The 71,223-nt window shown below is 46.3% G+C and overlaps 5 protein-coding genes and 1 long non-coding RNA gene across 8 annotated transcripts in view; 2 read left to right on the top strand and 4 right to left on the bottom strand.

Moving 5' to 3' along the window:
- The window catches only part of znhit1 (zinc finger, HIT-type containing 1), a 3,214-nt gene extending 503 nt beyond the window's left edge, over window positions 1-2,711 (bottom strand). Inside the window, exons 1-5 of the mRNA XM_080022933.1 lie at window positions 2,657-2,711; window positions 1,548-1,721; window positions 1,312-1,391; window positions 1,025-1,194; window positions 1-728 (exon numbers count right to left, since the gene is read on the bottom strand). The exon at window positions 1-728 is cut by the window's left edge and continues 503 nt beyond it. Coding sequence (XP_079879059.1) covers window positions 707-728; window positions 1,025-1,194; window positions 1,312-1,391; window positions 1,548-1,721; window positions 2,657-2,681 — 471 coding nt within the window. The 5' untranslated portion in view covers window positions 2,682-2,711 and the 3' untranslated portion in view covers window positions 1-706. The remainder of the gene's footprint in view (window positions 729-1,024; window positions 1,195-1,311; window positions 1,392-1,547; window positions 1,722-2,656) is intronic.
- A 406-nt stretch (window positions 2,712-3,117) lies between these two features.
- Window positions 3,118-17,146, bottom strand: plod3 (procollagen-lysine, 2-oxoglutarate 5-dioxygenase 3). Its single transcript, XM_080023501.1, has 19 exons — window positions 16,972-17,146; window positions 14,976-15,067; window positions 14,453-14,589; window positions 13,722-13,885; window positions 13,377-13,489; window positions 12,921-12,984; window positions 12,457-12,554; window positions 11,331-11,432; window positions 10,894-11,025; window positions 9,710-9,831; window positions 9,412-9,516; window positions 9,065-9,190; window positions 8,292-8,433; window positions 7,048-7,161; window positions 6,701-6,772; window positions 6,132-6,236; window positions 5,890-6,036; window positions 5,598-5,723; window positions 3,118-4,581 (listed from the first exon to the last, which is right to left on the bottom strand). Exons 1-19 carry the CDS (start codon window positions 17,054-17,056, stop codon window positions 4,426-4,428), a joined length of 2,202 nt encoding a protein of 733 aa, XP_079879627.1. The 5' UTR covers window positions 17,057-17,146; the 3' UTR covers window positions 3,118-4,425.
- Window positions 17,147-22,675: 5,529 nt separating this feature from the next.
- Window positions 22,676-29,540, bottom strand: LOC307247046 (tripartite motif-containing protein 2-like; the record flags this gene model as incomplete). The annotated part of the gene is made up of 13 exons (XM_080023113.1): window positions 22,676-22,828; window positions 23,845-23,985; window positions 24,238-24,308; window positions 24,798-24,966; window positions 25,056-25,223; window positions 25,408-25,508; window positions 25,791-25,986; window positions 27,429-27,614; window positions 27,727-27,865; window positions 28,024-28,283; window positions 28,536-28,716; window positions 28,939-29,090; window positions 29,442-29,540. The coding sequence occupies 13 exons, from the start codon at window positions 29,538-29,540 to the stop codon at window positions 22,676-22,678; spliced, it is 2,016 nt and encodes a 671-aa protein (XP_079879239.1).
- Window positions 29,541-34,749: 5,209 nt separating this feature from the next.
- On the top strand, window positions 34,750-38,240 carry LOC307247374. Of its 3 annotated transcripts, none has more exons than XR_013844739.1 (9): window positions 34,750-34,775; window positions 35,419-35,517; window positions 35,727-35,787; window positions 36,050-36,125; window positions 36,378-36,456; window positions 36,739-36,815; window positions 37,082-37,162; window positions 37,558-37,636; window positions 37,992-38,240. It is a non-coding gene; the product is annotated as an uncharacterized lncRNA (long non-coding RNA). The 3 variants fall into 3 exon arrangements; XR_013844740.1 differs by having other exon boundaries at window positions 34,759-35,055; XR_013844741.1 differs by having other exon boundaries at window positions 34,759-35,517.
- A 289-nt stretch (window positions 38,241-38,529) lies between these two features.
- On the top strand, window positions 38,530-45,742 carry LOC307246920 (RING finger protein 175-like). The gene is made up of 9 exons (XM_080022965.1): window positions 38,530-38,568; window positions 39,429-39,466; window positions 39,813-39,954; window positions 40,869-41,023; window positions 41,548-41,655; window positions 41,783-41,903; window positions 42,525-42,658; window positions 43,598-43,699; window positions 43,897-45,742. The coding sequence occupies exons 1-9, from the start codon at window positions 38,557-38,559 to the stop codon at window positions 44,015-44,017; spliced, it is 933 nt and encodes a 310-aa protein (XP_079879091.1). The 5' UTR covers window positions 38,530-38,556; the 3' UTR covers window positions 44,018-45,742.
- Window positions 45,743-46,273: 531 nt separating this feature from the next.
- tlr2 (toll-like receptor 2) lies at window positions 46,274-57,642 on the bottom strand (the record flags this gene model as incomplete). Its single annotated transcript, XM_080023577.1, has 12 exons — window positions 46,274-46,685; window positions 46,985-47,505; window positions 47,756-47,920; window positions 48,427-48,606; window positions 48,732-48,896; window positions 49,381-49,531; window positions 49,747-49,869; window positions 50,104-50,310; window positions 50,466-50,615; window positions 50,841-50,997; window positions 51,618-51,798; window positions 57,613-57,642. The coding sequence occupies 12 exons, from the start codon at window positions 57,640-57,642 to the stop codon at window positions 46,274-46,276; spliced, it is 2,442 nt and encodes an 813-aa protein (XP_079879703.1).
- Between the last annotated feature and the right edge of the window lie 13,581 nt (window positions 57,643-71,223).

Raw genomic sequence — 71,223 nt, 5'->3', positions numbered from 1 at the left:
CTAGAACCAAGGTTTTGGAATGCAGACGCCGTGATATTTATATGCAGGGACGTGATTTATTGGTACGTTGTGAGGGGTTCCTGGACGACGGTCACCCATTTACTTCGGACCGAATATCATCTCCTCGGTGGCGAGCGTCACACCCATCCACAAACTGTTCCGTTTGGGGGTGGCAAAGGGATGTGTCTCGGTTTCTGTGTCATAAGCCATGAATGGCGGTGTCATCGGGTAATTCAGAATGTAATTTCGGGGAGTTTTGCTCACACACCCGTTTGTGTATAATGTGAAGAGAACTGGGGAGCTCACACACCCTTGAGCTTATTTACCTCTACATGTTGCACTCGGGGAGTTGGGAAAGAAAAATACCATTTGATAAGAAAACAATTGTCCAGTAATAGATAAGGTTGAAGAGTATTAAAAGCTGAACTAAATTCAACATAAAGATTTTAGTTCATGTGACGTGAGTTTGAATTAATTTATTTCGGATGTTTGCACTTAAAAAAAAAAAAAAAAAAAAAATAGTCATCTTTTCACAACAATAATGGATGTTTTTAATCTTCTCCGTCTCTCCATGTTCCACACCAGTTCATCCTTTCACCTTTTCATCCGTTCATAAGTCCACCCATCCGCTTATCCTGTCACAGCTGTAGCCCGAAGAGCAACGTTCCAACAGCGGATCATCTGTTGCCCGGGCGACGGCATCCCGCTACAGAGTCCACTTCAAACATCTGGAGAAAGAAACGGAGAGAGACAACAGTTAAGTACAATAGTAATGATTTATACAACACTGAACTTTAATATCACCGTATTATCAGTGTTTCACAATACTATGTGACAGTGTTCAAGGTAAAACTTATGAAATAGAAAATGATTCAATGAAATGATGACGACAATATTACAACAGTGGGGTACACTTGTATAATATAAATATATCCAAGAATATAATATCACATCAAATCACCGCATTACGGCACAGTGGCGACCGATCGGCCAATCAAACGACAGGTTGAACACGCGCGCTCACCGCGTCTCTCGGTGCGTGTGCAGACAGCGGGTGCAGCAGTAGCGCCCCCCACAGGACGTGCACGTGTACTGCGACGGGATGCCGCAGACGGAGCAGAAGGTGCGCGGCGGCAGCGAAGACGGCGGCGCTCCGGCGGACAGGTAGTTGGGCTCCGCCTTCTCCGACAGGTTCTGACCAATCACAACACACGGGGGGGGGGGGGGGGGGCGGATCAGACGACCGGGAGACCGGCGGAGCAGATAAAAACTCGGGGGACAAGGAAAGACAGAAATAGGCAGGCGGGTTACCTCCTCCTCCAGCAGAGTGGTGAAGTTTTTTCGGAATCGTTGTTTAAAGTGATCGCCTCTGGTCTTCCTCCTTTTCTTCCCTAGAGAGAGAGAGAGAGAGAGAGACAGAGCACAACAGCGGTCATTGTTTCGGAAATAACTGACCGCTGATCGCCGCTGCTGACCGATCAGAATTGAGTATTCCGCAGCCGCGCGATGATAAGATGAGATGCGGTGTGTGTGTGTGTGTGACGCGCCTGTATCCTCTGTGTCGCTGAAGGCCGGCAGGCGGGCGGTCGGACCCGGGTGAGGCAGCGAGGACAGAGGGTCGTCCTGGAAGTTGTCCTTCTCCAGCGCCTCCAGCTGGCGACTCAGTCGGCGCTGCCGGGTGGCCTCGTCCAGGACCCTCCGCTGGGAGGCCTCCACCCGAGCTGCGAAGGTGGCGAAAGGACATTTTTTTTTGTGTTCTTTAGATGACTTTGGAGCTGCCCAAAAAGGTGAAGCTTGAATTCAGCTGCCGCGGGTCGTAGGATCGAGGGACCCTGGGGAAGATCCTGAGATTCAGTTCAGATTTGGGCCATTGTCGACCACCCTGTGCACTCCGCTTGCCCCGTTGTCAACCACCCTGTGCACTCCGCTTGCCCCGTCTCGCCGCCCGCTTACAAGGTGGAAATGTCACGTCATAAATCCGAGTACAACGTTTTCAACATAGTTGAACGTAGTTCAAACTGTACTGCGGTCAAGACACCGACGACTCCAGTGTTCGCCTTTCATCGCAGACTTTAAAAACAGGACAAACCGTAAAACATGAACATGTTTTAAACATGCGTTATACAATTTGGCTTGAGGCCAAACATTTTCAGACTTCTAGCGTGAAATGGTGTTTAAAAAAAAAAGTCAGTCTATATCCTTATTCGTGCATATAACATAACAGCTACATATTTCTGTTATTGCCATTTCTACATTTTTGCCCCATATACGTATTCATCTCTTTTTAATGTTAATTATGCTAGGTTATGTGTACTTTTCTGAACATATAATTTGTTTAAAATGTATATATTTTTTATTAAAGGTTAGCTTTACTTATATTTATATATATATATATATTTTTTTAACAGCAATGCTTGCATTTTTCTCCTTTTATTTGAGGTTATCTTCAAGTGTTTGCGAAACTGTCGAGGCTAGCGGCTAACGGTGGCTAACAGGCTAACGATGGAATCGTTTCGAAGAGGAAGCTGGAACCTGCGAACCGCACATTTATCGTCTCATCCACGCGAAGCCAATCTCGCCCGCGCTCTGAAGCCGCGCTCGGCGACCGGACACCGGCCCCAACACAATTCCCGACATTGCCGGGGACGCGACTCACCGGAGCACTTCTTCTCCAGCACCATGCTGCGTGTTTTGCCCAGCGGTGCGCCGCCTCTGGCGAAAACACGGTCGTGTTGACCAGCTCAGGAGCTACTGAGCACCACGTCGTCCTCAAGCGGCGAACTAATTGATGAGTGTTCTCTGGTGGAACACATCGAGCCTGGGCGTAACGGTTCTTTAATGAATGTTATGCATCTGATAAAAGTCGAAATTTCATTCAGTGTTCATCGCCACATTGGACTATGGAATCGGGGTCGGAGTAAATCAGTTATTGTCACCAAAATGCAATTGTGGGGCACCTATAATTTGCTTCGAGAAGACCTACCAGAGTTAATCTACCATTATTTAAATCCCGCATATACTAAATACTTTTGTTGAAACCATTAAAAGGCCATTTAGAGGCGACTGGATCGACCCCCCCCCCCCCCGCCCGGGACAACAGGCAAACATACTCCACTGTAGAGAAAAGAATTATTTATTAAAATCTCAGAAAACGTATTTCTCAATCATAACAAATAATTTATTGCAGTTTGTACAAGCCATTAATGATTCTTTTCCCAAAGAAGAAAAAAAAAAAAAAAAAAAGCAACATAAGAAATCATTCATCGTGTGACAACATTGTGGGTTATTTTGTTTTATGGAGAGGTAAGGTTTTCACACGACCAGGCATATGACGACGTGTGGGCAAAATAAAAAACAAAATATGTAAAACAGAACCCATCCATAAAATAGAAAAGAAAAAAAAAAAAAAACAGGTGAAGTATAAAACCATAAAATCTAAAAACATTCTTTCTATATTGGTGAAACATTAAAGTGTGGAGTGTGACGTGCAGCAGTTGGTCACGGATGCTCCGCTGCAGTTCGGTCTCATAATACTTTAAGAGCGCCAGTTTATTAAACACCCAATACCGAACCCCAAACATGAAATGTATGTGCCTCACGCACTCCCGACAAAAAAAACCAAAACAAAACAAAACAAAAAAAAATCTCATTCCCACAATGCACCAGGAGCTCGGCTTCTTTCGTGAGTTTATTTTATCGGTGTTGTTCATTTCGGCCACGACGCTCGATCGAGTGCGGTAGTAAAACCCACTGCCCACTAGAGGGCGATCCGCACAGACCCCGAGGCATGATGGGAGTGTAGTTTGAACAGCTTGCATAGGTGATGAGGCATCATGGTGAATCTATCTATCTATCTATCTATCATTGGGCATCATCTGTGACTCACACTCTAGTCCATGATGCACCCTGCGTCCGAGTGGATTCTCACAAGGAACATAACGATAAATCGCTATAATATCAATATACTGACGCGCCTCTCGCTTGAACAGACAACGGTGTGAATACATCGAGACAACGTTCTGATCTCTGGATGGGAGCGGAGACAACTCGCCGCCGGTTCCGCGCGTACGTACTGTGATTGTTCGAGTAATGCCGTTTCGTGAGTATTGCACATATCGATGTAACACTTCCTTTGCCGAAGACGCCGCTCGGGTCGATCGGCGCCACGCCGCTTTCCGAGACGGAAATGTTGTAACGCCGCCGCCGAGCGGGAGCGCACGCCGACCACAGCAGTTTTTTTCCGACATTGATAAAGTTCTGACTATTAATAGTAGCAACACAAACGTCTCTCCATCCATTCATCTAATCCATCCACCTCTCCGTCTAATCTCATGCATCCATCCCATATCCTACCTATCCGAACTATTTAAACTATTCATTCATCCTGTCTCATCCATTCATCCTATCCCGACCGTCCGCCCCCGTCTATGGGTCTACGAAGGAGACCATGATGTATCGGGTGCCCTGCGTGGTGGGGAGTCCTTCGTGGTAGTGGGTGAGTCGTCCCGGGTGCATGAAGGACCAGCCCTTCCTGGGCGCCTCCACGTTACAATCATACCTGAGGAAGCGACAGCCGCCGCCCTGAGAGAGAGAGAGAGAGAGAGAGAGAGATTCAAAAGAATAAAAAAAATAAATCCACTATCCGGCTCCAAAACAGAGGATGTCTATTTTTTCAGTTTCCAGCTGCTGATAACGTGCAGCCTGTATCCAGACCGTGCATTTACAGTGGGACTCAAACCGGTTCAACCGTACTGCATTTATATTGGGGACTCAAACTGGTTTAACTGTACTGGATGAAACAACTGAAACAGCTGAAACAACGGACTGTTTCAGCTGCTGCGGTCAGGCAAGCGCCTCCGCAGTCACGCAGCGAGAACAGAGAGACTGAGACGGAGTTTCTTCCCTCAAGCCATTAGAACTGTCAACGCTGACCTCACCAGGGGTCCTAACTGAGCCATGCACTAGGCTCCACTACCTACTGTACTGTATGTAGCATACTGTACCGCATACTGTGTCACTGTTCAGGGTTGTTCGTGATGCCGTATTGCTGCGCCGTACTGTTGTATACTGTGCTGTATTATCCCAAACACTACCTCACACTATTCACATTCACATGCCACTTTAATTCACATGCCACTTTAATGCACATATCTGTATATACATAGGCATATTCCTTCTAGCTATTCCATTTTATTTTTATTGTATTTTATTCTATATATTTTTTATCTTATTCAATAAGTAGTCCACTTACTGTATTACGTTTTAGGAGTCAGTTAGTCGGTCTATTAGAAAGGAATTTTCTACTTTTTATTTTATTTTAGTACTTTTTCCTAGGACTTATTGTGTGCTATCACCGGGTGCGTTGCATTACATTTCACTGCATATATGTATGGAAGTATGTATATGTATGTGACAAATAAAAATCTTGAATCTTGGGATTGCACTGGGAACTCTGTGGGAACTGTGTTTCCTTAGGTTGTACTGTTTGTAGTTGGAGAGCTAGCTAGCTTGCTAACCAGCTATGTAGTAATGGAATCAGCGCCACCTGCTTTGCACGTCTGGTGCGCGCGCGCGCGCGTGTGTGTGTGTGTGTGTACCTGATAGTCGGCTCCCTTGCTGTTCAGGGCGATGTTGATGGTGAAGGTGGAGGAGTCGTGGTGCGGCCGCAGCGATGGCTGCTCGTCCGGGCGATAGCGAACCACAAAGTTCATGATGGCCTGGGCCTACAAAAACAAAAACACATTAAACATATATTAATGTATAGTACACACCCACCCGGGCCTGAAAAAAACATATTAAAAATGCATTTGTATATTCAAATACATTTTTAATCTCTCTCAGTGTGTGTATGAGTGAGCATGTGTGTGTGTGTGTGTGTGTGTGTGTCACCTTGGGGTAGTATCCAGGGTATAACTTCTCCGTCACAGGTACGATGTACTCCTTCAGGAACTTGAGCCACTCCTTCTCGAACCCCACCTGGTTCATGTGGATGTCCACGGTGGGCACGTTCTCATAGCCGCCGGCCAGACGCTCGTCCTGAAAGGCAGTCGCTCAACAGTCACTCAACAACGGCCAAAACGCTCTGAAAAAACCCACTGACCTGCCGCCTGTCTGCGTGTCTCTCGCTTTACCGTGTGTCTCCCACCAGACCAGCCCCCGTAATCCTCCATCGTCTCCACCATGTGGTCACACATCTTCTCTGAGAAGACTGGGAACCAGTAGACATCTGGACAGGGCTGCGCGCACACACACACACACACACACACACACACACACACACACACACACACACACACACACACACACACACACACACACACACACACACACACACACACACACACACACACACACACACACACACACACACACACGAGAGATGAGAGTTACATTGGGAGAAGGATGCTGAGGATGGAGCTGCCAGACAAGAGGAAAAGAGGAAGCCAAAGCGAAGGTTTATGATGGGGTGAGGGAGGACATGCAGGCGGTTGGTGTGAGGGAGGAAGATGCGCAGAACAGAAGGTATTGGAGGCAGGTGATCCGCTGTGGCAACCCCTAACGGGAGCAGCCCGAAGGAGAAGACAGAAGAACCTTCTCAAACACGCTAATTTAGAGTGAAGACTGTCTCACTCACACACACACACACACACACACACACACACACACACACACACACACACACACACACACACACACACACCTGTTCAACATAATTTTTGTCGTCTTCAAAGATCTTGCCGTAACCCTCATGGATGTACTTCTCTTTCCAGTCCTACAACACAGAGCACGGAGTTAGAATCTGGGACCAACTGACGACTTGTAAACCTCCATCTTCAGCGAGGACCGTTTCATCTGAAATGATTACAGTTATAGTTATGGAACATTTACCACGCCTGCCCCACGGTCACACGATCAACACATATAGACGTCAAATAACGGGCGATATTTGACTTGACTGAATTGACCCGTGTCGCTCTCATCTGGAGGCACGACGGGTATGGAGCGGGTCTCACTGACTTTTCTGTGTGTGGTGTGTGTGTGAGTCACCGTAGGGTTGTCAAAGATCTGCCACATGTCTGGGTGGAGCCTGGAGGTGTTGAAGCTGGTCGACGACACCAGACGCCCAAAGTCGTCCCGATTAGAGACGTACATGAAGATGCCCTGAGAGAGAGAGAGAGAGAGAGAGAGAAAATAAGCACTGTCAGATCTTGCAAACAGCCTCCATTTGTTGCTTTGACACGTACAGTGCTTTGGCCCACACGCCGGCGTGCGTTTGAAGTGCCAGCTTGAAATATTTTCATGAGCAAGCAAGTGTCCCGCCGTGACATTTCCTCATGACACGCCCCGCAAACGCCGGCGTTGTTAGAATTAGAATAGTTTAAAACTTAGACTTAATAATGCTTTACATATTTGCTCATGTTCTGACACGGAAATCACCACTGGAAACAGCCACCCCACTGCGTAGAGGCTGGAGAACAGCTTAAGAAACTGATAATCCAAGTAGAGCCTGACAGACATGGATCTTTGTCACAGATACAGATAACACTGTTTAACACTGTATAACACTGTATAACTGTATAAAAAATTCAGATAACAGATATTATGTGCCGATATTTATTTCATATATATTTTTATTTTGGCAGAAAATAAATGCTCCATACATAGGAACCATTGCTTTATTGAACAAAATAAACATTAATGGGTAAGATTTAAGGTATTATAAAAAATAAATATTTTCAATAATAACTCAAATAAAATCAGTCTGAACTGTTTATATAATTAACTCAAAGTAACACGAATGATTATTATCATAAAAAGAACTCGGCGTACGGTGTCCTTTGTGGCACAGTATGCACACGTTTATGGAACAAATCTAAAATGAAAATAGTATTTGATAAAATCCAATTCCCTCATCTTTATTTGTTACTGTTGTATTTTTGTCTGTCTTTTTAAAAATAATTCCAGGACAGATCCGGCCGTGACCTGGGCCTGTGGCTTTAAGACATTGCATTGTGGGTAATGCAGGAGCCCCGTTGGCGTGAGGTAGATGCATTTGTTTACCTCTGTTTCCAAATTGAACGAGAAAAAAAAAACTAACAAAAAAAAGACAAAAACTGTGCCTTCATTTTGTTCATTTGTAAAAAAATAAAATATAGGGGTTTTGTGGTGTAAAAACTGTCACCCGGGGTGCGTAACTGATTGCTGCGAGAAAATAAACGCAGCTGTTCGAGTGTTAAGACACACACACACACACACACACACACACACACACACACACACACAGGTCTGACCTGGTCCCGCACGGATCGACAGAACACCATGTCAGCGTCCATGGTGTCATGGTGGTAAAGTTTGACGTGGGAGAGTTTGGAGCGCAGAATGCTGCCTTTCATCAGATAGACCTGCGTGATGTACGGAACGTTCCACACGCCCCTGGGGAGGGAGAGAGAGAGAGAGAGAGAGAGAGAGAGAGAGAGATAAATAAATTAAATTAAAAGAGAGAGATAAATAAATGAAAAAAGAGAGGGAGAGAAAGAGAGAGCAACATGTGACCACACCATATGCATCCATTAGTTGTGAGGCATTTTTTCCACATAGACGCAAAAAAAAATAATACAAGTCTAAAAACAAACGAACAAATTTGACTGTTAGTCATCATGGCTTTAGATATTTCAGACCAAATAATTAAATGTCCCAGTTCATCTGGAGAGTTGAGAGGATCAGTAAGGTGTAGGGCATTCGTATCGACCTAGAACCTTGGAACTGTCTAACAGGAAGCTGCTCTGAAACTAATTACCTAATTAACCTGATTGGTTAATAACACCGTTAACAAGATTATTTTACTGACATACTATTTTTTTCTTTAATAAACACAAAATTGAGAATGTAATCAGGACTAGTGACATGTTCCCTGCAGAGGAACCTGACTGAACGAGGTCTAGCAGGGGTGGAGGGGGCCTGCTGGATCGACTCTGGGTTGAGGGATCCGCAGCGATGCATGATGGGAACAAGGACTGGAACCCCAACAAACAAACACGGCGTCTGCGGATGTACGCGCACTCACACTCTCTTGCCCTGGACGATGTCTATGTAGTCCTCGGACCTGGAGTAGTAACCTTCTGGACTCAACGAGCCCCAAAAGTTACTCCACAGCTTCCCATGCCTGGACAACATGGGAGCTATGACGGGCCTGGGCGAGAGACAGATGGAGGGGGAGAACGAGGAAATAATTAAAAACTGTGACATCATTGTTATCACTCATTTTACCCACAAAATCGGGGCATAATGATGTCTTCCGTTGACAGAATAATGATAAACAATGATATCGAATTGTTGCTCGACATTAGATCAAAGTAGGGGCAGCTGTAAATTACTCCAATATGGAATGTGAGAAAGGGTGGAGGTCAGTACTTGTTCTCCTCAATCAGGAGACGCAGGATGTCGGGGTTCACCAGCGCCACGTCGGCGTCCACGCTGAAGTAGTAGTCACACGCCGGGTCCTTCTTACACGCCTCCCTGCACACACACACACACACACACACACACACACACACACACACACACACACACACACACACACACACACACACACACACACACACACACACACACACACACACACACATACACACACACACACACACACACGTTGTTCTACGGCCCCGAGAAGTTGGAGAAGTTGCGCGGGTGGTGTAGGTGCTGCACTCACACAGCCATGGTTCTGGCCTCATCTTGCTGCAGGTTTTCCTCTGGACCGACCAGACGAGCCTCAGGAAACAGAGAGCGGTGTCTCTCCCAAAACTTCTGGATGTGGCGCTCGTGATACACCACCTGGATTCCATTTGATGAAACCACCTTGGTTAGATTATGACGAACCATCTAGATTAAATTAAACCAGCTAGATTATTAGATTAAAATACACCACCTAGATAAGATTAAACCACCTAGATTATTAGATGAAAATATACCACCTAGATATGATTAAACCACCTAGATTAGATTAAACCACCTAGATTATTAGATTAAAATACACCACCTAGATAAGATTAAACCACCTAGATTATTAGATTAAAATGTACCACCTAGATAAGAATAAACCACCTAGATTATTAGATGAAAATATACCACCTAGATATGATTAAACCATATAGATTATATTTGATTAAACCACCTAGATTAGATTAAAACACACCACCTAGATTAGATTAAACCACATATATTAGATTTGATTAAACCACCTAGATTAGATTAAAATACACCACCTACATGAAATCGAACCACCTACATTATTACATTAAAATAAACCACCTAAATTAGATTAACCCACATATTATATTTGATTAAATCACATAGGTTAGATAAAAATACACCACCTACATTAGATCGAACACCTAGATTATTAGATTAAAATACACCACCTAGATTAGATTAAACCAAATATATTACATTTGATTGAACCACATAGGTTAGATTAAAATACACCACCTACATTAGATTAAACCACCTATATTATTAGATTAAAATACACCACCTAGATTAGATTAAACCACCTACATTACATGAAAATACACCCCCAGATAAGATCATAATACACCACCCATATCATATAAAAACACCACCTACATTAGACGAAACCACATATATTCAATTAGATTAAACCATCATTAGGTTATAATACACCACCTCAATTAGGACACATCAATTACACTAATCTCGTATTTAACTTTGATTTCCAGCACAGTGACCTCGCTGGTGTGTACGTTGTAACATGCTGAAGCCGGTTTCTTTTTTTTTTGGTCTTGCATTTGGTCTTTTTTTTTTTATTTATTTATATTTTTTTCCAGCCTGCGTTCTACGTCAGCTCCTCAAACTGGCGTAACCGCCGCCTCTTACGTTGTTGTGTATGAAGATGCGCAGCCGAGCGGTGGGATAGTTGAAGGTGGTGAGTCGCTCCAGAAACTCCTCCAGGAAGGGAGTCGGCTGCTCGATGAACACGGCGATGTACACCAGAGGAAGCTCCTCGTCCTGGGAATGCACCACCAGGAGGGACACGTCAATCACAAGGGAGGACGCACAACGACAAAATACAGAACATGAGAATGTCCGCCTCAGCGTTTCCAAGACCAAGCTGAGGTTCATCACATGACACTGAGAGCAGAAACTACAGCTTCTCTAATATTTCACAAGGCGTATTGTGAAAAACCTTAGGGCAGACTTTATTCTTCATTCCATCCAACAATTAAAGGTGATAAACTATATTGTTTATTTGTATTGTCAGGGCTGCACGCACGCACGCACGCGCACACGCACACACGCACACACGCACACACCTGCATCTCGTGGAGGTAGAGCAGGTCGTCGTCACAGACCCCACAGCCATGTTCATGGGTCCAGGCTGTGGGGACGTAGTTCCCCAGGTAGTTCAACTGTAACTGCAGAGCGACAGAGGGAATCAGACACGACCTTAAATAACCTAAATATATCTGTTATTACACCTGTATCTGTTAATATACCTGTTAATATAATTTGTGTCAAAATAGCTGTTGTATTATAAGTTAATATACCAATATATTACCATAAAAATAAAAGATACAAATGAAAAAACAGCTTAAAAAATAAATAAAAGGTCATGTCCAAGAATAAAATACAGTCCTATACAATAACTTAGGAAATAAAATTAGGAAATGTGGCACGGTGGCGCAGTGCATTGCACTGCTGCCTCACAGCAAGAAGGTCCTGGGTTCGATTCCCGCCTGGGGCGCTGTTGGCACCGTGCTCCGGCGGGTTATCTTCCAAAAACAGGAGCCTTTCTGTGTGGAGTTTGCATGTTCTCCCCGTGTTCACATGGGGTTTCCTCCACCTCACGTCAGTAAGGACCCCCACCAAAAAACATGCACCCATCATCGTCTGACCAGCGATGGACACTTATCACCTGGTCCCCGGGCGCGTCCACGTATGCTGCCCACTGCTCCTGGCTGTGCCCCCGGAGGAAGGACAAGCCAGGATGGGTCAAAAGCAGAGGAGCCATTTCACCGGCCACCATCAAAGCATGTGCATGTGTGTGTGTGTGCAAGCATGTGTTGTGGAGTGTCGTGTGACAATTAAAGACTGTTTCTTCTTTCTTTCTTCTTTAAAGGGTGAAGTAGATGAACTTCAGATAGAAACGGTGCCCTCCAATAAACCCAACATTAAATTTAAGCCTCAACAAGAAACAGGAAGTTTGGTCATCGCCCTCTAAACAAAAAAATATCTCCACAGTAAAAGTAAACGAAGACTTCCGTGCGAACAGATTCACTCCCAGTCAAATACCCGGTTAAAATGAGGCACCGTGCCAAAACAGTCCAGCGGTCGTTTCGGACCGCTTTGACTCGCATCAACGTTGACACGTGACATTTCCCGGTAGAGTGCTCCAAACGGGACCTCCAAAACGGGACCGGGTAGGCCGGCCGGCGTTACCTTGGTGGGGCCGTTGCCGTGGATGATGACGGGAAGCGTGTCGAAGGCCACATTCCGAGCCCTGACACGGGACTTCTCAAACTTCAACACCACCTCCTCTGATGACAGAGAGCGAGGGACGGTGACGCGCAGAGAGAGAGAGAGAGAGAGGCGATATTAAATCATACGTCCTGCGTGTGTTTATTTACGGATAAGTTGCAAATAAGGTTTTTAAAGGGGAGTAATAAAAATACTGAGATACATGCATTTATCATAAACATCTATTTTGTTTATCCACGTATGGCTATTCAGTTGAAAGGATTTTTGACAGTTTGTTAAACGTGTCAGGGGGAGCTCTTCACCGTCTCCCAACACGGTTGCACCACCTGGAAAAGTTTAACTTTTAAAGACACAAAACTGCCGAAATGAATCAACTTTTTAGAAAGTTTTTGGAAAGTTGTTTTTATACGGTGTGCGTATCTCACCGATGGCTCCATTCAGGTTCTGGAAGATCCTGGATCGATGGTCCAAAGTCATGTTGTACTTGGTCTGACCAGACAAGACAAAGGGAACAACTAATCAACCAATCAAACGCTGCGTGAGACGTGTTAAAGTGACAATATTTTACAACCATGCTGGATTCAATGTACACTTCCCTGGAAACAGAAAAAGATGTATAACGCTACGACTCTAATAACGAAACAAGGTGGAATATTACAGGCAACAAAAGGGGCTATTTTCAAGGTATTCCAGTCCTTAAACTTCTGAGGATGGAATTTAACAACTTCAAGCACCTCAAGGACATGGTCAAAACCCTGTGTGTGTGTGTGTCTGTAATTTGTTGATCTTAAGAGAGAATACTAGTAAAAATTGATTAGCAGATTTGATTATTTGTAAGTGTCCACATGTGCGTGTGTGTGTGTGTGTGTGTGTGTACTAACTCTCTGTGCATTGTCCAGGTAGATCTTGGTGTAGAACAGCTGATCGTCATCGTTATCTTTGTTCCTCCACTGCTGAACGATGGAGCTGAGGTCTGGAGCGTAGCCGATAAAACCTACACACACACACACACACACACACACACACACACACACACACACACACACACACACACACACACACACACACACACACACACACACACACACACACACACACACACACACACACACACACACACAATAATAAAAACACACTAAAAGGCCCACAAAATATAACACACACACACACACACACACACACACACACACACACACACACACACACACACACACAAAATGGGGTACCTCCAGAGTTGAGGTACCTCTTCCCAGTGTGTACTGGAGGGTACTTGGGGGCCAGGCGCTGATCCGGCCAACAGAAACCTTCTGCCGAGAAGACGACGCGGTGCGAGAAACGCCGGAACTTCTCCAACAGCTCCCCTGGACCCGACGCAAAAATCACATCATAACTGGAGAGAGAGAGGGATCGGGATAGGGATAGGGAGAAGGGCGAGGGAAAGAGAGAGAGTTAATAAAATAATAATAATAAAATCACATTTCAAGGTTCTCAGATTATATACACACACACACACACACACACACACACACACTCAAAATAATTAAACATTAAAAAACAAAGCAAAACAGAGATACGAGGAAATACAATACAATAGATAGATAGATAGATAGATAGAGGATACAAGGAAAACTATATATACACATGAGAAGAAAATAAAAGAACGAAAACACAATTAAGAAATAACGACAAACTTTTTACATGCACACACACACACACACACTAAAGACAAGAGAGAGAGACAAACACACATTTGTGTGTGTAATGTTTAAATAGGGCAGGCGTGTCAGATTTCTTGAACAAACAAAAGAAAAAAAATAAAGGATGAGAATGATAAAGTAACAAATAGACAATGGAGAGAACTAGGACGTCTCATACACACACACCATGTCGAACAATGGTGATATTGGAGACTACAGTCCAATAACACACACACAAACACACACACACACAGCGTCACCTGTCCACGAAGAGGATGACCATGTCCGTTTTGTCAGAGTGCTTGATCAACTCTCTCTTCAGCCAGCGAACCTTCTGTCCTCCACCCACCGTGCGAGCAACGTCTCCGCCCTTCCACTCTTCCCCGAGACCCAGCGCCTACACACACACACACACACACACACACACACACACACACACACACACACACACACACACACACACACACACACACACACACACACACACACACACACACACACACACACACACACAATTGATCAATGATAGAACCGCAGAGTGTATGAATATGATAAATTAAAATTTAACATAATTTGGGCTTTAGAAATAAATAGAAACAATTTAAACTAAATCTGAATCAACTAAAGCAGGCAGAGATAGGGAGACATACAGAGAGTGGAGGAAAAACTGATAGAGACACAGTGACAGAGACACAGTGAGCTGGTACGAGATACTAGTGTATCTACTGTATTATTCTCTATTAGTGTCTGTTATTTACCATTTACCGTGTGAGTGACATTTACCTTGACAGTGTAGTTAAACTCTTTAGCTGTCCGCATAAAGCGCTTGAATCCATCCGTCTCCTCCGTAGCTGCTGTGATCACCAGCAGGTTGTCTGCACACACACACACACACACACACACACACACACACACACACACACACACACACACACACACACACACACACACACACACACACACACACACACACACACACACACACACACACACAAATCCCATGACCTTGTGTAAACTCTGACATGTCAGCTGTCCTCGTGTGTGAGAAGCTCATGTCTGTCCTAGAAGCTGAGCGACAGGTGTAGAACGTCTTTTAGTGGGGGGCGACTTCTCCAAACAGCAAGGGGTGTCGGAAAGAACGGCTTGAAGGGAGGAGAGAAGAGGACAGGGGAGAGGGGGATACTTAGAAGAGAGGGGTGGAGAGAGGAGAGGAAGAAAGGGGGGAGTGAGAACATAGGAGGAGAGAGCAAGGAGAGGAGGAGGAGGAGAAGAGAAAAGGGAAGAGGCATGGAGGGGGGAGATGACCGGGGGAACAGAAGAGAAAGGAAAGAGGAAGAAGGTGGGGGGGGGGGAAGAGCTAAGAATAGGGCCATTCATAAAACCGGACGGAGAGAGAGAAATCCATCTCTGGATCTTTATCCCAATATTGCCAAATATGCACAAAGAAAAAAAACACTGTTTACATCCATCGTCCAAATAATCTACAATCAATCGAGTCAAGTTTCTGTTGGGTCTCCTGCTCCACTCCATGACCCCCTCCTAACACACACACACACACACACACACACACACACACACACACACACACACACACACACACACACACACACACACACACACACACAGCTGACCTCCAGTCAATAACGCAAACGTGTGATGTATGTGTGCGAGTCCTTTTTAAAGTGTGCTCTAACTTCTCACACAAAGACTCAGTCACAGCAGATGTTGTAGAAATGCCAAAAATGTCGCATTCCTGAACTGAAATTCCTCAGTTTTGACCACGCTTACAACGCTGGGGCTTACTGTATACTGCTTGATCAACAATGTTCAGGATTACATTCCATTATCCTGCCATTTGATTTGATTGGTGAACAGTTAATTTTTCAGGGTTACGGGGCTTCAAACGTTTGGAGGGTTCTTTTACATTATCCTGCCTTTTTTTTTTTTTGCTGTGTACAGTTCCAGTAACTGTGGGGTTTACTGTACATTTTACTTTTTCACCCAGATACTGACTTTTCTCTTCTATTGTTTGTTATTATAACTGCTCATTGTATTTTTTGCGATGTGAGCTGCTGGGCCACGGCAATTTCTAATGAATCAAGTACTTATCCCTAATAATTGTTTTTCCCCCTCCTGCTCTTACAGGCTGCTTTAAAGGTGGAACGATCAGCTCGTTTTTTCCGTCGTGGCTGAGTGAAATTAACGGTGCAGGTCTCCGCCTGACCGGTCACCAGATCCACAGTAATAACGATCTCTATCTGTTGCTTTACCTGCATGAGGTGGGCTCCGGGCCCCCGCGGCTCCAGGCCCCCGTGGCCCTAACCTCAACGCACCTGCTAATTAAATCGCACACAGATCACGGAGCACGAACGCTTGAGCGGACCCACACAAAAGCCTGCTGGGCATGACGCATAATAATAATAATAATAACAATAATAATAATAATAAATAAATTCCCCTACACGGACCCACACGTCCAAAACAAACGCATTTAACCACAAGCAAGGGCAACCTGTCGATTTGGGAATATCAGACTGAGCAGAACCACACAAGTCAACATACAAGTACGTTCCAGTGAAACGATGAATAGAAGATACATCATTCAAAATAAAAACCAAGAGATTCGCCGAGGAGCTCACTTATCACGTGGTATTTCTACTTATTGGCGTACGCCGGACGGAAAGTTCCAACAGCAACGTTTAAAAAGCCGCGCAGCGCCAGGCGGTCCCCCGGGCCGCGCTGCTCCCTGCGGGGCAGGGGCTCTGTGGAGCGGACTCACCTGGGGAGAGCCTCCGCTGCCCCTCCGCCGCGGCGCTCTGGAGGAAACCCGCGAAAAGCAGCCAGAAAAGGCGTGCGGGCGCCATGGTGGAGTCGGTGGGGCGGTGGGGGGGAGAAATAAAAATGAAAATCAGAGTTTGTGCGCCGCTGCCTTCTGGGTTCTTTGCTCTTTCACGGCTTCCACGCCATCCGGTGCACGTCTCCACGTCCTGAACTCTCGCGAACTTTCCACGAGCTTTCCCCACCGTGAAGATTTGTCAACAAGACGCTCGCGACCCGCCCACTCTCGATTCGCCGGCCAATGGACGCCGCGCAAATGCAGATCGACGGGACACCCGCCAATCGGACCGCCGGAGGGGGGGGGGGGGCGCGTTGGCCAATCACCGTCGGACAAATGGAAAGCAGGAAGTCCCGGGGTTTTCTTGTCCCCCGTGGGGGCTGCGGAAAGTTCGCGAAAGACGTGAAAGTGAATCCGCTGCCACGTCTGTGAAAAATCCTTAGCCCGAGGGTGGGAAGGAAGACAGGGGCAGAGAGAGAGAGAGAGAGAGAGAGAGAGAGAGAGAGACAGGCAGAACGACAGACAGAGCGACAGACGGACAGAACGATAGACAGAGAGCGAGGCGGACGGACAGACAGACAGGCAGAACGATAGACAGACCGAGAGACAGAACGATAGACAGACAGACAGAGGGAGGGACAGGCAGAACGATAGACGGAGAGGGAGAGCGACAGACAGAACGATACACAGAGAGAGAGAGAGAGAGGGAGAGAGCGACAGACAGAACGATAGACCGAGAGAGCGACAGACAGAACGATAGACCGAGAGGGCAGACAGGAGGACGGAGAACGAGACGCAGAGACAAAAGAAAATAAAACGTTGCATTCAATTTTATTTATTTATGAATCTATTACTGTTTATTAATTAATTGCGTTTGAACATAATAAAACACAGTGATGCCAAAACAACGGTGACACACAGCATAGTGTGCAAAACGGTAAAAAAAAAAAAAAGAAAACGAAAAACAAAAAACCGAAATCTGGTGCAAAAAACGGTATGTTATTGTCCTCTACTTTTGTGTGTTGTCACCTAAATAACAGAAATAATAATAACAAATAATAAAGAGTGTACGTTTGCTGTTCTCCGTGTCCAAAGAAACAGCCAGAGCGGCGGATATATCGAGAAAGGCGGGTGGGGACGGCCCGACCGGTCGCGTTGAACAAAAATATCAACATGTAAATTGAGGAAATGAAATAAAAATAAAAATAACAATATTCACATGACAGTGTCACAAATTTATATATAAAAAAAAAAAAAAAAATCCCCAGGAGCATCGGGGTGCGTGACAGCTGACCCCGGACGCGCGCATTCTTCGCATTCCGGCGCGCTCCCCTCGGAGGTTTGACCGGGGGAAGACAGCGCCACGTTTGGAAAATAAAACTCATCCGGAGGCAACACAGGCGGACCTCCGGAGATGGACGCAGGTGAATTGCATTACAAGCACAACAGACGCACCCACGACAGTTCCAGGTCATTTGACAGGATTTTCTCTCGTCGAGCGTCGACACGCTCGCCTTGCAGGGGCTGCACGTTGAAGGAGCGTCCGCACCAGTTTCACCGCTGGCAGGCGCTGCAATGCAGAGTCACGTAAACAGGGGAAACAATGAATTAATTGAAATAATAAATATAGCTGCGGGCAGCAATACGCGTGGTCCAGTTTTTTTTTCCCATTTTAGGCATGTGTCGCATTTTTTTTGTTTTTCGTGTAATGCATCGAAATGCACTGAACTTATAAACATAACAGTTACAGTACGTCCATGTCATTCCACAAATCCAACTTTCATGGCATTACGTCTTGAAGCGTTTCCATTTCAACCAGACGTCGACCATTGATTTTAAGTTGTAATGTGACATAAGTGTCGTGTCATCTGCTAGAAACTATTTACAACCATCACGAATGATATACGTTGGAATTTGGGCGACTGAAGTTAAAATACAAGCAGCAGCAGATGTACTAGGTGTACATATTTTCACATAATGGTCATAACAATTGGTCAAAATATTGTACATCAAAGCCGCAATTTCACGTAGAGACAGGAATTCACTGAAAAAGTATCAATTAATGTAAGTACGAAGTCATTACATGTGTTAAAAATCGTAATGTGTTAAATATCATGTTATGTTGTGCGTAAATAATAATTCAGAAAATTGTGGTCATATTTGCAAAACACATCGAAATGTTTTTTTTTGTTTTTTTTTTGTTTTTTTTTAATCAAAAAATACCATTCGATGATATCAATTCCAACACCCCTGAAACGTAGAAAAAAAGGAAAGATACCTTCTGAATCTTGTTTTAAAGAACTGCTGTTAAACTCATAGCTGCACATTGTTTATTTATGGCGTCTCCAAATTGTCAACCTCCTGGTGAAATCAGCCTCTTAACACCGTTAAGAGTTTTTTTTACATTTGTGGATTTTTGTCATCATATTTTTCTTGAGTACTTTTTTTAAAATATTGTGACTGACCTTGAGTACTTGGACTTTTGTAATGACTTTTCATAACAATAACAATAAATACATTTCATTTTCGAAATATAAAAAAAAATTGGGTATGTTTTCAGTTGCCGTTTAAAAATGTTTTGAAAAGGGCGTAAAAAAAATGACCAGATTTTATATGAGAAGCTAGAGGACAGAATGATTTACTGATAGGAACCGACAGGTGTTATGGGCCAAAGATCACAATGTATTATATATAATATTAGGCCATTGTTTCATAACCTTTTTCTGCCATGGCACACTTTATTACAGTGAAACAACCCCACGGAACAACATTGTCCTGTTAAACACTCAAAATATCACAACATGTAGAACTGTATTTATCATTATTATTATTATTATTATTATGTCCTAATTATATAGTGAAGCAAGCGAATACATATTTTAAATGACTCAGGAGTCTGCAGCCACAAAACAATAACTGACTCAATTCAGGACCAAGGTAACAGAGTCCAAGGTGTTTGGAAATAAATAAGTTTGACATAATTGAGTGATACTCGTAAGAATTCAATTCACGACTCGGGGCCAAACCGACTCTTCGTCCACAGGACTTCCTCCTCCCTCGCTCGCCGGGCGTTTTGCAATTATTATAAATAATCTGCTTTCATCTTTCTTCTCCACTCGATTGGGCTGTTGCAGGGGCTGGACACAGACGCGTCCATATTCCAACGTAACAAAACACAGTCACGCCCACACAGATGGCGGCTATTTACAAACCAATGCTTTATTTCTGAGTTGGTGAATATCAGAAGACAATCCAAGAGTGAACAGATATCAACAAGTACATACAAAGAGTGAAAGCAGGCAAGTGACAATGCTAAAGTTTTCCAGTTACATTTGGGGGAATAATGTGTTAGTTCTGTTACAGGATGCCAAATAATGGAACCAAACCACACGTGGTCAGGTGATGGGAGTTTTCCTCCTATTGTTTGAAATAGGGTCAATCTAGCAGTTCAAAGGCTAAGGTAAGAGAAGAGGCCTTTTTTTTTGTTGTTGTTTTTTTTTTTTAAATCAGCGTTAAAATGACGGTCAAACATTCATGTGATTGATTCGCTGTAAGGCAGATTCTTCCGCTAACGAGGCTCTGTTACCACAAAAAAAAAAAAAAAAAAAATTCCAGAAGCTGAATAACGGTGCATTATTGTGTTACGTGAACTCCACTGATAATATTCGTCTCGGTAAAAATCCCATCGCCGTCTTAATTTCAGCATTAAATCAACAAAAAATGTATATGAAATTATACTTAAAATAATCGAAACGCTCCGGCTACCAAAGTTACGCCACACAATCATTTCTCTACAACATGACAGGTTTCCCTTCAAGGAAAAAAAAAAGACAATATTTGATAAAACACATAATTTTTCAACAATCACTGCAAAAAAGGCCAAACAATCAAATGCAAACAATCATGTCTTGAAAGGACATAAAGGAATATAATGTCATTAAATATATAAAAAATAATGGGCACTTAAGAATTTCAATGCACATGATGGAAAACAATCGAATGGCGAGATAAATAAATGCTAAAATGATGAACACTAAAATGAAAATGTATGACATTATCAGTTGACATAAGTAAACAGCACTACCAGGATATTCTAAGTCAAGCCTCTTGAAATTATTATTATTTTCTGGGAATAATTATTTTTTTGTTTTGCTGTACCGGTAGTTCAGCTGTAACACTAAAGAGAATTATAACGACGATATCGGAAGTCGTCGAACCACAAATTCCAATTGAGTGCGTCTTGAAAGTGTTCAGTTTTTTGTTTTTTTGTCTCTTTAGCATTGATTAAGTGTGCAATGGAAATGCCATACAATCAAAGAATAATAACAACAATAATAATAGCAGTGGTTTAGCGCTTTCCTCGTTTTGACGTTTAAATGCTTGGTAACTTCACACACTGGTTTTTTTTTAATTTAAAAGGTGCCTCCGTGAAGAGTCGCTCTGTTGGCGGGCAGAAAACACATGAAACGGGGGAACGAGGCGATTGGTCGTCCCATGGCACCGAGAGACGGTTCTCGAGGCAGAACTCCAGAACCGTCGGCATCGGAAGACGGACGCTCCAGAACTGTCGATGATTCCGATGATGACTTTTTCGATACGCAGGTATTGGTTGGCGGGCACGGTATTATTATTAATAAAGATATTTTTCACAAATATATATGTATATAGATTTCTATATTTGTCTTGCAACAGATCTTGCAGGAAAAATAGATGAATACTTAAAAGAAGCATAAACACGTAATGCCGTTCATCCTCAGTTGTTTGAACGAATACATCATTCCGTCATTCCATTCAATCATCGTCGAGCAATCGTTTTTTAATTCATCTATTGCCTAGAACTTGCAATGGCTATCGGAATATGCCATGATCACACCCTCGAAGCAGAAAAAAAGAAACATTCCTTATTCATACAATCCTAAGTTACATAAAACAGGCAACGACTTCAAATGACTTATTTCCAGGGAGTTCTCCTGGAGTTATGGTCTAGATTAGATCTATTGCTGTCGCAGAGCACAATGTTACCCGACACACCGAAAGCCATTCACCAAACCCATGCAGAATGTACTGTGTTTAATTGTCAAGGCTATGTTCGTTTTCCTTTTCCCACGGCTCTGTGGAATGCACAATTCTGGATGGTCAACAGCCAGTTATTTCTAACCATGACCGCTATCTTCTGATAAAACACCACTGTCGCGGGCAACGCCTTCTCCGCCTTCCAGGATTCACGTTCCGGTGTCAGTCAAGTTGTTGTGGACTGTATTTCTTGGTGAGAAGCTCTTACACTAGACCTACCACTTCAAATCAGTATTCCGTCTCAGTGTTTTCATTTGTTTAGTAAGTAGCCGCGTAATAAGCAGGACAACGTGCAGCCAGGCGGCAATTATCGCAAAAATAACACCTCCTCCAGTTCTTTTGCCATGATGGCCGGGCGGGCTGCACGTCCCTCCCATAATGACCGCTATGAAACACACTGACGAGGATTGTGTCTCAATGAATCAAACGAATCTCGACCGCACGCTTAGCTGTTAAATGCTCTTAAATGTACCCATCCATCCACTCATCCGTCTCTCCCGAAAAGACATTTATCCAGGCGTCTCCCGCCGCCTGCCGCCCCGCCGCCCCGCCGCCCTGCCGCCCCGCCCCTCCGTCACTGCAGGTAGCGGTAGACCTTGAAGCAGTGGTTTCCGGAGTCGGCCACCACCACGTGTCCGTCGGAGGTCAGCGCCAGACCCTGGGGGCCGTACAGCGGGTCGGCCGACGTGTTGATGTAGGACAGGAAGGAGCCACTGCCATCAAACACCTGGGGGGGGGTGGGAGTGAGGGAGAGAGGGATGAAGAGAGAGAGGGAGATGGACAGAGAGAGACGGGTTTCTGAATCTTGACATTGACACGATGCAGTTCTATCTATCTGTCTGTCTGTCTATCTATCTATCTATCTGTCTGTCTGTCTGTCTGTCTATTGATCACCTCACCTGGAGAGAGGGAGGGATGAAAAGAGAGAGGGAGATGGACAGAGAGAGAGACAGGTTTCTGAATCTTGACATTGACACGGTGCAGTTCTATCTATCTATCATTTACATTTACATTTAGTCATTGATCAGACGCTTTTATCCAAAGCGACTTACAATTGTTCAAACACCGACGGACGCAGCCATCAGGAGCAATTAGGGGTTAATTGTCTTGCTCAAGGACACTACAGCATGCTAGCAGGAGGAGCCTGGGATCGAACCAGCAACCTTTAGATCACTAGACCACCAGCTCTACCTCCTGAGCTACCATCCCCTATAGATCTATCTATCTATCTATCTATCTATCTATCTATCTATCTATCTATCTATCTATCTATCTATCTATCTATCTATCTGTCTGTCTGTCTGTCTGTCTGTCTGTCTGTCTGTCTGTCTGTCCGTCCGTCTGTCAATCTGTCTATTGATCACCTCACCTGGAGAGAGGGAGGGATGAAGAGAGAGAGAGAGATGGACAGAGAGAGAGACGGGTTTCTGAATCTTGACATTGACACGATGCAGTTCTATTTATCTGTCTATCTGTCTGTCTGTCTGTCTGTCTGTCTGTCTGTCTGTCTATCTATCTATCTATCTATCTATCTATCTATCTATCTGTCTGTCTGTCTGTCTGTCTGTCTGTCTGTCTGTCTATTGATCACATCACCTGGAGAGAGGGAGGGATGAAAAGAGAGAGGGAGATGGACAGAGAGAGAGACAGGTTTCTGAATCTTGACATTGACACGATGCAGTTCTATCTGTCTGTCTGTCTGTCTGTCTGTCTGTCTATCTATCTATCTATCGATCACCTCACCTGTATTCTGCTGTTTCCCCAGTCGGCCACGATGATGTTCCCGTTGACGTCCACAGCAACGCCGGTGGGAGCGTTGAACTGGCCGTTCCCCTCACCATTAGAACCAAACTTCAAGACCAGTTCGCCCTCGGGGGTGAACACCTGGGGAGACACAGGCCCCGTCAGACGACCACATCCTCTGTGTCTTAGAGTAAAACTCATGTATTTGTATCATGATTTATCCAAACTAAACGCACAATGGGGCAATAACGTCACCGAAGAGCGCGGTCTCGATCGCCCCATTGCACCACAGTTAGCTGAAGCTGAAACAATTCTCTTGATACTAGATCAATTTGAAAGATGCTGATGCCAGTCAATTGGGTCGACTCCCAATGATCGAAAGAATGACTGTACCTTGACAGAGTGGTTATGGAAGTCAGTCACTATGATCTCATTGTTGTTGTTGACAGCAGCAAAGTGTGGACCTGAACACAAAGAAAATATAACTTATACAGCTGCCCAGTATAACACTGGGAGCTGCCCAGTACGACCACGGTCTGCTACTGGTGGACACTGGGAGCTGCCCAGTACGACCACGGTCTGCTACTGGTGGACACTGGGAGCTACCCAGTACGACCACAGTCTGCTACTGGTGGACACTGGGAGCTGCCCAGTACGACCACAGTCTGCTACTGGTGGACACTGGGAGCTGCCCAGTACGACCACAGTCTGCTACTGGTGGACACTGGGATCTACCCAGTACGACCACAGTCTGCTACTGGTGGACACTGGGAGCTGCCCAGTAGGACCACAGTCTGCTACAGGCAGACACTGCAAGCTGCCCAGTACAACCACAGTCTGCTACAGGCAGACACTGGGAGCTGCCCAGTACGACCACAGTCTGCTACTGGTGGACACTAGCCCACTCTGTGCTATGATACTTTTTTGTTTGACGTAAAAATGTTTTACAGTACCCGCAAACTGCTTGTCTCCATTGCCACGACTACCAAACTTGGTGACGAGCTTGCCGGTTGGCTGGAAGATGAAGACAGTGCACGCCTTGTTGTCCACCACGATCACATGACCGTTGTGGTCCACGGACACGCCCTTGGGGCCCATCAGCCTCCCGGAGCCCAGCTTGGCCTGAGGAGCGGCAAAACATGTTCCGTAAGAAAGGCTGTTTGACTCCACCCTGGGCTCCATCCAGACACCTCCCCGGGGGCCACACCCACCTTGAACTTTCCCTCGCCGGAGAAGATGCTGACCCACTTGTTATCGTAGTCTGCGATGAAGACGTCCCCATTGGGGTGCACGGCGACACCCGTGGGACGCTGCAGCTGCCCCGGGGACCGGCCCCGGACCCCGAAACGGCTTTTGAACTCCCCATCGTTGGAGAAGATCTAGAACAGGAAAAGTAAGCAGAGAAAAGTGAGAGACAGCGTGACGTACCTAACTTAGATAGGACCGTTTCTAAGCCACCAAGAAGGGTTTGTAGAGACCAACATCTACTGACATTAGTGAAAAAATGTTTGCGCGTGTGTGTGTGTGTGTGTGTGTGTGTGTGTGTGTGGGGGTGTGTGCTACCTGAACACACTGATTGTTGCTGTCAGCGATCAGTATTCTACCAGTGGAAGTAGCCACTCCCTGTAGATTATTGAACTCTCCTTTATTCCTCCCTTTCAGACCTAGAGAGAGAGAGAGAGCGAGCGAGCGAGAGAGAGAGAGAGAGAGAGAGAGAGAGAGAGAGAGAGAGAGAGAGAGAGAGAGAGAGAGATTAGAAGAACCCAAGAAATAGACAGGACACAAGGAGACCTACAGTCTGGATCTTCTGGAACGCAATCGGGGTCTGCTTGTTGCAATCACGAAATTCAGAGAAAAGCTGGAAAGGAGGGATGTCATGGTCTTAAATGTGTGTGTATGCACTGTGTATATTGTGCGTGTGCGTACATGCAGGTGTGTGCGGTCACCTATCTTGAAGATGAGGTCGTCCTCGATGGGGTTCTGCTTCTTGCGTATGGGCGTCCCCAAGGTGCTGCTGGTCTTCCTGGAGCCCTTCTTCTTCTGGCCAGGGGACTTCCCCCTGGTGCGAGCCCCGTCCGAGGAGCCCGTGGACGGGGTGGCGTTAGCCATGGAGCTGGGACCCGTGGTGGTGGGGGGGGACAGCTGCACAGAGGACACAAAGGTCATATCATTATCACTTTATATGATCAGAAAATACAATAATGATATGATATACAGTATATACGTGGATATCACATCATATACAGTATAACATCATATAGATATATTTATTTATTTCTATACATTTAACTATTACTATGTTATTTTGCAATGTGGTATACTTTGATTGTATTTTATATTGTACTTTATTGTATTGTACTTTCTATTGTGTTGTTATATTATGATTCTTATGATTATGATTATTAGGGGTCCATCCAATACATGTTGGGAATTTTATTATAATCATTCTCCTTGGCACTTCTCAGGCTAAAAGTGTCTGGAACAGGACAACCACTAGAGCTACGGACACTGCTGTGCTGCTGTTAGAACCAGGTTCAAGTCCCATCAAAATCGATCCACATATGGAGCATGAATTCGTGGAAAACTTTAACACCACTCGTATTAGCTTAGAACACATACACTCGCACACAAATCTTACTCCGAACAACACTCCACCAGACCAGGGTCTGCGGGGCAGGAGGGGTGTGAGTGATTCGGGTTGGACATGCTTGGAGGTCTCGAACCCCCACGCCCCGCAATTTTAACTGCCATTGCAAACAGCACGCATTGGGCACTGGAGTTTTCCGGGGTGGCGGGGCGCTGGTAAGTTGGTGTGGGGGGGTGGCTGGCTGGGGGGCGACCGGGTGGGCCCCCTGCCGCCTGGGTTTGGACCCTGCCGGCTAGCGCATGAAGCGGGGTGGTTTCTAACGTGCCTTCCGGGGCCCCTTGGAGGCTGCTTGCTGTCGTGGGTGTGGGTTGTGGGGCGGGAGGCGGCTTTTATTATTTTGACCTTTTTGTAATTATAAACTCATTCTAATTACATCTAACCCGGCGCCGTGCACCTCCTGCACACACATGGAGTTCGCTTGCAGCTCCAAAGCAACGGGTCCGAATTGTGTCCTTTTTATCTTAGTCCCAAAGGTTTAAAAGGTTGGTGAAATGGTTCTGAGGGACACGCATTAGAATGGAACCGTGTTGTTGGGAACTTCCACACGGAGTGATTCCCTTCCACAGAGACACGGTGAGGCAGGACTCTGTGGACCACAGGAAGTAGACAGACACCTTCTCATTTTTAGGATAAAGTCATAACACGCAACCAGTGAATCCTTGTATTCGTAATTCTGCGACAGTCGGAAAACTCGCGTCGCCGCGTCGTTACATGAGCCGATGCTCCGTTTATTGGAAACTCGGTAAATTTAACTGGTTTTAGATGTCGCACTGATGGAAAGAGGAACGACAGCGCTGATGCAACGTTCCACGGGAACTGGGAAAGTTGTAATTGGCTGTAATTGTATTTGCAGCGACTGTATATTTATGATTATTATTATCATCAGCAGCAGTAGTAGTAGTAAGGTAGTAATTTAATGGTAGTAATCTAATGGTACCTCGACCTCTGCCTCGGTTGCCGTGGTGACGGTGAGTCTGAACGGGCTTCCTTTGATCTGCTGGTCGTACAGTCGGACAGCCAGTGAGAAATCCCCGAGCTTTGGAACGGTGAAAACACAGCGGTATGTTCCGTTCTGATGGTCGATGATCTCTCCATCCACGATACTTCCATCCGGGGTGAACACCTGGGGAAAAACAGGTGAATATCTATCTTTTATTCTTTTGTTTGACATTCATGTAGTTATTGTGCGTGTGCATTATCCGTGTATTATTATTTGTGCATGTGTGTTTGTGTACCTCGGCAGACAGAATAGCGTTGCCATTCTTGCAGGCTCCTCCTGTTTTGTCTCTGGTCACTACGGTGACGGAGGCTGAATGTCCCACAATGCACTGCTCCAGGCCCGGCCCCATAGCCTCACTCTGGCTGGCGACCGCGCTGGAGGAAAAGCAACAGCTTATTTACTAATTTACCCACAAGCCCCTGGCTCCAGCCCTGTTTTAATCCAATCCTGTTTTGGCTGAAATGTCTGGACTCACTGACCTATAAAAGTAATATTCAAACCTAATAGTGACTTGTTATTACACGGCAGAGACCTGGTGGTGAGGATGGTGCCCAGGTTGTGGATGGACTTCCTCAGCATGTCTGTCTCCAGCACCAGGTCGAGGTGGTCGTTCTCCTCCGGCTGACACGGCAGGCCATGGCCGCTCAGCCTCCTCAGCCTCTCCGCCAGCGCCCGTTCAGCCCGCAGGCCGAGGGCGCCGGCCTCCCCGGCCAGAGCCTCCTCTGTCTGGGCACAGCTGGCCTCGATTTCCCCCTGGCCCCTCAGGAGCCCGTCCACCTGGGCCTGCAGGACCTGGGAGAGAGAGATAGAGGGAGAGAATACTTTTCCTTTCTGAAAATGCATTTGTAGTTTATGAAGTGTGTTAAAAGTAGATTTCCACCCGTTTGTTCTTTTGATTGATTACAGCAAAGGGCGGCTCCTCAGTATTAAGATTATTATAGATCAAGTTAACCTCTACAACCACCACGATAAAAATAGTTAAAGCCAGTTTTTTTAAGGAAAGACAAGAACGAGTCGATGGCCACGTCAACGGGGGGATCGAACCTTCTGCTTGAGGCCATACGTGACCTCCAGCTCCATCAGCAGGACGCTCTTCCTGACGTCCAGCTGCTTGTGGAGGTCGTCGAAACTCGACTGGATGTCCTCCTCGTTGGAGGCCCTCAGATTGGCCAGCTGATGCAGGATCTCCTTGACAAAAGACAGGGCGTCGGCGATCTGTGGCAGCCTGGGGAGAGGGAGGAGAGAGAGAGAGAGAGAGAGAGAGAGAGAGAGAGAGAGAGAGAGAGGTAGAGCAAGGTGATTTAACTGTGTAGTTCGTAGACTTTCCATGTGTGTTGATCTCCGTCTTTCTTTTTGATCGTGATGCAGACAAACGCTTCTGGGGCATATGCTTGAACACACACACACACACACACACAAACACACGCGCGCGCGCGCACACACACACCTGGTCTTGGCGGCCGCCAGTCCCTCCTGCAGGGCCGTGCGTTGCAGTTGCAGGGCGTGGTCGAGGGGGCAGGTGGGGTGACCGTCATGGCCCTGGAGCAAGCAGTCGTCACACACAGCGCACTCACACTGAGCGCAGTACAGCGCCGCCTCCTGGGGAGCCACAGAGAGCGGGAGATGAACTCACCACGTTTCACAAATCCTCAAGCACCCATAGATTTACCGACCATTCCCAGGAGAATGGGTTTGGAATGGACCTTGCCCTTGGACTGTGAGACGAATTATTTCAGTGTACATGAATAGCACCAACTATCATATCACCCTCGTGAAAGCTTTCGTTAATAGATAATTCATCATTCTTCCGGTGAACTTTTGCACTCCGGCCGTCTTGAATGCTTATTTCGCGGCGGGCAAATAACCGAACGATTATTTTTACTTTTGTTTCGGCACAGTGCTTGGGCGGGGTACTGGGACTCCTGCTTGAGCGTCTGCGTCTTTCACTACCTTCCCCGCGTGTTCCTGGCAGCCGCTGTTGCCGAGAGGAGCTTCGAGAACCGTGCACTCCTCGCTGCTGCTCTCTGGAGACGGCTGCTGCGTATCCATCTGCCAAACGCCGCCGGGGGAGGGGGTGTGCTAGAGCTCCATTTGCGTCCCCCCCGATCTCACGCCGCAGCCAAAGGGGAGGAGCCAAATGCGTCAGCGCATCCGGCTGTCCCCGACCCGGGCGACCGTCTCCTCTCGGGGTTCCTCGCTGCGGTCCCGGCGCTCGTGTCCTCTTCTCCTGTCAGAGGGTGCTTCGGGGAACATCCGGCCCCGGCCCTCGGTTTCAGCCGGCGGCGCGGGGGGGTCCGCGTTCCCGGCCCCGCGGGGGGGGGGGGTGGTCAAGGCGGTCCGGGGTCGGGGGTTTTCTCACATGGAAGCGCCGGCGTCGCAGAGGGTTTCAAAAACACCCGGCCCAAAAGCCCACGCGGCGCGGCCGGCTTCGGAGCCGGGCCCACGCAGACGGAGAGCACCGGGTGGCGCCCCGCCCCTCGCGTTAGATCCCTTCACTGCAGGATCGCTGCGGACGCCGCGGCAGCTGTGACCTGCGGGGAGAAGAACAGAGAGGAAACTTTTAATTAGTATTTTTTTTTTTTACTGTTTTCGAAAGGGGAAGCTTCTGTTTTCCTACGATCCGGGCGTAGGGGAGAGAGGGTTCAACCGCCGGAAAAGGGGAACGCGGCGTTTGGTCGAAAGGACTGAAGAGCCAGAGGCCTCGCGCCGGACCAATTCAGACCTGGATGGTGGTGTCAAAATGAACCAAAGGGAGGGAGTCGGGGGGGCGGACAGCGGGGAAGCGTTATATTTAGTTTGCCGTCTTCTAGCGCCTCTCGCCCCAGAAGCAGCGAGCTCACACACTGAACCGCCTGGTTTGGTGTGAAAGGCACCGGGGCAAAACGTGGTGTAGAGCTGGTGCAGCACTCAAACGATCAGCACAAGGGATTTAACATCAAACTGCGTGCAGTTCTCTGTCAGTAGTAGCTTACGTTTTATGATTATGATTATGATTATTAGTCCTCATACTTCCCCAGTGGAGGTTTTATTTCACAGGTGGGGTGCATCCCGCCGACCGTCTGAGCCGTGATAACAACCCGTCGGTCTGAGAGGGAAGAAACTTAGTGCAATGTAGGTCACGGAAACACCGGAAAGAGAGAGAGAGCGATGGAGAGCACAGGTTTCCATGGTAACGAATAGAAAGGGTGAGTGTGAGGGTGGGGCGGGGGCGGTGGGGCAGGGGCGGGGGCGGGACAGGGGGGGTGAACGGTAATGGTAAATGGATTAAATACAGGGAAGCTAGCTAGAGAGCTAGCCGGCACTATAATCCTGCCTGAAAGCCTGAAATGATCATGACCCGGGGACATGACAAACACTCTACCTGTCTGTCTGTCTGTCTGTCTGCCTGACCGTCTGTCTGCCTGTCTGCCTGTGCGTAGCAGCAAGCCAGCAAATGAGATGGAATGTATTCAATCAAACAGCATATATAAACATGTCATTATATTTAGTCTTTGATGGTCCTGATGAATAATTCATGAGGGGGAGGAGTTATGTAGATGAGTAGCTACTCACACTGTACAGATTCCATTCATATATATGTGATATGTACATTTCCACAATTGAATACAGAGGTTTATTGTATAGTATTAGTTGTTTAGGTTTATTGTGTATTGCCATTTTCTGCTGATCATTTTCATGACTATTGTACATGTATGTGACAAATAATCTCTTGAACTTGAACTTGAAGTTGAACTTGAACGTGGTAATTTTTACTATTTTTGGTTGATTTACTATTGGTATCATTATTATTATTGTTGTTGTTATTATTATTATTATTATTATTATTATTATTATTATTGCTACACTGCTATTTCCGTCTAGGAATCCCTCTGAAGTATCTCTGTATATATATATATATATATTTACTGTAACTCCTCCATTACACACATGCGTTGCTAAAACATAATCCTTTGCACCATTTACTGCTGCAGAATACAACAAAGAAGGGATTTGTGTGTGCGTGTGCATGTGTATGTGTGCGTGCGCGTGTGTGTGTGTGTGTGTGTGCGCGCGTGTGTGTGTGTGTCTTGTCTTTGCCGTAACTGGCTGTGACAGTCACATGTCTGAGGATAATCAAACTCTTTCTATCTGTCCGTCCGTCTGTCTGTCTGTCTATCTATCAAAATAAAATCATATTTTGTTTATTTGCAACAAACCAGTTCTCAAGGTGTCAAGTAGCTCAGCCCAATGTTTTTGGAGACAAATATGTGGGCCTTCACCTCTCCCTCCACACACACACACACACACACACACACACACACACAGACGTAATCTGATATTGTTCTCTTCATATATCGATATTGTTCTCCATCTCTGTGTGGGTGTAGGAGTCTTTTTTTCTCTCTCTCTCCCTCTCTCTCTCTCTCTCTTGTGCGCTAAAATGCATGTTTGTAGCTTCCCTGAATTTCCTGGTATGAAATAGTAAAGTTCTACACTGGTGTGCGGATCAGACCCAAAGTCACTGCGTGGTGTTCTCACATGAAGGACACTGGACTTTGGATCATTTACTTGATTATGTGATGAGAGGAGAAAAAAATCCCAGAATCCCTGCATCGAATTCTCTCTTCTCTGAAAGTGCACGTGTAATGCATTGGTCGGCGTCCCCTGAGAGCCTGACTCGGTGTTTGGGGAAGGGGGAAGGGGGCGGTGGTTTGGGGCTGACTCGAGGCTTTTATATTTGGGTCCAGGGGAAATCGCCGTGATGGGAAAATGATTTTTCCTTCAAAGCTTGGTTCACACCTCATACGATAAACGACAAGATGAACGAAGTCACGCACGAGTGACCTCGGTCAAGTTTTTTCTTTTTATTGGAACTGGGCTTAAAAGGAAGTAAATAAGTCACGTATATCAAGTAATCCCATTATTAATGTTAACACTGGGTGTCAGCATATTCACGTTCAATAAGACGCTTTTTATTATATAAACGTGTATTATTTTTTTGCCTCACACTTTCTCAATACGATATAATGGGAGTTACCAACTCTCATTCATGAAACATGATGAATGTCCAGCCGAGCGAACAAAAACAATCGAGCTCTCCCGTTTTCCCTGACGTATTTTTGACGCGAAACGCAGACACAGTTCTTCCGACGGCCACTAGGGGGGGGAGGATCCGACCGTTGGACCCTCCCCCTAGTGGCCGACGCATTCGGTGTGAAGTGTGCTTAAGGCTCGTATCTGGAGGTGAGTTATGGTCAGAATAGACCCACTTAGGGAAACGATTATTTCAAAGAAAAAAATTCTGCGACGGGGAGCTGATTGAAAACGACGGCACTTTTATCAGTCATGACGTGATGACGTGGTGGAGTAGCGGTCGGTACAGACGTGTATTTCTAGATATACAGTACAGTGATGAGGTAATACGTCTTAGAGCATCCTGTCTGAAGATTCTAATAATTACGGCGCCTCTGAAATGGCCACTTAAAAAAAAGATACATTTCTTCCGAGGATGATTTGTTGGTGGTATGAAGTTGGGACCGACAGACAGACATACAGACAGACAGACAGACAGACAGACAGACAGATGACAAGTCCAGATTTAAAGATTATGACTCTACTGCCTTCGTCTTGGATTGCCCTTTTCACAGGGTGTTGTTTGCAGTCTGTAAATATTTAATAATTTCCAGATATAAATTTAAAAAAAAATACTATTTTGAAGAGTCAAAACCAAAACAAAAGCAAAATGTCCACAAAGCTCCAGTGTGACTCATAGTTGCAGACATCGCTCAACACCACGGCCAGCCGGACACAAAACCAAACACACTCAGTCTAACGCTGTTCTCTTCTGTTCCTTTCTATTGTACATGGAGCCCAAGCCTCGGCTTAGCCCAGAGATGCTATCCCAAACGCGTGCACACACACACACACACACACACACACACACACACACACACACACACACACACACACATAAATATCTGCTATAAACAAGTGTAAGTTGTGTTTCCATCCACCCATCCTTCCATCCATCCTTCCATCCTTCTATCTGTCCATCCACACCCCTTCCCCTCGACTCCTCTCCTCCTCTCATCCCTCCATCCCTGAAAAACAGACTGTGTCACAGATGCTGCTCTCAGTGCTCGACCCCCCCCCCCACCCATCCATCTCGCCATCCGTCTCTCCATCCCTCCGTCTGTCTCTCCATCCCTCCTTTGCTACAGGAATATACTCACCATGATTCTCTCTTCCTGTCGTTCAGTCTCTTGCCTGTTCATCCTCCATGCATTCTGTGTGTGTTTGTGTGTGTGTGTGTGTGTGTGTGTCATCGTCACGGTAACACCAGCATCCTGCAGCAGTCTGGAGTAATGAGAGGGCTGGGCCTCGCTTCAGCATCCACCAATAGGAGAAGAGAGTGACGAGGAGGACAAATCCATCTCTATGTGGGTGTAGGACTCTCTTTCCCCTTCACTCCTTCTCTCTCTCTCGCTCTCCTTCTCCATGTCTCTATCTATCTATCTATCTATCTATCTATCTATCTATCTATCTATCTATCTATCTATCTATCTATCTATCTATCTATCTATCTATCTGTCTGTCTGTCTGTCTGTCTGTCTGTCTATCTATCTATCCACCCATCCATCTATCTATTTATCTATCTTCCATCCATCCATCCATCCATCTATCTACTCTACCTATCTATCTATCTATCTATCTATCTATCTATCTATCTATCTATCTATCTATCTATCTATCTATCTATCTATCTATCTATCTATCTATCTATCTATCTATCTATAATATATACAGTGTGTATATATATATATATAATTATTTTTTTGCTGGTATTTTCCGACAGTTACTACAGTTATAGACTCTTTGACTAATAACGGAATTTTACACCAATTATATATAACACAATATGTGCTCATGAATTCAAATTATAATGTGAAAGGAATAGTTATTAATATTATTATTATTATTATTACTTTATTGATTGATTGATTTTTTCCAAGTCTATCCCTGTTTAACCCTCATGTGGGAAGGACGGTCGGTAAGCTCCGGCGAAACCAGTGACTTCTTTGTGTCTTGTGAACAGTGGACGAAAGTAACGTCGTTTATTCGGTCATTTCGTCATAAGCCTTTAGAATAAAACGCAGCTGCGTTCGTGAAACCAGAAGTGTCGCGTCGTTTCCGGTGCACCGGAAGTCAGGAGCGAGGGCTTTTATTTTGAAAGCGCCGACTATAAATCCCGGAAGTTTCCCGGCCCCCGTTCCGTTTGCGTCTGTGCGAGAGCCGCGTGCGAGGGTGAGGAGCCGCGGCGCGGAAAGTCGGTGCGACGCTCGAATGTTGGTGCGACGCTCGAATGTTGGTGCGATGCTCGAATGTTGGTGCGACGCTCGAATGCCGCGTCGTCCGCGCTGCGTGCAATGCGCACGTCCCTTGCTGTCGCGCGGCGTCGCGGGGTGACTTGGCAGCGCGTGGATGTTGTCGGATTCGCGCGTGGCGACCGCCCGCCCCGGTTTTCCCGTTCGAGCCTCGCTCGCGCCGTTGAGCGTCCATCGCTTCAAAACGCGCGTCGCTGCCGGTGCGTTGTTTAAGCGTGTCTTAAATGTAGACGTCGCGCATGGAGCTGATTCATTACGTTATTAGTTATCGTTAAATTAGAGTAGAGTTATATAATTACCCAACTTAGCCGTAGTTTGTTTACTATGTTTTGCTAGTGTTGTGCATTCCGGTTATTCAAGCTACTATCTGTTGCAGACCTGGCAGCTAAGCTCAGTGCGACACAGGGAAATAAGATGCGTATAACAAAACAAAAATAAAGTTTCTCATTTTGAGGTTAATATTTCCAGGCGTGTGTGGACCTCGCTGCCCGGTTAAATCCCACCCGGCCTCGACAGCGTCTCGCCGCTGCTTATTCCGCCCTAACACGCTGGTTTCTTTTCAGTTTGCGGATCTGGACGTCGTCAGTTCGTGCTGAACCGCGGGACAATGCCCCCTCCAGCCAACCGCGGCCCACGTGGTCACCTGCCCTCTCTCCCGAAAGGTGAGCCACGCCACGCGTGTTGTGCCGTGTCTGCGCGCTGTGATGACGTAACTTCCTAACATTCGCAGTTTGCACCTGAGGTCTGCGGACCAGTGACGGCCCAAACCTTCCTTGGATGTCTGAGCGCTCGGATTAGTCTCTACAGTCTTTTGCCCGCGACTTGTTTAAACCTTTTCCCGAGTAACTTAGATCAGTTGACTTCATTTCAGGCTGGAACGATGTAGCTGAGCCTTGCTGATCCTTGGGTGTTCGGCAAGCGGGAGAGACATGGTACGTCGACCCAGAGTTGGACATATTTTGTCTCTGCTTCTCCCCACTTTGTTGGGGTTGTTATTGAAGCCGCTTGGGGCTGTTGTTCGCTGTGATGATGTAACTTCCTAACATTCGCAGTTGACACCTGAGGTCTGCCGACCAGAGACGGCCCAAACCTTCCTTGGATGTCTGAGCGAAACAACTGTAGAAAGTGACTGTCCGCCATCTTGTGCACTTGATCCTCCACTGAGAAGTGACTTTCCTTAAATGTCATTTTCAGGTTGGATTTGACTGAGACGGGCGTCTAAAGGAAGTGGGCTTGAACGCGGCATGTTTGGCGCTTCATTTTGGAGATTGTGAGTATGGGTCGTATAACAACAAATGCCGTCAGCGGTAATCTGGACGCAAAGATTTTTTTTCTCCCAAGGCGTCTGCCATGTTTCGCTGTGATGATGTAACTTCCTAACATTCGCAGTTTGCACCTGAGGTCTGCCGACCAGAGACGGCCCAAACCTTCCTTGGATGTCTGAGCGAAATGCGTACGGGTCAAACTGTCATTCCTTTTTTGTGCGTCTTTTTTGTTTCTGACGCGTTCTCGTTGTTTTCAGGGCTTGTGTTGGCTGAGAACTGTGGGCTCCGAAGGCGGTTAGCAGGCGCAGCCGTAATCATGGCTTCATTTGAGAGTTGGTGAGTATTTGTTTTATCGTACCTTATTAAAATTCAGTTTGAGATTGTAAATGTCAGGGGAACTCTTAGTTCTGAATCCCACTTGTTCCAAGGCATCTGCCATGTTTCGCTGTGATGATGTAACTTCCTAACATTCGCAGTTGACACCTGAGGTCTGCCGACCAGAGACGGCCCAAACCTTCCTTGGATGTCTGAGCGAAACAACTGTAGAAAGTGACTGTCCGCCATCTTGTGCACTTGATCCTCTACTGAGAAGTGACTTTCCTTAAATGTCATTTTCAGGTTGGATTTGATTGAGACCGGCGTCTAAAGGAAGTGGGCTTGAACGCGGCCATGTTTGGCGCTTCATTTTGGATATTGTGAGTATGGGTCGTATAATAACAAATGCAGTCAGCGGTAATCTGGACGCAAAGATTTTTTTTCTCCCAAGGCGTCCGCCATGTTTCGCTGTGATGATGTAACTTCCTAACATTCGCAGTTGACACCTGAGGTCTGCCGACCAGAGACGGCCCAAACCTTCCTTGGATGTCTGAGCGAAGCCTTAAACGAACCGGTCAAGCAGTTTCAAGTAGCGAAGACCCAGGCCACTGTTTGCGTTAACCTTCCCTCTATATACGCTTTCCAGGTTGGAGCTTCTGGTGTACTCTAGCCTCTGATGCTCTCCGGCGGGAAGTTGGCGTCCTGCCAAGTGCTGCGTAAAGAGCTGGTGGGTACATAGGCAGTTGAAACTGCCCGTTGGAATTTTTTTTAATCGACTTTAACATTCTGCAAGTCGCGAATGCTGCAAATAGTGATTAATTTATTTTTCGACACTAACTCGCAAGTCAAACAATACTGTAAAGAAGCTGGCAGTGCATCGGCCTCAGAGCCTAGCTGTGTTAATGACGTGGATTTCGTTCTGGGTGACCAGAATTTGCTGCTCGCTCTCCCACGTTTCGCTGTGATGACGTAAACTCCTAACATTCGCAGTTTGCACCTGAGGTCTCCGGACCAGAGACGGCCCAAACCTTCCTTGGATGTCTGAGCGAAATGCGTACGGGTCAAACTGTAGTTTCTTTTTTGTGCTTTTTTTGGTTTCTGACGCGTTCTCGTTGTTTTCAGGGCTTGTGTTGGCTGAGAACTGTTGGCTCCAAAGGCGGTTAGCAGGCGCAGCCGTAATCATGGCTTCATTTTAGAGTTGGTGAGGATTTGTTTTATCGTACCTTATTAAAATGCAGTTTGAGATTGTAAATGTCAGGGGAACTCTTAGTTCTGAATCCCACTTGTTCCAAGGCATCTGCCATGTTTCGCTGTGATGACGTAACTTCCTAACATTCGCAGTTTACACCTGAGGTCTGCAGACCTGAGACGGCCCAAACCTTCCTTGGATGTCTGAGCGAAACCCCAAATTAAAAAAAAAACAAACAAAAAAAAAAAACTGACCTGTCAATCAACTTTCATTCTTGAGTGGCAGCACAGACTGCAGGATAGCTGACTGAAATAGTCATGCGTTTATGGTAAATGTTTAGGTTCCTGATTGTTTTACTTTTCCACAGGTTCCAGTGGGGAGACTTCACAATAAACATTGGGAAGTTGGAACAAGAGAATGCTCCAGGAGTTTGTACTAATACCTGGTCCCCTCTTGGCACAAACAACCAGTGCTGAGCCTGTTTTTTCCAGGAGAGAATAAATTCCAGGGCAAGGAATTGTCTGTTTTTTGAGTTAACTGCTTTGACTGACTGAGCAAGACATTTTGTATGACTGCAATTGAAATGCGACTTGTCTAATAAAGACTTCAAACCTGACTTGTCTCCAATCTTGTTTTATGGTTCACTCAATTATAGATAAATGCATAACATTGTTGGACGGTCGGGTCACTTCGCGTTAAACCATTTAACCCAATGTTTGCTGTATAACATGACGGCATCACGAGTTGTTTTCAATTTGTATAAAAGCCGAAATACAAAACTTCATAGTTGTGTAAGACTCTCCAGTCGAAGTTTCAGATCCGCGCGTCCTCAACTGGATTTCATTTTTGAGCCTCGGCGGCATCCGTAGTTATGACATCACCAGGAAGCTAGCCCTGCTAGCGGTTGGCCGGCTAGCTGCGGGGTGGCAGGTATGCAGTCCCAGGTAAGTGCGATGCCGCCGTGACGTTAAGTTTGTCGGGTAGCAAACTATAGATTAACCCGTGACCGCAACGGGGCCCAGCCCGAACGCTCGGCGTCGCGCGCCGTGGCTGTCAACGGAAGAAGACGTTAACGTGGCGTTTAAGGTTCCTTCCCTGTGGTCGTTCTGACAGTGCAGCAAACTGGTGCAGGGGCCCTCACAAGTCCCTGGGGCGACTTAAACAAAACCTGCAACCCTAAAATGTTGTTTTGCGGGGTAATCATCCAGCTGGGACCACAGTGTACACCCGTTTTGGAGAGAACTCAATGTGAGTGGCTCTGCCTCGCGTGCTGTGGATGAGTCTTTGGTGTCGGGCAAGTGTCCTGTAATTTAGGTGACAATGGCTTTTAATTTATTGTAAATGACTTGTCAATACTTGCATCCTTTCTGCCAATTAGCCCCTGACACAGCCTTGTTTTGTAGCCCGTGTGTTATCTGGTGCATACACTTTAAAATGTCCAGTATGTATTTGTCTGCACAGCAGCACACCATGACCGCGACGCGTCCCCCTGTACATGGAAATGCACTTGGTCCAATAAACAGAATTGTGATTCTAAAAAGGTGACGTCTGTTGGGGATTAACTGAATATCCGAGTGCAGTCGCATCTTACAAAGTAATGACTCCATGAAATGTGACGTTCCAGTAGCAGCCAGACCCCGACCCGGTGTCATGTCAAAAACCAGACGCGCCAATTCAGTCGTGATCCTCGCCCTTGGCCTGGCCCTTTTTTGTTGTTGTCGCCGTTGACTAAGCAGACAATCGCACGATGGTGACATTGCTGCGAACGGAGTCTCACCCCTCTTGCTCTGACTTCCTCACACAGGACCATCTGCTGAAAGTGACGCACAGGGAAAACTGGAAGTGAGTACATTTATTTTTTTCCGCCATCTCACTTTCACAGCTGCTCAACGGGGCTGGGCGGCGTGGAGGATCTCACTGTCTATAAATACATATATATTTACATCACATTTAATTATATGGTAACGGGAAGTATGATTAAACTTCAGTTTCTCACCTCACATTGTGAGGAATTTTTACTTCATAACTTGTCATTCATTTAGACCGCTCTTATCACAATATAGTTCATTTAACGCGCTCATTCCACGGCAATTCAATACCACGGGAAAGACGATACCAGCATATATCGGTCGGTGCTGGTACAAGCTGCAGAACTCTGTCCCACGTGGCTCCTCTCGCCGTGTCCCAGGATGCAGCATGAGCGCCTGCACGTCAAACACCGAGGGCACGAGGCCATGCACGCCGAGATGGTGCTCATCCTCATCGCCACCCTGGTGGTGGCGCAGATCGTCCTGGTGCAGTGGAGACACCGACACAACCGCTCCTACAACGTGAGTCCCGAGATGGAGACGCGCGCGCGGTGGGACCGGAGGGAACCTGCCGTACCCGGGACCACGTGGTTGTTTGTATCCTGTGTCTTCAACCTTGTTACAAGACCGCTCTGCTTTGCCTCAGGATCGCCATCACCTTGTCGGGGGGTTATTTTGCGATAGTGGCCGGCTGGGTGCACGTCGTCCTGCTCATTACACGGCTGCTTACGAAACGAAAGAATGCATGGAGGCGGAATGTTGATTTGAAAGGATTTTATAACTAGTAGAACCGGAATCAGCCTATTCCACCAAGTACATTTTCATATACTAGGAATTCGTTCTGGTGAGGTTCGCTGCGTTTCACTACGGAGGATGTGCATTTAAAAAAAGCTTGACAGTGATTGAAATATACTATAAAAAAGAAAGAAATACAAAACAGAAAGACATATCAAAATATGCAGAATATACACAACACTATGCACAGGATAAATTACTGTTATGGGTATATAGGGTATAAATCTAAATGACTAATATGTACTGACTCGCTTACGATGCCTAGTTTAACAGCTTCTGCCAAAAAAAAATGTTGCACACAATTAACCACTGCACTGTAGCAAACAAGTCACCCTAAAAAAAACCCTCTCCCTACATATGGAAGGAGCCCCTGCTATTAATGTGAAATTGGACATATCCTGAAATGTCGTGGTCATCACTGTAGTTTTTGTCTAGCGTCACAAGATGGCGGCACTGGAAGTGGTTGCACATGACAGTGGTCATTATTAACAGACAGTGGCATCATTCAGAAATAAATGACCACCGATAGCAGCTACTAATCTGACCAATCAGATTGGAGTATTCCACAGAGCTATGTCACAAGTTTTGATAACACTCTGTGGACAAATGGATAACGGTGTGTGTCCCCCCCGCCCCTCCAGTTGGTGACCCTGCTCCAGATGTGGGTGGTGCCCTTGTACTTCACCATCAAACTCTACTGGTGGAGGTTCCTGTCCATGTGGGGCATGTTCTCCGTCATCACCAGCTACGTCATCTTCAGAGCCACGCGCAAACCGCTGTCCTGCAGGACGCCAAGGTAGGGAGAGGCGCTCAGCTTCCCTCCGCCCCTTCAAATGACGTTCATAACAACCGCACATTGTGACGTGAAGAATAACATCAGGATAAAACTCTTAATTTTTTGAAGAAAAAAAAAAATAAAAAAAAAACTAATTCAAATTTAGACATTAATTCCACTGCAAAATTGTGCGTCAACATCTTGACGATGTCCTTATTTCCGGATGATTGGATCTCATCAGTAGAGTTAAAGTAGAACTCTGATCAATTCCTGGAAATATTTCCTATGGTATATATACTCTTTGTATACGTTCCTTTTTTTGGTCCCATTATTTTTCAGTTTTTATTTTTGTAAACATTTGCCACGTTGTTTGCACTTCGGGAGACGTGCGCGGTAAATCCCCGTGTTCACTGCACGTCCACGACTATGCCTGGGTTCTTATATCGGGACAGACCTCCGGGGAACGAAACCTGGCCACAGCGTGTGAGTATATACATTTAAACGTATGTTCTGTGGCTGCGCTGGTCCGACACTGCTTCTTTCAGGATGGTGTATAAGTGGTTCCTGCTGATCTACAAGCTGAGTTACGCTGTGGGCGTCCTGGGTTACCTGGCCATCATGTTTACCATGTTTGGATTCAACGTCTTCTTCAGGTCGGTCGTACTAGATAGGAAGGTAGAGACACTAAATACATGCTTCATTCATCCCAACAGGAAAATCGCACTCACGCCCCTCACAACAAAACAACCCCCCTCGCCTGTGTGTGTGTGTCCCTCTCAGGATCAAGGCGGAGGACTCTATGGACGTGGGGGTGATCATGCTGTTCTATGGTCTGTACTACGGAGTGATGGGCAGGGACTTTGCAGAGATCTGCTCAGACTACATGGCCTCCACCATTGGGGTAAAACAACAACAACAATACAACTCTCCCCAGGCCCCGTTTAAACCATAAATGTACTGCGAAAATTCGACTTCTCTAAAGCTGCTTTCACACACGCACTTCGAGCCTGATTGTCCCCAGTCGCCCTTTCACGCATGTAGCGAAAAAACGGAGATTGTCCGTGTCAGATGCGTTTACACAACCTGGAATTAATCCGTGCGGTTTAGACGAGGAGCGGCGCCCGGGTGGAGCGTGCAGGAGGCAGGACACGATGCAGTGACGCTGCGGAGTTTTACAGCACACCCAAGGTCTGCAACAAGATCTGCAACAAGATCCACAACTGGTGCACGATAGTGATGCCATCAACATGCGACACGCCCACTCGCTCACTGCGAACGATCCGGACAATCACCTGCTCTGGTCACATGTACCGCTCAATCGGACATTACCTGGACTTTGTGCTCGGGCACTGGCAGGGTAAAGTCCGGGTCAAATGATTCAGACATTTGCGTTCATACATACATCCGGGTAATGTCCGGGTAATTTCAGGGTTGCAGTGCATGTGTGAAAGCAGCCTAAGTCCGCTGTGTGATATGGAAGTGTAATGGATGTTGTTGTACGTGTGTATTCACTGTGTGTCAGTACTACAACAGGGGCTGCATCCCCAGCAGGTCGCTGACGGGGGAGATCTGCGCCGTCTGTGGACAGAAGATTCTGGTGGACATCGACCAGGAGGGCTTGATAGAGGACACATACCAGCTGTCCTGCAACCACATGTATCCTCAAGGCCCCTGTCTCACTGTCTGAACCACCATGTCTCACTTTCCCGAAGGCCCTGTCTGAATCACCCCGTCTCACTGTCTGAAACACCCTGTCTCACTGTCTGAATCACCCTGTCTCACTGACTGAAACCTGCTACCCCACTGTCCTAAACCCCCTGTTTCACTGTCCTAAACTCCCTATCACTTCTGGCATTTCTAAATACCCTGTCTCACTGTCTGAAAACCCCTATCACTTCTGGCTTTTCTAAATACCCTGTCTCACTGTCTGGGTGTCCTAGACACCCTGTCTCACTGTCTGAACCACGCTGACTCACTGTCCGACCCACCCTGTCTCACTTTCCTCAAGGCCCTGTCTGATTACCCTGTCTTACTGACTGAAACCTGCTGTCTCACTGTCCCAAACCACCTGTCCACTGTCCTAAACCCCCTGTCTCTCTGTCCTAAACTCCCTGTCGCACTGTCTGATACCCCTATCACTCCTGGCTTTTCTAAATACCCTGTCTCCCTGTCTGAACCACCCTTACTCACTGTCCTAAAGGCCCTGTCTCACTGTGCTAAAGGCCCTGTCTCACTGTCTAAAATGCCCTGTCTCACTATCTGAAACACCCTGTCTCACTTTTCAAAATGCCCTATCTCACTGTCTGGGTGTCCTAAACACCCTGTTCTCATGCTTTCTATATTTATATGCTTTCCATGTCCTATCCTGTCTTACTCCCTCAGGCAGTGAATTCAGGTCAGTGGGCTCTTAGGGAGCAACCTGCCGTCTGAATGTCCTCGGACAGTGTACTCATTGAACACAATGTATTTTGTAATAATAATGTACTGTATTTTCTGTTCCTGTCGATCATTCAACCGGAATAGCCTCGGTGGAACAGAATCACCGATAAACAAATGAGTACTTGTCCAACCTTAACGTGGGCCCCGCTCCCCCAGATTCCACGAGTTCTGTATCCGTGGCTGGTGCATTGTGGGTAAGAAGCAGACGTGTCCGTACTGCAACGAGAAGGTCGACCTGAAAAGGCTGATGAGCAATCCGTATCCTTTCCTTCGAGGTCCATTGAGCACATGTCTCCGGTGATGAAGCTCAGCTGGATTCCCTCGCACGTGGATCCAGGATTCACTGGCAGACATTGACGTTGAGATTTGTTTGATATGATGTCATATATCCCGACGAAACGACCGCTCTCTTCCCCCCCGGCCCCCCACGCGCTTCTCCTTAGCTCCGTCCTCAGCTGGGAGAAGACTCACGTCCTGTACGGGCAGCTGCTGGACTGGCTCAGGTACCTGGTGGCGTGGCAGCCCATCATCATCGGAGTCGTCCACGGAATCAACTTCTCCCTCGGCCTGGAGTAGACGGGCGTGCACGTCGGGAATCGGCGCTGCCTTTTGCTGGTTTTACACGTTTTTTTTTTTTTTTGTTTTTCTTTTATCCCCCCCCCCCCAACAAACACTTTGACCGCTGGGATGTGGCGCAGAGCCACAGCCACGGGCGGCGCTGTGGTCCCGCAGAGCAGAGCCAAAGCGGTCGACGGATTGGAACCCGCGTGCTTCGATGTGAGGATTTTTCACACAGGATGGAGATGTTAGGACCGGTGTTTCTCCCCCTCCAACTCATGGTTTGTGCACCTGGACTGCTTCACACCTGAGGCAGGTTGACGTTTCTACACTACGGCCGGGTGACAGTCGGGCGCCACCGGGCGTGAACCGGCAACGCTCAAGCACAGGCCCGAAACATATCTTACTTAAGCGCGCGGACGATTCGAGTGACACAAACGCCGCTTTTCACGCGTCGCTGCGATCTGAGGGAATCTTTCGCCGGGGAAAGTTCTTCACGGCAAGCCCCGAGTCGTAGTCCCACACGTCAGAGCGAGCGGGCTGCAGCGAGCAACGACGACGAACTGAGCCTCCCAAATGTCTTCCGCCCATCATCTTTGGAGTCTCCCCCGTCTTTGCTCCGAGAGCGATTCGCGGTATTTATTTATTTTCTTTCCCTCCGGTAAAATAGGTTCAAGGTGACACATTCCTCAACAGTTGTCATGTTATGTAATTCTGCTGGAACAGCTGGATCAGATGTGTCCTCTACCGCCCCCTGGAGGAAGTTGGTGTATTTCCTCCACAGGAACGTAGGCGTTTACAGTGTGTAAGACTTGAGTAAGGTATGTTTCGGTTGATATAGCGGTTATTACTTTCTCATTACTGGTGATAATTGTTGATAACCAACAACCATGCAGATACCATGGCGGTACAGACTAAGTAGAGAGAGATCAAAGCCAAACACAAGATATATCAGTGTTGTTTATTAAATTAGCTTTTTTAAAACAGTGTTAAGATAAACTCAAAACCACACTGAAGTAAATGGAACACTGATATTTATTTCTATGTGGCAGCCTTGGCTCCGATCACGTACACAAGCTAGCCACACTTTAACTTCACTGACAGGCTTTAGAAATGTGCTATTAAAACACGTATGAGTGACAGACAGTTATTCGCTCGACGCGCTCAGCGTTTTAAAAGGCGGTGAGCTTATACCACAAAGTGATCAAAGCGCTTTGCTCAAGCCCTCTTGTTAGCATCGTTGGCGTTTGGACATTGGAACCGATGTTGCGCACGGTAGGCCAACGAGCTGCCGGTTCTCACCGCCGGACAACCAGAAGAAAACAAGCTCTAAATTCCATTTTAATGAATTATTGCAAATTAAAACAGTGTGAAATTGAAACGTTTTACAGTGATTTGAAACAAAAAAAAAAAAAGCAGCCGGCAGAACAGAGACACAAGGCCGAGAGAATAAAGGCTCAACTTTGAAGCGATGTCACTTGTCACTCCACGTGCATGACGACAACTCATGCTAAATAACTAAACTGTTGAATGTGTCTTAAATGTTTAATCTGGACTATGTTATGAGAAGGTTTCCACGGTACGTCCGCAACTTTTTACAGGAACTATGAGAAATAAAAGTCAACTTGTTGCAGTCATGTTTCTGTAAAATGTAGCCTGGACCTTGATGTTATGATGGAAAAATGTCAAATATCAATAATGGTATGAAATAGACTTTCTCGTGGCCCTGACTATACCCGTGCGTGCAGGGCTTATCGTTGTCGGGGATGCGTCCCCAGCCTGTTCACTTCCGTTTTGAACTCCGAAACAGTTTTGACTGACTGTCCACCTGTTACATATCGATGCCTGCCATTGACTTCATAACACGTCCCCTCCTCCGCCCCTTTTTCCTTGCGGTCTGTTCGTGTTTGGCTCATGGTGCCGAGCGGCTCTGACGGCTTTTCCCCTGCGGCCGAGAGTGGAGCCGCGATGTTCCCTGACGGCAAGAACACGCCCCCCCCCCCCCCCCCTAGATAGGCAATGTAAACGAGCCAAAATAAGAAAGAAAGAAAACCTCTGTGATTCACACTGGGTTGAAATGTTTTGTACATAATTTACCAGAGATGAAACAACTATTATAGATATGAAAGATATTTACGAGAACTTTTTTTTCACTCTGGCAGATTGGTGGGACTCCCAACTTCCCACAAACCGATGATCCTTATATCATCACATCGATTGCTTGTGCACATTAATGTGGTTGAGAGTGACCAGGAGTGAAACCTCTGAACCTCTTCACTCTGCCCTCCCTCCGTCCCCCTCCTCCTCTTCCTCCCCTATCACGGCCTCGCGGAGCCGGGCCCAGAACTCATCCCGTTTCTCCTCCTCCCGAGGCCACTCCAGGTAGGTGTTGGCGGCCATCAGCCTACGTAGCCGGCAGAACCGCCTGGGAATGGCGTCGTGGCGCAGGGGCTCCAGGAGGACCAGGACCGCCGCGCCCCCCGCCGCGTCGCCGCCGAACAGGCGGAAGTGTGAGAAGTCCAGCTCGTATCGGCACCAGTTTGAGCGCACAAAGTGCTCGGAGAGGATGAAGATGGTGCAGCGGCTGCGCTCCATGGAGCGGGAGATGTTGTCTATTATCCAGGGCCCGGGAAGGAAGTCTCTCTTATGGAGGCAGAGGGACAGGGGACGCTGACCTGCCTCCTCTCTTCAAGTTCAAGTTCAAGAGATTATTTGTCACATACATACACATACGGTCGTACATATATGCAGTGAAATTTCATGACACCCTTGAGAGAGAAGGAGAGAGAGAGAGAGAGAGAGAGAGAGAGAGAGAGAGAGAGAGAGAGAGAGAGAGAGAGAGAGAGAGAGAGAGAGAGAGAGAGAGAGAGAGAGAGAGAGAGAGAGAGAGAGAGAGAGAGAGAGAGAGAGAGAGAGAGAGAGAGAGAGAGAGAGATGCAGGTGAAACAAGAAAGGTGTGCTCAAGGTCATAGCTGTTGTATTTACCTGGGCTCCTCCAATTCGGGGATAAGGAAGTTGTCCACCCAGGTTGCGTCTCTCTCGCTGTATGAGACAAAGGCGTCGTAGCAAAGCGGCGTCTCCGATCCCGAGGCGCGGCGTAGGCGGTGGCACGAGGCGGAGTTCCGCTTGGCTTTTAGCCACGCCCAAATCATCTTGGCATACCAGAAGGCATGGAGACGCCAAAGCAGGACCCCCAGGAGCCCCGCCACTGCCAGAGCCACGACACAGCACCCGCTCACCACCGCCACCAGGTGGCACTCTGCTGGCGAGAAACGGACCTCGTTCACCAGCTCTGCCTGATGGTGGAGAGGGGAATCGCAGACATAACTCTCCAAGTTGTCCATGAGCTGCGGTCCATTGTCTTCCCCTCCTCCCTTGGCGATGTGCGACTGGAGGAAGGAGACAAATTCGCAGGAGCAGACAAATTTGTTCTGACCCGCCTCGAGCTTCTGGAGACGTTCGTAGGACTGGAGGTCGGAACGACTGAACATGCTCAGGGTGTTGGACTGCGGAAAGACAAGAAATTTGATGTAAGACTGACAGTGCTCATATGGAAAAAACTCACAGTTGCAGTCTGAAAGACCTTTATCACAGTTACAGTCCATAGCAAGTCCATGGTTGTTTGAGATGAATTATATATAAGATTATATAAAAAATATATGTTTGATCTCGCATGGCAGTTTTTTTGTCATTCCAGTCCTGTGTGAACAGGACAAGAATGGCCGCTAGGAAAAACACAACGTTTTTGTTTCCCACCTGTATGGTCAGTATCTGCAGGTTGGGGAACTGCCGTCCTGCTGGGAGTCTGAGCATTTTGTTCCCAGTGAGGTGGAGCTCGATCAGGCCAGGCAGGGCCAGCGAGAAGGCCAGGAGGTTGTTGTGGCTCACATCTAAAACCTTGAGAATCGACAATGATGCCGCCTGTTAGTTGGTTTTGGGAGTGCAAAAATACGAGTTTCGAATTTGAACACAGAAAATGTCATTTGAGCGGGCTTGTGATTTTTTTGGTTCATGTTATCCGCAGAACTAGCCTGGAGGGAAAAGCGTAGCCAAAGTCTCACAGTTATGGTTAAATGTTTACTGCATGCGCTCATTTGTGATTTTTGCTGCCCCCATGTTGGTACTATTGTCCAGTGTACTTTAGTCTGTAAGTGAAAAGATCGATTATGATGGGTTAGGGTTAGGGTTGGGCTTATGATGACATTACATAGTCAGCCTCCACATTTCCTCTCAGCACGTTGTCAAGGCTGTGCTGCATATAAACATTTACTGGCGTAACCCTCGCAATGCATTGTGGGATACCTTTGCCCACCTAGTTTCGCATGCGATTTGTGCCTACTATGGTTTCAGATTTACTAAACAAATCTGGCACAGTAAACGGCGTGCTTGCGTGCCATTCGGGAAGCAGCCCATGTTCGCTGACGTACCTCCAGGCTGGGGGGCAGGCAGGGGGTGACAGCAGTGAATTTGGCCCAGGACAGGTTGAGGTGGCGCAGGGTGGGCGGCCAGCTGCAGTGCTCGGGCATGGAGCTGTACGCACTATTGCTAACAACCAGGTGGGTGAGCTTAGAGAGCTTAGCCACCAAGTCAGCCAGAGAGGCCAGAGACTAGAGAGAGAGAGGGTGCAAGTATATTAAAGGTGGGGGGGAAATGATTGTACGGGTGGATACAACGAAGAGCCATATATTCAAATTTGTTGCAGTTCGCTTTGATCCAGTTTCACTGGCCCCACCCTCACGGGGTTGCCGCTGATGTTGAGGACGCGGAGGTCCCTGAGGCTGCCGTCCCCTTGGCACAGCGCAATGCGCAGCGTCAGGTCAGTCAGCAGGTTTTCGGACAGGTCCAGGTACTCCAGATTGACCAGGAGCCGCGACGTCTCGCACGGCAGAGCAAACACCTGAGGACAGAAACAGGTCAGTTTCGTCGGATCTTCTGTTTGCCGTTTTTTGGTTGCTTCTTTTTTGGCTTTCAAGATGGGTTAATAAATAGATATGAAGTCATCCTTTATCCTCTTTCACTGGTGTCATACCTCCATAAAGGTAGACATCATCGTATTAATGATGTGTTGGAGGAAGTGTTGTTTGCAAGACAGAGTGTTTTGATCTGATATAATATTTCATAATATACATTCATAATACAGGGGGTTGGACAAAATCCCAGAAACGTGAAAATCAAGGTAAACTTTGAGGTCACTAAAACAGGATAAGATTTTATTTCCCTGGGGGGACATTCGGGAACTATTCCTGCTATATCTACAGGACCTACAGTACTTATCTACATGTTATTGGCAAATAAAGTCACTCTTCTTCTTGGTTTTGGTATCAGAAAGCCATTCCACTATATATGTTCCGCTTGGTTGTCGTGACGACTGCGTTCCTCACATTGCTGCCGATCACTGACACCTTCCTGGGGTATTTCAGCAGGAAGCCCAGTCTCAGAAAGGAGACAAACCTCCAGATATTCAGCACCACCGCGTTTCGTATGAAGACCTCATCAAGGCTCTTGTGGTCGGTCAACTTGGCTTGCTCCCACCTGGAACCGAACGGTGACGGGTGACAGGCACAGAATGAGGGTTTCAATCCCAACCGCAATATCCACCAATGTTTCCCACTTCCACCACTTCACCACCACAGATACTGCTCAGATACTGTTTGGTTAAGAGAATAGGAGCTTGGCGGTTGTGCTGAAATAGGATTGTGTTAAAACATTAGTGGCTGACACCGGTGTTGGTTGTGTGGAGACATTACCTGCCTTCGCCTATCAGCGTGACGCCATCAGTCATGAACGTGTTTATGGTCGATCCATTGAAAACGATCAGCAAGTTGACCATCGCCTCATCGGACATGGAGAGATTCCGAAGCATCAGAGACCTGCGTATGGGTAGATCATTCACAGACCATAGATCTTCATCATTCATTTATTGGTTGAGTCATGCTATTGAGCTACTCAGGGTCTCCTCTAATGTATGTATTTCACTCCTCCTTACATAGTCAAATCTATATAGCTCACAACTCCCTATATAGTAAAATCTTTACAGTTTACTACTCCTTACGTAGTAAAAATCTATAGTTCACTACTACCTACGTAGTAAAATCTGTTCACACCTGACCCTCCTGCTGGCAATCACGGAGAGCGGCGCAACGGTCACATTGTCGGTCAGGTGGAGGTCACAGAGCACCACGGGCGTCTCTGGGTAGGAAACGTCCCTCACTACGGCGGAGGCCAAGCTGGCGTTGGACCAAAATGGAGCGTGGAGACTCAGGACCACTCGGCCCAAGGGCCACATGTCTGCTAAAGTGCCTGGCTCATACCTGAGAGAGGACGAGCGAGAGACGGCGGTCAGTCCCTGTCATTACATGACATTTGGCGAGAATGCATGAGAGGAGAATTGGTTAATGCACGGACCACATTTGCACGCGCACACACACACACACACACACACAGACACACACACACACACTCGGACCTCTGCAGGTTGTTTGCATAAAGTATTAGCTCCTCCAGCTGACGGACTCCATCCAGAGCTCCCTTTCTCAGCTCCTCCAGCTCAGCACCTCCTACTCCCAATCGCCTCAAGCTGAACAAACCCTGGAACACCGGATGAGGATCCAGGGATCTGCACGAGAGGATGAGGAGGGAGGAGCGAAGAGTAGCTCATATAGCCTGTATAAGCTGGATGAGGTGTGTATACCTCTACGGAATGTAAATACCTGCACAAAGGGTATATGCCTGTACAGAGGGTATACCTGTACAGGGGGTATTTTCCTGTACAGAGGGTATATTCCTGTACAGAGGGTATACCTGAAAAGAGGGTTTATACCTGTACAGAGGGTGTATATACCTGTATGGGTTATTGAGCAGGTTAAGACGCTGCAAAAATGTCAGCTTCCTGAACCAGCTGGAGTTGAGAGCAAAGAGCAGATTGTCCGACAGATCCAACTCCACCAAACTCAGCAGGGGGAAAAAGGCTCTGGGCTGGATGTCACGGAGTCCGTTACCTGAGGGCGTTGAATCACAGTTTCACACAATCGATGCGTAGCTTGCGGTGCCGATCCTGTCAGACAGCTCGACGGTGCCACACGCTGATGAGCCTGATAAGGAGCCGACCCCTCCTGCCCTACCCGCTTGGCTGCCTGGTTTTCTACCTCCTTTTGCTGCCTGCTTTTTTACCTCCTTTTGCTGCCTGCTTTTCCACCTTCTTTGCTGCCTGCTTTGCTGCGCTCCCTCCTCCTCCCCTGCACCCACCTGTTGGCCTCTACACTTCTATTTGAGAGTAATTGAAGCTCATCACTCCTATATTTCGAGCTCACTGTGTAAGTGACTGTGTTTTCTGTAAACCTGGCTGGGAGGGACGAGCACTGGAGCCCAGACGCCAAACTCTAACGATTCAAAATAAATAAAATTAAAGAAAATCAAAGAGTTTGTCAGAACTGCACGTCAGGCTGACACAATGATGATTTTACCTATTCAATCCTGTCTTGGTGTTTACACAGTGGATGTTTAGACGATGGTAGATCATTATTTTTTGCTCTTCTATATAGTGTGTTTAGAAGAGTATATATGGGTGTGTGTGTGTGTGTGTGTGTGTGTGTGTGTGTGTGTCTCTCTCTGTCGTTACCCTGGAGACGAAGGACTCTCAGGACGTTGTGACCCTGCAGGTCGGTGTCCATGACGGCGGTGATGGCGTTCAAGGAGAGGTCGAGGGTCAGAGCTTTGTGCGTCGCCACGGGAACGAGACGGTAGCCGGCGCGGGAACAGTCACAGGCGAAATGGCGGTCGCAGTGTTCGCAGCCCGGCCTCTGACCCAGCGAGAAAGGGCAGAACGGCGGGAGGAGGAGGAGGAGGAGGAGGAGGAGGAGAAAGGATGAGGTGAGAGAGAGATATCCCATCCTGGAGAGAGGGGTAGGGAGATTGAGAAAGAGAGAGAGAGAGAGAGAGAGAGAGAAACATAGCACCCAGCTGATGAAGTCGATAAAGGAAGTGATATTTGTCAGAAGAGGAAGTTGATTTCAAGTTTGTTCTACAGAGCGAGAAACGCATTGCTTCCCCTTGGCTTTCGTTTCAACTATCATACAGTATCAGTGCTATTTACAAAGAGCTGAGCTCTCACTCACACATACACATAACGTTAATTAACAGGTGTTAAATTATGGTAACAGTCTCAGGTTGTGTTTGAGTTGTGCTTTTTAACTTAAAGATTAAAACTGTACTGAATCATCTATAACTTTATTTCCCACGACTTTTCACTGAATAATAATAATAATAATAATAATAATAACAACAACAACAATAATAATAATAAATATAGACGCAGGCAGAAATACATGGGGTCCAGTTTAGTTGTGTTAGATAGGTATTACAGTTCTCTGGATTCTGTGCACACACGAGTTACAATTTTTAGATTTTTACGACTGCTCAGAGACGAATCGTGGATTGATATAACGTCGGTTTATGATGTCACAAAGTGACTGCCTTCTCAATGTAGCCCCGATGTTTGTTTTTGATGAGTTTGTAAAGGTTTATCACAATTTCTTGATACAAATGTAGATCGGTGCGAATACATTTTTTACACAGTAATCACAAGTCATTTTTGTCTTTGTCATCACCTTTGCTCAATATTGTCTATAGGAAATACAATCGAAATATTTGGCAAATCTACCATCCACATTTAGAATCTGTGCATTGAAATAACTACTTAATGTCAACTTAACGTCTTTTATCTTTTTTTTTTTTGGAAACATGCTCCATAAACATTCCATGTTGGTGTTTATCGCTTAATGTTTCATCAATGTATTCATCTTCTGAACTTAAATCTGCATTTTCATTGTTATGAATGCACGCAGCTTCATTATTGTTGTTTGTGGTTTTTGGATCTTCCTCAATTTTGGAAAGAGGATTCTTCCATTCATTGTTCTTTTCTACATCCTAATACCACTTGATATGTATTCTCAAATACGCCAATGCTCTTTCCTATTTTATCTGTATGAACATATTGATATGTATAATGACCTTTGTAAGTTCACTTCCTCTTAAATTTGACACAAATCAAAAGGTCTATCCTCAGGCGTTGTGCATTTGTTACATTGGCGATATTTGGTACGCATGTATGGAATAGAATAGAACGGAATAGGATCTAAAGTCAAATTGTTTTGCGCCGATAGGAGGGGGGTTTCTAAGGTGGGTCTTAGGGTTAGGGTTAGGGTTAGGGAAACCCCAGCTGGTACAAAAGAACCTTCATTATTTGTGTCTTGACATCAACGGGTCGCGCCCTTGGCAGCAGTACTGTTGCTGCCATTTTGGATATCGCAAAAACCACAGACAAAAAAATAAACACGTAAAATAACAAGTAATGGCCTTTTTGGGCTGCTGTGGTTACTGTCACTCTCGGAGTGTTGATTATGTGATACTTTATTATCCCGTGAGCCATTATCAGCAACGGCTCATGGGAAGGGCTTCTTGTCGTCACATAGTTGCTTGGGCGCCTGAGGCAGAGGAAAGTTTTTTGCAATTGCACAAGCTCTTGCATCTGCTCCGTGTTTGGCGTTTGCGCTCTTTTTACTTTGAAACCGTGGATGACAAAGATGGCTTCATGCCAGCCGCGTTGTCGCAAGCCTCGCGGAGATGAATTGCGTCCTGTTGTTCATTGTTTCAGAGCCACATCCCGTAGCCTCCATCTTGCTACAGGGCTAAACGGCTCCCTTTCTCTCCAGCGACGGCTCTCCGTCATCAACATGTGCTGTTTTCACTTCCTTGCATCACTTTGCAGCGCTGCGCCGTTCCGAATCCAGCTCACTCTTCTGCCCTTCCGGCGATGGAGGCTTCGCCTCACCCAGATCTCGTTACTGAAGCTCTTGTGAATCACGAGATGGAGCTTTTTGTGGATGGGTCTGCACAAAGGTCACCCACCCTGGTCACCTGCTCGTGACATATACTCGGTTGTGACTCCTTTTGAGACTCTGGAATCTGCCAGACTCCCTGGGCACCCCTCCGCCCGGGTTTCTGAATTGTTTGTGTTGATCCACGCTCGCATTCTCACCGAAAGGTTCATTTATTAAATTAGCAACCGGAGGGCAAACTTCTCAGGCATCTCCACACAGTAATCCAGAGGCTTCACTGTCAACAGGAATTCATAGGAATTCAGGGAAATTGGAAATCAACATTTTAATTTACACCGCGTTCCAAATTATTATGCAAATTGGATTTTAGTCTCATACACATTTTATTTTTAGTTTTTCAGTTACACTCATGGATGTTATTAGGTCTCAGGGCTCTTTGGATCACTGAAATCAATCTCAGACACCTGTGATAATTAGTTTGCCAGGTGAGCCCAATTCAAGGAAAACTACTTCAGAAGGACGTTCCACATTATTAAGCAGCCACAGGTTCTCCACAAGGATCTCTCTGCTGCCAAAAAGCCTCGAATAGTGTAATGCCTTGGTCAAGGTATGAAAACATTAGATATTTCATGAAAACTTAATCATGATCATCGTACTGTGAAGAGATTTGTGGCTGATTCAGAGCACAGACGGGTCATTGCAGATAAAGGCAGAATGAGGAAGGTTTCTGCCAGACAGATTCATGGGATTAAGAGAGCAGCTGCTGAAATGCCGTTACAAAGCAGCAAACAGGTATTTGAAGCTGCTGGTACCTCTGGAGTCTTGTGAACCTCAAGGTGTAGGATCCTCCAGAGGCTGCAGTTGTGCATAAACCTACTATTGGGCCCCCCCTAAGCAATGCTCACAAGCAGAAACGGTTGCAGGGGGCCCAGAAATACATGAAGACTCATTTTCAAACAGTCTTGTTTACTGATGAGTGCCGTGCAACCCTGGATGGTGCAGATGGATGGAGTAGTGGATGGTTGGTGGATGGCCACCATGTCCCAACTAGCTGCCACGTCAGCAAGGAGGTGGCGGAGTCATGTTTTGGGCCGGAATCATGGGGAGAGAGCTGGTAGGCCCCCTTTAGAGTTTGTGACTGAGCACTTTCTTCCATGGTACAAAAAGAAGAACCGTGCCTTCCGTAGTAAAATCATCTTCATGCCTCACAACGCACCATCTCATGCTGCAAAGAATACCTCTGTGTCATTGGCTGCTATGGGCATCAAAGGAGAGAAATTCATGGCGTGGCCCCCATCCTCCCCTGACCTCCACCCTATTGAGAACCTTTGGAGCATCCTCAAGCAAAAGATCTATGAGGGTGGAGGCAGTTGGCATCAAACCAGCAGCTCTGGGAGGCTGTTCTGACATCCTGCAAAGAAATTCAAGCAGAAACTCTCCAAAAACTCACAAGTTCAATGGAGGCAAGAATAGTGAAGGTGATGTCAAAGAAGCCTCCTATGTTCACGTTTTTGATTGAAATATCTTTTGATTTCAGAAATGATTTCTCCTAATGCTGCAAATTCAACAAATGACCATTTCAGTTCATACAACCTTTAACATGTTTTGAAACTCTGTTGTGCATAATAATTTGGATCTGTGCATTTTGAGTTTTTTATTTTTGAAAAAAATACTGTTTTCATTGGTTATCATGGGTTTGTTTCATAACATTCGAATTATACCCGTACGGTTGATGACTTGAAAATTATACTGGCTGTCATTTGCATCGACTATTTAGGAAAATCAGAGATAAATATCATTTGCATAATAATTTGGAACGCGGTGTAATTAGTACAACTATTAGAGGGTGTACGTTTCGTCTGTTTGTTCGTCATGCATCATTGTTTTGTGCTTTCTGTCTGTATTTGTTGTAACCTTATTTTCATAGCAGGAAAAGTTATGGGCTAATGTGATCTGACTAATAGGATATAAGGAATATCCATTGAATGTTACGATGCCATAACCCTCTTATCTCAAATAGCTGTATGTAAATGCACCGCTCACACTAACCGTGACGAGTTGACCATGACTGTTTCAAATGGTAATGCTGCAGCCGACAGCTCCGCTGACCTCACTGCGTAAAACCCAGGGGGCACAGTGGTCCCTTTAGGACCCTCCCTCTCTTTTAACGATCACTTACAATTCCAGATCCATGCCCCGGCACCTGAACGTGCCATTTGGAAACGGGATGGTTGCCAGAAAGACTGCATTTGGTATGGCCCCTCCGACAATCCTTACCTCCCCAGGTCATTAAATGTACATTTCGTCAAATCAACACACAGGTTAAAGACCCCCTGCCCAGACCCCTGGAAGGTCCCCTACATGACCTTAATCCAGGCGACTGGATTGCCGGATCCATCCAGGTTTATTTTGGAGAGGGGGGCTTGATAAAACAAGCTCCAGAGCATATGGACACGTCATGACAGGGCTCCTCTCCTGAGTGTGTGTGGGGATGGGGGGTTTTACCTGTCGCTCGTTAGACCAACCCACAAGCAACAGGTGTGCAGCCACACTGATCCTGGGCTCCGGTTTCCTAGACCCAGGACAGGTGTGGCTGCTCGAACCACACTATCCCCACACCACAGTCAGGAAGTTCCCATGGAAAGCAGCATCAGTTAGAAGAATATTTCTCTGTTCCCGCTAAGCAACCAGCAAATACTAATGGAGCGAACCTCGCCCCACCCACAGCCAAAACCTGCACATATATAACAAATTGGATGATGATGTCACAAAGCGCCGGGCTCCCCTCCACTCCAGCCAGCTCCACCACCACCACCACAGGCCGCCCTTCTCCACCGACGTTTGCTACTTCCGGTAGTTTGGCAACGTTTTTTTACAAATTCCTAAAAACCCCTCATAATAATAATTTGGTAAAAGGAAAAAAAAGCTGACTTGTATTTTACAATATTTTATATATGTATATTTTATTTTAAGCAAATTAAGTGTTATCTCAACTTACCCGATGAGTCGAACCAGCAAGGCTCAAGTGAAGCAAACTCGAAACTAAAGACCCAGACACAGATGTACACTGTCAGCAGAGTATTATGGGCTGGGAGAGAACAATATGGAAATTAAAACTTCAGGGGCATGACCACTGTGTGTGTGTGTGTGTGTGTGTGTGTGTGTGTGTGTGTGTGTGTGTGTGTGTGTGTGTGTGTGTGTGTGTGTGTGTGTGTGTGTGTGTGTGTGTGTGTGTAAATCATTCCTCTACCTCGTTGATGCAGTCACAGCACTGTGACCACGGCGACGCCCATCATGTCCTCTTTCCGACCGCAAGAGGAGATTCGTTTTTTCACTGATGATCACTGAGCATGCATTCACTGAATAACGTGCGTGTAGAGGTGGGCGGCTCACCGTGGGGCCTTGTGGCGGTGGAGCGGGCCCAATTCGGCGGTAGGAATGGCGCGAGAAGATGAAAGATTAAAATAAACGTGTTTTGTTTTTTTGTTTATGCAGGCAGCGTACATCGACAAGCATAAACCATGTCGTTTTCCTTTGCCAGGATATTTTCATTCAATAACTCAATGTTTTCATTATTTTTACTTTCTATTTTTTCACAAGTTGTGCACCTTTCTGCCCCTGTCAGGCGGAGAATAGGCAACAAAAGCCACAAATAAATGTGACGGAAATTTTTGAAATCCGGGGGGCTCGGCAAAAAAGGTTTGAATACCGCCGGCCCAATTTCGGTGAAATCTGTGGAAGAAGATGCCCACTCGATAACCTGAAATAAAAACTCACTCTGGCACGCGCAGTGGTCGCCAGAGCCATCTGGAGCTGGCTTACGGAGATACGCGACGGAAGGGTTCGGGCTTCTGTGTGTTTTTTAGCACCAGGGATTTAACGCCACACCCTGTGCATTGTTGCACGCAGTGTCACCTTCCGAGACAGATTTGAGAAGAACAACAGCAACGGTGTAGATATGTGATATCAGCTTCTTGCAAACAAAAGGGGGAAACAAAACAAAACAAAACCTTTAATATCAGCATCACTGTGAATCATAATAGAGCTGATAATAATAATAAGTTGATAGTAACATTAAACTGCCAGGATACATGCACTCGGGGAAGTAAAGAGACCAACTCGACCACGAAATACAAAATAAAAAGTCCACCTCCTTGTGTGTGTGATACCCTCACAACACAAAGGGGTGATATCGTGACCCAGACCGTCACGGCAGCTGGACAGAGAAAAGGTTTTCGGGCGCCAACGCACCGCGGCCACGACAAGGGCCGGACTAGGAAGCCGCGATGCCCGGGGGAATATTTGTTGTTGCGCCCGATTGTGAGGGGTTTTGGCCGAGCGGGTGAGGCAGAGTCTTGGCAGCCGAGAGGACGTTGGCATCCGGAGAGCGGGCATCACAATTACACAGCTCTGGGATATAAAGGGGAAGGTGACCGGCCGGTGCAGAGGGAACGCCGCCGATTGAGACGGACTTGCAGCACAACGAGGTGAGTCGCAAAAAACCTCTTTTGGGAAGAAAGAACACTTTAAATTACAGGCTGGTCGTTAAAGGGAGTTTGAATTTTGACGGTTGCTATGAGCTCTGATCACCATTTTTGGAGGATGGCTTCCATTCTGTTGCGTGGAGAAAATAGCGCAAAAAAAGTGCAAAATGTACAAAAGGAAGGGAGGAAAAAGAAGGGTCGAGGTTTCTCACGAGACGGTTGCATGTTTTTCCTCCGAGCCATCCTTTAACCGAAAAATGCTGAGTGACATTCACGGTCAACGCGAGTGATCCCCCCAAATATTCCGGCTTGCTCCGGCAAAGTGACGTCAGCTTCACATTGTCCATTCAGTCGTGCCTGTGTGATATGCAATGAGAATGCATGACATCACTGAAGGTATTGTGTAGTCATTGTATAGTAATTAGGCTGTCACCCAGAATTCAATTGTATTTCATTCATACTCATTGAGTAATAAGGGATTAGGCAAAAAGATCAGGTCAAAAAGATCTGCTGCGACAGGAAAGCCGGGATCACTGACACCGGAGGCCGAGCGTTTGACGACAATCACAGTTTTTGGGCGAGGATGAATGGTGTGTCCAATGAGCATCATTTGTTTTGGAGACTAGTATTCACCCGAGAGGCAACAGGTAGATGGTGAAGAGGAGGGGTGCTGAGAATGGAGCCCTGTGGGACCCCCTGTCTGTCTGTCTGTCTGTCTGTCTGTCTGTCTGTCTGTCTGTCTGTCTGTCTGTCTGTCTGTCTGTCTGTCTGTCTGTCTGTCTATCTATCTATCTATCTATCTATCTATCTATCTATCTATCTATCTATCTATCTATCTATCTATCTATCTATCTATCTATCTATCTATCTATCTATCTATCTATCTAGATTAGATTCAACTAATTGTCATCGCACAGAGTACAAGTACTGAGGCAACAAAATGCATATCACAACAGCACAAATTGGTAACGTTTTCACACAGTTATAGTTTCGGACGTCCCTGAGCATTGCCATGGCGCTCCTCTACGTCTCCCTGCCGCTCGCCGCTCTCCTGGCTGTCGGCCATGCCCATTCCATCAACATCTCTGCCCCGGTGCCCTGGACCAAATGTGAGCATGACAGAAGCAGAGTGATGCCCATCATCGGCCCGTACGTCCCGCAGTGTGACGCCAACGGGAACTTCCTGCCGCAGCAGTGCTGGGGTTCCACCGGGTACTGCTGGTGCGTCAACGTCCTGACCGGAGAAGAGATTCCTGGAACTAGAACGCCGCCCGGAACGCTGCCGGTCGACTGCTGTGAGTGTGCACGTGGTCACATGAGCGCGCGCCTTAAAGGAGAGATTCGTTGCTTAAATATGGTCCAATGTGGGCAAACGTGATCACATGGCGCGTTAGGTTTCAGACATGCCGGTGCTGTCACTGCACTGCCTGAATTAAATGTGTAGGTTAAAAAAAAAAGAATCAACACTGTAGTCGTTCGTAAAATTCGTTGTTGGAGTGATTTAAAGTGGCTGCTTTCAGATGGAGGGTCTCCTGAGAGCAACATGCACGGTGACTACTGTCCCGACGGTTGGATGAGACACGGGATGCGCTGCATGATCTTTATCAATACATCAAAAACCTGGATCGAGGCCGAGGTCAGTGGGGCTCCCGAAAACATTTCCGCCTCAGAGAAAGTTGCAATCCGCTCCAAATCAACTGAGATCAGGAAAAGTCACTCTTGCAATTTGAAAGTTAAAATTTGTATTTCTTTTTTTCCGGTCAAATCCAACATTTGTCTGAACTTTAGAATGTCATAGTTGGATGTAGTCTCGCAACGACTTTTGGCCTCCGTCCTGCACTGAGTTTGGTTAAAAAAAAAAAAAAAGATGTCTCTTTCCATGTCTGCCTGATTTCCTGCCCACTCATGAAATTAAATGAAATTAAATACAATTTAATTTAATTTAATTTAAATTATCTAAATTTTATTTTATTTTAATCTAATTGCTGCCTGTGTCTCGCTCTTTCTCTCTCAGTTCTACTGTATGTTTGAAGGTGCAACGCTCGTGTCCATCCACAGCCGGGAGGAGAACCGTTTTGTGCAGGAGTTGACCCGGGGCGATGGCCACACCTTCCCCCCCACTTGGATTGGAGCTCACGATTCCATCCAGGTTGGAGGTTTTTTTTTTTTGTAACTGGTTCCATGTTTGGGTTTTTAAAAAAGGAACGGCACACGTCCTGAAGCTGTCCGGCTTTTTAAAAATCGGTGACACAGACCCCTTTACAAGAGCAGCGCCACGATCAGCATCACAGCCACTTTAATAACAACAGTGCCACGCAAGCATTTTTGGCAAAGCGTTTTATTATCAGTAAAAGAGCTGTTGTTGTTGTTGTTGTTGTTGTTGTTGTTGTTGTTGTTGTTGTTGTTGTTGTTGTTGTTGTTTTACATTTCCGTCTGGTGTTGCTGTTCTTGTTTTTTGATCAACCTTGTCGACAAAGGCGAGACATGATTGCATCTAACTAACTAATACATTGAGCAAAGCTGCCGCTCCTCGTGAATTTCAAACCGCTGTTTGGGAGGCGATCAATGGAGATGCTTCCAGAACCGATTCCTGCAGCTGATCACTCCCTGTCATGTGTCTCTGTCTGATCGTGGTCGTGCCTCCAGGTCGGGATCTGGTTGTGGGCCGACGGCTCCAGTTTTGACTTTTTCCTAAGGATCGACATCCACGCAAACAGCTCCTGTCTGGGGATGAACAGTGGAGGTATGGACAGATGGACAGACAGGAGGGTAGACAGACAGACAGACGGTCAGGCAGACAGTCAGACAAACAGACAGACAGACAGATAGACGGACAGACAGACAGACAGGCAGACAGACAGACAGACAGATAGATGGACGGGCAGACAGACAGACAGACAGATGGACCGACAGGCAGACAGACCGACAGAGAGATAGCTTGACAGGCGGACAGATGGACAGACAGACAGACCGACCGACCAATAGGCGGACCGACAGACAGACAGATAGACGGTCAGGCAGACGGATCGACGGACAGAAAGAAATACAGACAGATAGATGGACAGACAGACAGACAGGCAGGGGGGCAGACAGACATACAGGCAGGCAGACAAACAGATGCACAGACGGACAATAACTATTTTCCTTTGTTTGTTCCTGCAGTTCAAATGGTTTGGAAGCCGTACCCATGCGAGAAACAGTTGCCATTCGTTTGTGCCAAGAATATCTGAGTATCTGTCGATCTCAATATCTGTCCATCTCGTGACGAAATGATGCTGCGCCACTTGGCCTGTCAACGAAATGGATTTATTGCAGATTCGAAATATTATGTTTTCCTCTCTTTGTGTTACTGACACAGCCTGTGATGCTAAACCAAAGCATTCTTCATCTCTATCTATTGCTCAAGCTGTATGAGGTTGGATAACAGTTATTACGCTGCATCATAAATAAATGGCACCTATTCCTGTCATTAAATGTCATGTATTCCTGTTTTATTATTACAAGTTGATGAAATTGGGAGGGGAAATATTGTAAAATGCCCTTTGAATTCTTTATCTTTCATTATCGGATACTGAAGTACTGCATTTTGTGCCATGGCTTCAGTTGACTTAATTGATTGATTGAATCTGTAGCGCGGGAACCAGACGAATCTGCAGGATACGTCTGGCCACCCTCCCATTCAGAACCGTTTATGTCATATGGGGCGGGTTTAATACGATGACGGCGCAGAGGGGCGCCGTTGAGGCACCTTACCAAGACGGCTGCCACTGACATGGAACAGTCTGTTTAATCCGCTATCACGTTGGTATTTAACAAACTAGACATTTATTTGCTCGAGAACGATTTTGCCTATCCAATGCTCTGATTGGTTGTAGGTTTATCCAAGTCTGTGGCTCAAACAGCTACGTACATGCCGTATAAGCACAACGCCTGTAGTGACGTAGGTTTGAATCCGTCCTGTGGTCATTTACTGCATGTCTCCACCCCCATATCCCATCCTGCTTTAAAATCAACTTGAAGAAAATACACTCAGATCACCATTTAGCAGATGCTTTCGTGAGAAGCAGCTTGCAGTTATTCACGCGCTGCCATCAGGATATACAGTGTCCGGCTCAATAACGCTTCCGCACGATACCAGGAGGAACCAGTCGTCAAACCTGCAACCGTCAGATTACTAGATGAGCCGCTCTACCTGCTGAGCTACTGCCACACACAGAGCTACACTGAGTTGTCATACAGAGGTTTTTCAAAACAGTCTGTGTCACATGAAAGGTAAACTACAATAATTACTAATGTTATTAATATACAGAGTCTAATTCAAAATGTTTTTAAATCAAAACATCGGAAACATAAGCAAGTTTGAATATAAATATTGAAAATAAATCATTTGAGATCATGTTTGGCACATTTGGCTTCAGGAGGAAACATTTCAACCAGTTTTTGGCTGATTTTTAACGCAGTACAAGCTTTTTTGCCCCTCGCTCTCCTGTGGGTGATCGACATAGACAGAGACATAGAGAGAGAGAGGAAACGAGACGTGTGACAATGAACCAGACACAAAGTTTTTGGAGGAATTATGCTGGTTTTTGCACCCAGACCTGGCAACCCAGGTGGAGTCTTCTTGTCAGAAGTGTCTCTTTTCCTCTCTCTCTCTATGTCTCTGTCTATGTCGATCACCCACAGGAAAGCGAGGGGCAAAACAGCTTGCAGTGTGTTAAAAATCAGCCAAAAACTGGTTGAAATGTTTCCTCCTGAAGCTAAATGTGCTGGTTATGATCTCAAATGATTTAATTTCAATATTTATATTCAAACTTGCTTATGTTGCCGATGTTTTGATTAAGAACATTTTGAATTAGACTCTGTATATTAATAACATTAGTTATTATTGTAGTTTATCTTTCATGTGAGTGACACAGACTGTTATGAAAAAACAGCTGTATGACGACTCAGTGTAAAAAAATACACATTTTGTTTTTATTCATTACAATATGTGTCGGAAGCTTTCTGGGCATTTTTAAATGTGCCCTCAGCTTCCAGAAGTTCACTCAGTACAATTACACTCTCTGTGTGGCACTAGCTCAGGTGGTAGAGGGGTTTGTTTAGTAATCTGAAGGTTGCTGGTTTGATACCTGGCTCCTCCTGGTACTGTGCCCTTGAGCAAGGTGCTCTGTTCTTTATGGCTGCATCCATGCAAGTTGCTTTTTACAAAAGTCTCTGCTAAATTGCAATGTGTCAGTAAGTTTATATTTGTAAAGTTCTGATTTTAAATGGGGATATGATATGTGGGTAGACACATGCAGTAAATGACTGCACGATGGTTTCAAACCTACACCACTACAGGCTTCATGTTTATATGGTAGGTGCTGAGCTGGGTGAGCCACTAGTACACGGATTCTCAAGTGGGTTGTACCCACAGTGGTACTGCAGGGGGTTACTCTGATAATTAAGAGAAATGTGTAAAAAAATATTGGTTATATTTAATGTTTAAAAAAACACATACATTGCACATACAGTACATAATTTATATACATTTTTGTTATTTTTCTCCTAATGCCAGTAAAGATGTTCTCAGCTGGAAAAATATCTCAGAAGGGGTGCACTACCACATATAGTTTTAAAACCACTGCTCTAAAGAACATCCCAAAACAACTATTTTCAATATAAATATTGAAAATAAATCATTTGAGATCATGTTTGGCACATTTGGCTTCAGGAGGAAACATTTCAACCAGTTTTTGGCTGATTTTTAACGCAGTACAAGCTTTTTTGCCCCTCACTCTCCTGTGGGTGATCGACATAGACAGAGACATAGAGAGAGAGAGGAAAAGCGACTTGTGACAATGAAGCAGACACAAAGTTTTTGGAGGAATTATGCTGGTTTTTGCACCCAGACCTGGCAACCCAGGTGGAGTCTTCTTGTCAGAAGTGTCTCTTTTCCTCTCTCTCTCTATGTCTCTGTCTATGTCGATCACCCACAGGAAAGCGAGGGGCAAAACAGCTTGCAGTGTGTTAAAAATCAGCCAAAAACTGGTTGAAATGTTTCCTCCTGAAGCCAAATGTGCTGGTTATGATCTCAAATGATTTAATTTCAATATTTATATTCAAACTTGCTTATGTTTCCGATGTTTTGATTAAAAAACATTTTGAATTAGACACTGAATATTAATAACATTAGTAATTATTGTAGTTTATCTTTCATGTGAGTGACACAGACTGTTATGAAAAAACAGCTGTATGACGACTCAGTGTAAAAAGTACACATTCGATTTGATTTTTTACAATATGTGTCAGAAGCTTTCTGGGCATTTTTAAATGTGCCCTCAGCTTCCAGAAGTTCACTCAGTACAATTACACTCTCTGTGTGGCACTAGCTCAGGTGGTAGAGGGGTTTGTTTAGTAATCTGAAGGTTGCTGGTTTGATACCTGGCTCCTCCTGGTACTGTGTCCTTGAGCAAGGTGCTCTGTTCTTGATGGCTGCATCCATGCAAGTTGCTTTTTACAAAATTCTCCGCTAAATTGCTATGTGTCAGTAAGTTTATACTCTTAAAGTTTTGATTTTAAATGGGGATATGATACGTGGGTAGAGACATGCAGTAAATGACTGCACGATGGTTTCAAACCTACACCACTACAGGACTTGTGTTTATATGGTAGGTGCTGAGCTGGGTGAGCCACTAGTACATAGGTTCTCAAGTGGGTTGTACCCACAGTGGTACTTCAGGGGGTTTCCCCGATAATTAAGAGAAATGTGTAAAAAAAATATTGGTTATATTAAATGTTTAAAAAAACACATACATTGCACATACAGTACATAATTTATATACATTTTTGTTATTTTTCTCCTAATGCCAGTGAAGATGTACTCAGCTGGAAAAATATCTCAGAAGGGGTGCACTACCACATATAGTTTTAAAACCACTGCTCTAAAGAACATCCCAAAACAACTATGTTCAATATAAATATTGAAAATAAATCATTTGAGATCATGTATGGAACATTTGGCTTCAGGAGAAAACATTTCAACCAGTTTTTGGCTGATTTTTAACGCAGTACAAGCTTTTTTGCCCCTCGCTTTCCAGTGGGTGATCGACATAGACGGAGACATAGAGAGAGAGAGGAAAAGAGACTTGTGACAATGAAGCAGACACAAAGTTTTTGGAGGAATTATGCTGGTTTTTGCACCCAGACCTGGCAACCCAGGTGGAGTCTTGTTATCAGAAGTGTCTCTTTTCCTCTCTCTCTCTATGTCTCTGTCTATGTCGATCACCCACAGGAAAGCGAGGGGCAAAACAGCTTGCAGTGTGTTAAAAATCAGCCAAAAACTGGTTGAAATGTTTCCTCCTGAAGCCAAATGTGCCAAACATGATCTCAAATGATTTAATTTCAATGTTTATATTCAAACTTGCTTATGTTGCCGATGTTTTGATTAAAAAACATTTTGAATTAGACACTGAATATTAATAACATTAGTAATTGTTGTAGTTTATCTTTCATGTGAGTGACACAGACTGTTATGAAAAAACAGCTGTATGACGACTCAGTGTAAAAAATACACATTTTGTTTTTATTCATTACAATATGTGTCAGAAGCTTTCTGGGCATTTTTAAATGTGCCCTCAGCTTCCAGAAGTTCACTCAGTACAATAACACTCTCTGTGTGGCACTAGCTCAGGTGGTAGAGGGGTTTGTTTAGTAATCTGAAGGTTGCTAGTTTGATACCTGGCTCCTCCTGATACTGTGTCCTTGAGCAAGGTACTCTGTTCTTGACGGCTGCATCCATGCAAGTTGCTTCTTAAAAAAGTCTCTGCTAAATTGCAATGTGTCTGTAAGTTTATATTCTTAAAGTTTTGATTTTAAATGGGGATATGATATGTGGGTAGAGACATGCAGTAAATGACTGCACGATGGTTTCAAACCTACACCACTACAGGCTTCATGTTTATATGGTAGGTGCTGAGCTGGGTGAGCCACTAGTACACAGGTTCTCAAGTGGGTTGTACCCACAGTGGTACTGCAGGGGGTTACTCCGATAATTAAGAGAAATGTGTAAAAAAATATTGGTTATATTTAATGTTTAAAAAAACACATACATTGCACATACAGTACATAATTTATTTACATTTTTGTTATTTTTCTCCTAATGCCAGTGAAGATGTACTCAGCTGGAAAAATATCTCAGAAGGGGTGCACTACCACATATAGTTTTAAAACCACTGCTCTAAAGAACATCCCAAAACAACTATTTTCAATATAAATATTGAAAATAAATCATTTGAGATCATGTTTGGCACATTTGGCTTCAGGAGGAAACATTTCAACCAGTTTTTGGCTGATTTTTAACGCAGTACAAGCTTTTTTACCCCTCGCTCTCCTGTGGGTGATCGACATAGACAGAGACAAAGAGGTTGCAGTGTGTTAAAAATCTGCCAAAAACTGGTTGAAATGTTTCCTCCTGAAGCCAAATGTGCCAAACATGATCTCAAATGATTTAATTTCAATATTTATATTCAAAATGTTCCTGATGTTTTGATTTAAAAAGATTTTGAATTAGACTCTATACATTAATAATATTGTAGTTCATCTTTCATGTGAGTGACACAGACTAATGAAAAAACAGCTGTATGACAACTCAGTGGAAAAAGTACACATTTGTTTTTATTCTTTAAAACTGTGTTATGATGTGTGACGGGTGTGTGGTTCATATACTGTATGTCAGAAGTTCTCCAGGTGCTTTTAAACGTGCCCACGGCTTTCAAAAGTTCACTGGCCAGAGGCCGGAGGCCCTACGTGGGTTGACGCATCCTCAGGGAGATTGGCAAGGCATTTGGGTGGACACTCTGCCACTGCTTGATGCCCTCCACGCCAGGCGGATGGGCTGACCGGGAGGTCTCGAACCTCCCCCAGGGTCAGCCTGTCCTGGTGGCTCATGGGAGAATAGACGGCTGCCTTGTCCCTCTTTGGCAGCTTTTTCCGGAGGGCGACAATCTCCTTCGCCAGCTGGATGCAGCTCCACGAGGGCCGGGGCCAGATGCACGACGGGCTGGTAGCCGCCACGCCCCGTCTGACCCAAGCGCGTCCTGCGACGGAGGAACAATGGAGACATGAAGACACACTGACATGCCAGCGATTTACAATTATAAAGTTGATGAAATAAAAAGGAGTTCAACGTGCTTCCATCGTCCTCCTCCTCCTGCAGCTCCATCCCCGGGGTGACGCCTCGAGATGGAGCCGTGTTGGCAGGGGCCCGACGGGGATGGCGAGGCGGTGGGCCGGGGGGGGGGGGGGGGGGGGGAGCCTTTTCCGCCAGGAGGAGCTGATGGTGGTGATGGCGGAGCGCGACCTCCTCCCGCTCCTCCTCAAAGCCCTCAACCCAACCCTCGCCCATCTCCACCTGGGCCTCGTTGGTCCCATCCGGAGCGTCGGGATCCCTGCCCAGATCCTCCTGCAGCACAGCGCCCGTCTGGGAGTAGAGGTACTGCACCCCGATCAGAGTGAGTACACGTTAGGGATGCAAAGGTACAATGGGCCCACGGCTGGGTATGTATCACGACTTTGGGGCCACGGTAACGGCACGGTTTCGGTATCTTTGTATTTAATAAATAAACAAATAAATAAAATTTAAAGGCGTAAAAACTGTTTCGAAAAATGTTTATAGTAGTCTGCCATAAATAACTACGATTACGCTGTGTGTGTGTGTGTGTGTGTGACTGTTGGGGGGAGGGTTTCAAGCATCAGGTAGGTTATATAATTTGCATAAGTTCATCTGATTGGAGGGGAGACCCAGATTGTGGGTAATTGGCCCAGGTGTCCAGGGGGCGTGTCCCCGGCGGGGATTCAGAGTGTGGAAGGAGAGGCGCGAGAGAGAGAGAGAGAGAGAGAGAGAGAGAGAGAGAGAGAGAGAGAGAGAGAGAGAGAGAGAGAGAGAGAGAGAGAGAGAGAGAGAGAGAGAGAGAGAGAGAGAGAGAGAGAGAGAGAGAGAGAGAGAGAGAGAGAGAGAGAGAGAGAGAGAGAGAGAGAGAGAGAGAGAGAGAGAGAGAGAGAGAGAGAGAGAGAGAGAGAGAGAGAGAGAGAGAGAGAGAGACGGGCGTCTGAAGAGAAGTCCGTAATAAATCCCAGGGGGTTGTTTTTCCCCACTGGAGACCTTGATTGATTGCACTCTTTACAAAAACACTTCTATGTAGTTTTATCTCAGTTTTCTATTCAACAGGCTGCGTAGCCACGCGCAGTAAAAAAAAAAAAATAATAATAATAATAAAAATAAATAGACCTTTCGCGCAAAAATAAAGAAATGCTGCGCAGATTCCACGCGGCTGACCTGGCCGGTGGAGCTGTAGATTTAATAGGAAGCTGCACTTATGGCCACGCCCGTGCGCGTCCGGTGGACTTCTACCTGTTGAAGTCCGACATATTTAAATCCCTCCGGCCATAATGTCTGGTGAAAATAATTCCCTCTCAGCACAATTTGGGTGAGTGATGGGGGATAAAACGCCGATGATGATGATTAACGCCATATTTTCATCCTCGACAACAAAATAAAACAGATCATTTCGGTGAAAAAAAAATTCCGCAGATCTGTTCATTTCCGCGTTCGGCAAGTAGCCACGGAAAGCCGATGGGTTTGGACGATCTAAACCTGACCTTTCATCTCTGGCCAATCACTGCGCCAACAGCGGAGGACGAGATCCTTGGCGGACGACATCGGGCGGGGCCTCTCCGGCGAGTCCGTAGCGTTGCTGAGGGCCGGCTGCCGTGGGCAACAGCCCCGCCCCACTCGGCTGCGGGGAGGACGGACATGAGCACCCGCCTGTACTCATTGCCCACGTTGGTGACCCGGGCAGCCCCTGCCACCGGCCTCGCCCGCAAGCGTCTCGGTCGACTGTCAAGCCATGAGACGGGGGAAAAAGAAAAGCCTCAACTTCACTGACACCCCGACGTCATCACAACAACCGACGTTTACCTTCGTGGTGGAGTCCATCTCGAGGATTCTCCCCAAAGATAGATGTCGCCCACGGCCCTTGTCTCCTCCGGTCTGCCCGGGGCCCTCCCGGACGTGCACCCACAGCAGCCAGGACGATCCGGGTACGGGGTGCGTCGGTGGAACAGACACCTCCTTGTGCCCGAGTGCCGCGCCCGGTACTCGAAACTTGCGGAGCACGGAAGGGTACTGCATAGACTGCACCACCCACTCTCCGATTGACAAGACAATTTGTGTTTTTGTTGTTGTTGTTTTTTGAAACAGTTATCAACTTACTTGTACGTGAGAACAGCTGGGAACTGCTCCCGGTGAGCTGCGTCCAGCCGATCCAAGATGTCCTCACACCAGCCTGCCAACGCCGTGTGACAGGAACAGCATTCCAGGTCCTCCTCCATCAAGCCGGGCATCCACGGGGCGAATGGGGGCGCGGTGTGGGGCGGAGTGGCTCAGTGTGCCGGGGCCGCTCTGCAGGAGGAGGGAGGGAGGTCGGTGGCAAAGACAGCCCCGCTGGCGCCCTGGTGAACGGAGCCGGGCCCGGCCACCCAGGCTGCTCTGTGGGCGGCGTCTGCCTCCACCTCCTCGGCAGCAGCTACAACGGATAAACAATCGATGGGTCGCAAACTCTAAACGGACAAAATCAGTGAAATCACTTTTTATATATGCAGTGCATGAACACACACACACACACACACACACACACACACACAGTGATTTATTTGTGGTGATCCGCCACAATATCAACATTGACCGCCACATATTAATTTACGATGTTTAATATTCAAAATGGGAATAGTGGTGTTTCACTGTAGAGCTGCGCATGACGCATTGATGCACTCACCCACACACACACACACACACACACACACACACACACACACACACACACACACACACACACACACACACACACACAGGACCCGCAGCCCCTCCTCTCCCCGCGCGCTCTGAATCATGCGCAGGATTTTTTTTAAGGTTGGATCGGGAAACCCGGTACCGCACTTCTTCCTTTACGATCGGGCCGAACCGCAACGCATATTCCGGTGCGAATGCCCGAGTTGCCGAAAAGCATGGAAAACATATTTTCCTCTCCGCTCGTTTACGACTCACCTTCTAACTTTTGGCCGAGAGCCAAACAAGCAGCTCGTCGATGCATCAATGTGACTTCCTGTTCGCACGCGCGCGCACACACACACACACACACACACACGCACGCATTCACACACACACACACACACACACACACACACAGACACGCACACACACACACACACACACACACCTCCATGTTATTCGGCCATGATGTGGATTGCTGCCACCTGGCGGCGAGCAGCGCACTTACATGCACGGTGTTCCTGATCTGACCGGCAGGTGGCGCCATTGACTCGTGCACCTCCTACAATCATTTTAAAACAACAACATGTCATTAAAACGCGCTCATCCTGCTCTAAACCCCCCCCCCTGTACATAACGACTTTCCATTTAGAATTTTCTCTATATTCTACATCATGACTACATTCTGTTGTCGTTGCTTCCATTGGATGAGGTGGTGAATCGAGCAAATTACACTTACGATAAAAGTTTAAAAAAAGTTTAAAAAAAGTTATTCTATCCTTCTTCCGTTGCGCGTTGACAAAATATTTCACCTCGAGCAGTTTTTCTTTTTTTTTATCCCTCATCAGTCACCCACCCATGATGATGAATTCCATTCCCTTGTATCTCCTCCATCTTCCATGACATTCCCTCCTTCTCACACTGTTTCCTCCACCTTCCTCCTCTTTCCTCTTCTTACCGCCGCCTCCACTTTCTTGTGTTGAATCAAGCCGCGACGGTGTCGAGTTGGGTGCACTTTGGACACGCGTCACGCGTAAATGAGCTTTGAATGAGCAGCGAACAGCGAGCCAGCAGGCGGACGGGGCTCCAGGGCTCTTC

The sequence above is a fragment of the Zeus faber genome, assembly GCF_960531495.2.
Source record: "Zeus faber genome assembly, chromosome: 22".
Taxonomy (NCBI): domain Eukaryota; kingdom Metazoa; phylum Chordata; class Actinopteri; order Zeiformes; family Zeidae; genus Zeus; species Zeus faber.
Note: the sequence above shows the minus strand (reverse complement) of the source record. Positions and strands in the feature narration are given on the sequence as shown.

Excerpts from the sequence above, each read along its gene's own strand:
- plod3 (XM_080023501.1), bottom strand. The coding sequence starts at position 17,056 with ATGGCGCCCGCACGCCTTTTCTGGCTGCTTTTCGCGGGTTTCCTCCAG. Across the intron at positions 11,433-12,456 it reads ACGGCAACGGCCCCACCAAG|TTACAGTTGAACTACCTGGG; the intron begins GTAACGCCGGCC and ends GTCGCTCTGCAG. Across the intron at positions 9,832-10,893 it reads GCATCTTCATACACAACAAC|GTGGTGTATCACGAGCGCCA; the intron begins GTAAGAGGCGGC and ends AATGGAATCCAG.
- LOC307246920 (XM_080022965.1), top strand. Across the intron at positions 41,024-41,547 it reads CTGTCCTGCAGGACGCCAAG|GATGGTGTATAAGTGGTTCC; the intron begins GTAGGGAGAGGC and ends TGCTTCTTTCAG. Across the intron at positions 41,904-42,524 it reads ACATGGCCTCCACCATTGGG|TACTACAACAGGGGCTGCAT; the intron begins GTAAAACAACAA and ends ACTGTGTGTCAG.